General features: G+C 42.1%; 1 protein-coding gene and 2 long non-coding RNA genes across 4 annotated transcripts; 2 read left to right on the top strand and 1 right to left on the bottom strand.

Annotated features, from left to right (window-relative positions):
- Positions 1–4,044: 4,044 nt before the first annotated feature.
- LOC111270974 (uncharacterized) lies at positions 4,045–13,434 on the top strand. Of its 2 annotated transcripts, none has more exons than XR_002686573.2 (3): positions 4,045–4,115; positions 6,269–6,365; positions 13,093–13,434. It is a non-coding gene; the product is annotated as an uncharacterized LOC111270974 (long non-coding RNA). The 2 variants fall into 2 exon arrangements; XR_002686572.2 differs by lacking the exon at positions 13,093–13,434 and adding an exon at positions 7,307–7,844.
- A 131-nt stretch (positions 13,435–13,565) lies between these two features.
- On the bottom strand, positions 13,566–27,831 carry LOC147752055 (uncharacterized). The gene is made up of 3 exons (XR_015315137.1): positions 25,585–27,831; positions 20,644–21,956; positions 13,566–16,995 (listed from the first exon to the last, which is right to left on the bottom strand). It is a non-coding gene; the product is annotated as an uncharacterized LOC147752055 (long non-coding RNA).
- LOC111270973 (uncharacterized) lies at positions 21,277–56,260 on the top strand. Its single transcript, XM_022851473.2, has 3 exons — positions 21,277–21,359; positions 50,210–52,165; positions 52,352–56,260. Exons 2-3 carry the CDS (start codon positions 50,476–50,478, stop codon positions 52,786–52,788), a joined length of 2,127 nt encoding a protein of 708 aa, XP_022707208.1. The 5' UTR covers positions 21,277–21,359; positions 50,210–50,475; the 3' UTR covers positions 52,789–56,260.
- Positions 56,261–57,053: the final 793 nt, after the last annotated feature.

Below are 57,053 nucleotides of genomic sequence, written 5' to 3'. Positions count from 1 at the left end.
AAACATCCCGTTAAGCCGAGTTAGACGCTGCGGAGCAACGAGCCGCAGTATTTATTGCGTACAACGCTGGTGTTACTATATCCACGTTTCTGAGTTTATATTTAATTTTTTCTTTTACCTTGCTTGAATATCCTCTCTCTCCCTCGCTCCCTCTCCCTCGCTCTCTCTCTATCTCTCTCTCTAGTTTTATCTGCTTCGCCTCCGCGGTTAATTGGCAATCTTGATGACGGATAGAAGGCGGCGACTGAGTACGGCTGCACTGCGTTTAGCTACTATTTGATCCGGCCTGCTTCAATGCCGTTGGCACGCACTGGCCAGCGACCTGGCCAACAAACGTTATTGGGGTGGCGGTGATCTCTACCAGCACAAGTAGCAGCGCCGTAAAAAGACGCGTGTTACCATCTACTAGTGCCGATCGACCAGGTCGTTGCAGATGAAAATAATAATAAAGAGGAGAAACTGGATGACTTCTTCTCGATTTTGACTCTCCTCGAACAAACTTACAGCCGCCAAAGACAGGCGAGCTCAAGCGTGTTTACATCGATTTATTTAGCCAAAGATGGACGGACTGTCTGTTTGTCTGACGAAAAAAAGGAAGAAAAAAGCAGGAATGGTCTGTTTCACCGCGGGCAGCCGTAACGCCCGCGTCGGCGACCGCGTCAGTGTCGGACTCACTGATCAACCACAACTACTTACATCATCAGTAATACCGGTACTAGGCTAGTATTTAGTGCATGGCAAATTTTCATATCGAAAGCAAGCAATGGCGTTAACGGCGCCGTCCGTGTGTGACCGTTTGCCAGACGCTGCTGCCGCTACAGGGCCTCGGCTAGCTAGTTGGTCGATTCGTTTATCAGCAATAACATCCCTCCTGCCAATGCCTCCGTCAACTCTAGTCGTTGATTCGCTGTTTCCGCATTTACGGCCAACGGTCGCCGCCAGCGGCTGCGGACAATGCTGTGAACATTACCCAAATCGCGCTATCGCCAAATTTTTAATAAAGACACCACATAGAGTTTATATCAGTCATACATCCAAGCGCGCTCTATAGTATATATACAGGGTACTTGAAAAAAAAATGTGCGCCCAGTTCAGGTAACTATATCTTCAGCTTCTATCTACGTATTGTACATATCTAAATTGTAAATGAGTTCAAATAAAGTTTCTAACTTTTCCGTCCAGTGCAGACGTTCAGTATTCTGGTCAATACATAATAATAATAACGGAGATTAGGATAGGGACGGAATTATCACTGAATCCTATTCCTTCCACTCTATATGTTTCGAACACTCTCCTTAAAATATCTTCTTATGTATCGAGCTTAGCGCGTGCTCTGTTCTGCTGCTCACGAAATATACCATCCTCACCATCAAAAAACAGAGTTCTCGCTGAGACCTGCACCTATCACTGTACTGTTGAAAAAAAACGACCTAATTGATTCTTTGCCTGAAATGCCGCAACTCCTGATACGTTTACATTACATTTCTGCGTAATATATGGGCTTATAGCTGCTTAACGAGCGCAATTGTGTTGACTAATTATGTCATCTGTGTGAAGGTAGCTCAAGTGATTTTTCCCGAAAACTGTGCATCCTGCTTATATTCTTCTTTGAACTAATTAATAAAAAGCTTATCCTCAGTTCGGAATATCTATATCCATTTAAGATTTGCCGATGGCAAACTCACCATTTGAACAATATTTGGGATGCTTTGGCCTAGGTGAACCTGTCTGGAACTGCTGGCAATATTGTCTTTGAGCTTTTGTTATCTGTTCATATTTACAATAACACTTTAAAATAAAGTTCATTTGTTCAGAAAAAAACAATCAGACGATTATGCATGGTGTGCATGTTTTTGGGCTTTATACTTATATATTATATGAGTATATATATATAAAGCAGGAGACAAAGTCTCTTAACATTTTGACGTTACACCTGTATAACATAACTACATAGAATATGTATACTATACCGTGCATATGTTTGCCAAATGACTTGTTTCTAAGTTGTTAAATGAGTCTCTTTTCGCCATATTGTTGGGATTTGTCAGAATCGTTAATTAAAGGGCTAGGTCAAAACGAACAGCGACAGACTATGGCTTCGATATGTTAAACATTTTGCTTCTCTGAAAAATGATAGACTGGTAGAAATTTGTCTATGGCCTATTTGAAAATGCCGTGTTTGTCCGTGTAGAACACGGCCCTATACCTAATACTCTGTTCGATAGTAAAGATACGCCTTACGCACGGCTAAAAGCATAAATATTCACGGGCTATTCGAGAAAAAATGTCCCACAAATTCTAGATCGGACGATAAATAGCGTAATATATTAATTTAAAAATGTTTAGTAAAATTTTGAAAAAATAGAACCTGGGTAAAAAATTATAAATCGCGTTGTCGATTAAAATACTTCTATGATGATATACTGAAACGCAAAAATGTCTTTTCCTACCAAGTGTTAGCTTGGTGCTTTAGTGCTTGGTAAAAAACCATTATAAGAGGAAGAAATGTTTTAGGCTAAGAAGTTTGGTAGGCTGTTGGATAGGCAAAACGTCCAGGATGATACAATTGAATTATTTTGTATGGAAAAATTCGTTAGCCGGAATCAGCTAAAGCATCACCTGTATGATACGTCTGGATCACGGGGGTCGACACATAATTGAAATTGGCCAACCTTTACATCAGCTGACTGAAAAACTCAAGGGAGATTGAGATACATCGAACGAGGAAATGCTCATGAATCATTTGATCTCGAGCTAAGTTGAACAATTGCAATACAGTAGAGTATTCTATTCTAAATGATTCGAGAGATAAAACGTAATTGGTATGACTCAGCCCACGTGTATGTTTGGTTTATTCGACAGTATTGACGAATGTTTTCTTGTCTATTATAATTACTCGGCCAGCACATTGTGTTGCATTCATTATCTAGTGCAGATTTTACTACTCTCATCTCGTACTCTAGACGAAACTAATCTTCAATCAGTGAGCAGCGGTGAAGAAACTGGATGTAGATAGGTAGCTTAGGAAACGGCAGCTCTCACGTACGACCGTTAATGGTGTCCATGTTTTCCTAACCTGGTCTTTGACGTCTGCACGAAGCTGTACCGCAGTGTGGCCGTTTTGAAAACTGCACTATTCACTCTGCAGCCACAGCCCCGATACACTAGTAGGTCTATCGCAGCATTGTCGGTCACAACGTAACCTAGCTAACGTGGCGGCTCAGGTTTCCCACCGTTCCGAGAAAATAGCCCACACACGCACAACCAGTCGGAAGAAAGACAGAGTCGGGGAACAACCAAGCGGCGCCCTGGGTCTTCGCAGTAGAGCCCACAGGTATCGTGCCGAGACGGCGGACGGGTGGGTGTGAAAGCGCTATCGCCCAAATAAAGGAAATGTATCGTATACGTATTCCGAACGCTTAAATTCTGGTCAATTCAGTGGTCATTGTTCGTTGGTTATGGTTCGTCATACAGGCCAGCTGGAGCAACTTGTTCAACATTAACTGTAACTTAAAAAACTCTGCAAAAACATTGCGGAACTGCTAGAAGAATTATGTTGTATGTATGTCATGTACACTGTGGCATTCACCTGTTAGGAAGACAGCACAAACTGGAAACCGTACAATATATATATATATATATATATATATGCGTGCATGTGGTACTACGCGTTCAGGGTGGGGAAAAAATTCAGAAAACTTAAGTCTTGACCTTTTTCATTTTTACTAAAGTTTACTGTCTAGCTACTTAAACTACAATGAAGACCCTCAGATTGTCGAGAAACTCTTGCCCCATTCTGTGTAGTGACGTACCGGTATGAACGCTTAAGCCCAAACTTGATCTCATAGAAACAAATATCTACACGTTTGCACACAAAACAGATACACAGCTTTAGGTGTTCTTGAGCGTTATGTGATTAGACAGTATGAATGCCGTTCCTATTCGGCCTATGACCAGAACAGTGAGCGAGGGAGACTTGCATAATATTGGGAGAGTCCTCTTAGGTACAGGTTGCTGTAATCTTCAAATTGAAGTGTATCAGGGCCAAGCCTAAGACCAGTTGCGTCGAGTAACTCGTCATGAAAGTGTAAGATGTAAGACACCATTCGGAAAAGGTAAAGCCGTCTTGTCAGAAGTCAAACAGCTGATTAATAAACACATGTATATACCGTCAGCGCGCAAAAATTTGATTAACCCAAAGCACGAACCTCTGTAGTAGGCCGAGGATCGCCGGCGAATAAATTCCTGCACGAGCGACGTCCTTCGCATGGACATATAACGGTTAGGCTCTATTGTATAAACAGCTGGACTGACAATTAGAGTCCAGTAAATGTAGTGTTGAGCCTATGGCAAGTCAGTATCACATAAAATCATTTGTCAATAGTGTTTTTATTATTCGATCTTTTTGAACAGTTATAAAAGTGCAGCGCGGAAATGATAGCTAAATTCAGCCAAACTTTATACAATATCATACAAAAGTGCGCCATCCCCTGCGTACGTGAGTGCTGTGTGTCCCGATTGATAATTTGGTTCAATTTGTGGATTGTTTACACATCGAAATATAGTTATTCTCTGAGCGGGAACTAGGTACCCAATCAGGGTTCATAACAGCGACACTTCGTGAAGCTTATAGCTAAATCTGAACAGCGATCGCCGGAGGAATTCAATCTCGCATCAGCTGCGCTCATTTTGCCTGATGATGATGATGATAATTTCGGATTGCACATATCAATCCTCAGCACAGGACAAGTTGCAGGACGTCGGTATCCCACTGCTAACCTGTACGTTACAAGCTATTTAGTGGATCAAATGAAAAATTGTCGACCTAGAAATTGTGAGACCAATGATGAGCTAGATAGAAAAGGCCAAGCTTCTCAGCGTAAAGAAGTTTAGCAGTCCTTAAAAGGAGGCAAGGTCAGGGCTAGGCTCCAATTTGTAGAAAAACACAATTAAAAAACTGACAGATTCGTTCGTCGACCTGCATTTGTCAGCGCTTGCTGCGGGGCTTATATAGTGACGTTTATGGAATTCGGGTGGTCGGCGATTAAACCATAAAGATCGTTCGTTACCAACTGTAAACAATTGGTCAAAAGCACACAGCGGGTCAAAGGTTTTCAATATAAGGTAGTTACCTATGGAATATGACAGCTCATTTTGTATTTTGTATTGCCAATGACGTTGAAAATCGTACCGCGTTTGCTTAGATAGGGAATCTACACTGATAATGTAACGCTCTTAGGTGTAGGAAGGACTCCACATGAAATATGACTTAGTTCCTAACAAATAGGTTTGGAACTGTTTAGTAGAAGAAGGAACACGCACACGCGCGCGTTGAATCCTATGAGCGAAGATAGATAGAATAAAAGGTCTATTAACGTAACACAAATTACAAGCCTCACCCCCCTATAACGTTAACTAGGAGTCGAATCGGCGGTAAAATACGCCTGCTTTTGATTACCGAGAACCGCCTTGCAATAGTTTTTCTACACAATTTTCTACTTCCTGGAGCGCGTGTGTTTGCTTGTTTATTTCGCCTGTCAAACGAACATTTGGATGTGGGTCTTATTGTGTTAGCAAGAGCCAGCACCCCGTGTCAGTTGGAATTTCGAAATAAAAGGCAGTGAAATCGGGTTTATTGTGGTACAGCGACAGGTTTAGATAACTGTGAGGCCATAACCAGACGATTTATCGTACAATCGATTCCATCTATGCTAATCCGTCATGTGATAAGGTTTATAGCAGCTATGCAGTCTACTATAACCTATGCACTAACATTGTTCTATACTGGTAACTTTCCTTTCTTGCCAATTGCACTAACTAGAAAATAAAAATTTCACAACCTTATTAGTTGTGCAAGGGCGTTAACTTGAGAGAAATAATTTCCTTGTTCACTATAACAGTTACAGTATTCAACTTACTGAGATTCTGCGAGTCGACAAGTACTACGATCACATCAGTATATGTGATAATGTGAATGAAGAGATCCCTTTTATGCATGAGAGTGCAGAATATGATAATGCATGAATGAAGTGCTCAAGCTTTTAATTTGCTCGGTTCTTCCTTTGAAGAAGCTGTGCGAAAGCATAGTCTGATATAAGTGTTGACAGATGCCTGTTACTAATTGGAAGCACATATATCTATTAGAATCATTTAAAAGATAACTGTATTTGTTAAATGACATATTCGAGAAAGCTCGAAGTAGTATGGCCGTCGATCTACATTGCCAGATATTCTCAATGTTTTTTTTTTCTTTTCGGTGTCTTGGTAGGTTTCGTGATTGCTTTCTGTGGCAAGTTCTCTCCATGCTGGGCTCAACGACAATCTACTGGTTGAATCCTATTCTTCAGTAAATCAGAGCGATTCCGGTAAATAAAACAGTATGAAAGGCGTAACTTAATTCCAGCATAGCAAATCCCGTCACAGAACTTTGTGCAGTCTGGAGTTCCAGATGTGAACTGCAAAATTTTGCAACTAGCAGCCTTTAGAACCTTGGGAGGGCTGTGTTTGAATCAACATATTCCTTCTAGACGATGAATTCAAGCGCCCCTACGGTCGCCCCCCATTGATAGTAAAAAATTTGACATTTTCTTTTGTATAGTATTGGGTATAGAGGAGGGAATATCGTGAACTGCTAGAAGAACTTAGGCGTTACTTGAAAGCGACTACAAACTTTAGGAAGGCTTTTATTAACACACTTACAGTAGACTTTGTACCCATGATTCTATAACGGTGACATCGTTCGCTGCCTAGTGGCTCAGATCAAATAGAATCGATTTCGCAGTGCTTACTCACCACTTGCGCCTTAAACAATTCGCCTGCCAATGAGCGCTGAAAACACCTGAACTTTGTAGATTTGTTTTCACAAAGCAAACGTAATCTTTGTGCTCCTTAGCTGCATTCGTGACGCAATCGATCACAACGTATAAGCATATAAATATATCCCGTTCAATATGTTATAAGGTAGCAGTTCGACTACGCGGACTTTTCTCTTGGGAAATTCGTCCTGTTCAATCATGGCTGACCCTAAAAATATAGAAATAGAACAGTCTATAGACGTCAGACAGTGGATTCACCTGTGCCTGTCTTGGAACTATTCAGACGCTGTTCACTTAATCACCGTTCCATATGTGATTCCACCAGACTACCCGATCAAAAAGAACGACGCCATATTATTACGTCTACTCGTGCGGTTACACTACATGCCCGCTACCGTTTTCCATCTCAAGTAAAATAACAATTACGCTTAGTAGAACGTTCGAATAACATTGTATTGCAATGCGACTACCATGAATGATGTGTGTTACAGGTATATGGTTGCGTCTTTGTTGTTGACACACGGTCGGTAAAACTGACAGCCCGATCCCTCGTCCAGAGGCAAAGATGCCACCATATCGGACCGGGCTGGGCTGGGCTGGGCTGGGCTGGGCTGTTCATTGCTTTTCAGGTCTTGTCCGGCTGAACGGTGCCAGATATCAGGGGGCCAACTAACATAGACGAGATCATAGGGGGTACTACGTGCTTTTGAAAGCACATTACCAGAGTGGCGCTCATGATGTTCACGAAGGTGTACCCTCGCAAAAGCACAAAAGAGGCAGAAACATGAATTAATAGTGAAGGCGATATGGTGCTTCCGTAGACGTGCATATGTAGGGACAGAAGCCAACCATCTATTGACAACTTCACGGTGTTTGTTAGCTCGCTCCTTTTCTAACTCTCTTAGAGAAGATGAGCGCAAGGGGTGAATTAGGGGATTTGAAAATATGGGCACGGCTAGTCCAGGCTGATGTGGGGCTAAATGACCGCTGTATGTTGCGCAGTATAAGGCGTCAGTAGATTTGATTTTTCGTACGCTAATAAAAGATGATTCGATTTCATTTTGTATCTGTGGGTTTTGTTTTATTTTAGATGTTATAAATTTAAGTTGGCTAGTCATGCGATCGCATGTCTCGTTGTCTGAACGCTGAAGTGTTTAATCCAAAATCAGTCCTTGGAGTGATTCTATAGTTGCGGCAATTAGTACTGAACGCAGTACGAGTATTTTATATTCTTTTTGTTTGTATTATATCTATATATATTTCATAGAGCAGCTATATTTGATGTTATTTTAGCAGACGTCAAGACGTATCCGAACACCGTATATCCATCCATATATGTGAATATGTGTAACACTCGTATTGAGCGACATTCGACCGATAGGGGCTAACTACGATACGTCACCTATTTAATAGATCCAGTGGTGGTATCACATCTTTTGTCTGCTCGAACCCTCCGCGTTTTGAAATAGTTCTGAAGATTTTTGTCCAGGTATTATTTGATCCCATATCTTGACATGTTCTTTACGGGTCAGTATACGTATGGAGAGAGAATTATATACGGATGTACGTAAATCAAAGTACGACCTGGAAAAATGACAATGAAAGACTGTTGACCTCATATAGAAGTTTTTTCCACGATTTTCTGTTGGTCCGCAACGCCCGTTCAGTCTTGGATATCGTCACGCATGTTTCGAGCAAGAACGCCGAAAATCTAGCCCAAGATCGAAAAAAAAAAAATGACTGTCATACGCAATACTGACATGAAGATTAATGATAAGCGTGAACACAAATTACTACACTTGTCGCAATCACCATGGTCACCATCGTCACCGCCGTTAACACTAGACGTCGCCAGGTAACATGCGCGGGCGGTTATGATTATCATATTGCAATTTTTTCCTCAAATTCCCACGGACGCGCGGCGGCCGTCAGGAGCTCGATTGATAGGGCGAACGTTACGGTTGCTGGGGACGTTCCGCCCAGACAGATCCGTAGCGCTTCTATTAAAAAGCGTTATGGATCTGCCGAGAACCGCGTGTGAAACTCCGAACGCTAGCATACGGCTGCAATAGGAAATACTGGATCGCCCCGCTAACCAGAGGCGACAAGCAGACTCCATTGAGGCTGCTTTACTGTTTGATGAATCAAGGCGAGGGTTCATTGAAAAGGGGTGGTGGCATTGATAACAAGACGAGCAGGTACGAACAGAAAAAGAAAAGGCACTTAAAGCAACACACGTATAAGCAGTTTGTAGGGAGCCCGCAATTGCGCCAGTCACGCATGTCCTATCCTCTTGTTGCCTACGACGATGAATATTGGTATAGATGCAGGTGAGACATCAACTCAAGCGGACGATGGAGCAGATAAAACGAGATCTTGATCAAAATGGCCGAATATTCTTTTCTGTTTCACAACAATCATGTGTATGTATATGTATAAGAGGAAATGTGTGCACAATACCATGAGATTGACGACAAAGGAAAAGAGTGAATGTCATGCTTTCGCATCACTATTGCAAGTTAAATAAAGCCTACGAATTAGTTCTTAGTTACATAGTTATTTATTCCCGATCATCGTAGAGTTTAGTTCGTTATCTATTTGGGTGGAAAATTTTGCTCATTCTTTATCAGTCAGCTGGTCCAAAGATAGAGCATGGCACGTTTTACCGGTTATTAGTGTTACTTATTTAGGTTGCTGTTTCATGGATCTTTTCTGATGCTGCTGCTGCTGGTGATGGAGCTCAGTGTGAGTAGTCCGGGCTCCAGTTTCGAACTAACACATTTCGTTTTGCCTGAAGATTCGCGAAGGCATTGAATCTTCGGATGGGTCAATAACAGCCGCTCATTGCACAGCTGTATTTTTGCTAAGCATCAAAGTACGTGCGGAAACTGGTCCGCGTGAGAAGCCCAGAACGTTCAACTGGTCAGTTACACAGTTTGTGTAGGAAGATACTCGTTCTGCTCCGCACTACAAGTGCCTTGTGCAGCCAGGTCAATCGAATTATGCAGTCTTGCCCGAAACAGCGAAACGCGTCTTCGTTTGCCTGCCGTTGAACAGGACGACAGCATAATACTCCCTTGAAGCGCTTAGTTTACCTCGGAGGATACACAAGAGTATTTTGACATAGTTTTCGATAATGGCAAAAAAAAAAAGCAAAAACACTGACGGGAATCATTAGAATGACATAACCGCGCGATTAATCGATTTGATATATATGCACATATTCTTCGACGTTTGGAAGATCAATATTAGCGTTCAGAAAATTGCGAAGAACGACGATTTTGTGAAGGAATCGAACAACTTACATACAAAACCTATTATCTATATTTCTAGGGAAGAGATTCTCTTATAACTGGCAAAGGCTACTAAATGGGCCGGCATCTTACGCCGAACCCTCCGGTCCAGAGACGTAGACAATTAGATGTTTCTCAAATGAATCGTATTTATGCGCGGCAACTCTCAGGGAACCGCTGGCACCATGCCACGCGTGCCAACAGCCACGATCGCACCCAACATTATGAATGTCATAGATGTTAATCTAAGTAATTTTTATATAGGATTTATGTAGTTTCATTCATTGGGTGTCTTCTTCCGAAGGACAGGCAACTTACCTCTTTACGTCTTGCATCCCTCTCCTATTGACCGCAATTAAGGCATTGTCTAAGCATAATAGAAGAGAAATACTATCTAATTATACCGTTATATCTATCTATTTCACTGCATCACATAGTAAGATGCAACAACCATTGGCTTCATTTAGTCGAGCTGCTTATAATTATAGCGGAGGCACAATTCATCGATTGAGGAATCGCATGTTATAACCGACATCCCTCGATTAGCTCAATGCAAACATATTTGCTTGCCTCTGCTGAGATAAATGGTGACGCCATTTTGCATTTCGGTCTGGGGCAGCTCTTACATCATAAACCTATTTATTATTCGTTGGCACGAACCTAAAAAACTACGTACGGTCTGTAGTGCCTGCACAAGCGTGTTTGCTTTAGCAGGTCCTGGCAAAAATTATTTTCTTCTTATTCAGAATATCCATACGACTGCAGATGCTTAGATCATTTTGTTCTGCATGAAGTTGTTGACAGACGTATGTTTTACGTACGACTTATACAATCTCTGCTTCGCCAATTACTTGCGTATAATCTACATCAGAGATAATTTCGAGTCTTAGCTAATTGTTAAAGGAAAAATCTGGTACTCTCGCTTGTGGACTTGTATCCCTTAAACGTATGTGTGATGCTTTTTTTTTCCATTCGTAGACAACTCAGTCAAAAGTGTGTAATAATAGATATAAATATAAGGACGAATCGAAAATTGGACTGTGGCAGACAGCAGTAATGGGGGTATCACTATGATAAACTGAACTTATATAAGACAGGTGAAGTGCAATACTGGCGTATTTATTATGGAGTACCTCACTTGGATTACTACGAAACTTTACATATATATATATATAACAGCATTCTTCCAACACGAGTGGAAGTCCACACGGTTTCCTATGTGTCCCGTATCCGTAATGATACTAGGAATGTAAGCTCGATCAACTGCAGAATCAAGAAGCCGATTCCCGTCAGAAATATTGATATATTGTAGATGACAACGCTTTTACATACTTGTACATATTAGATGTGCAGTACGTCCGCAAATGTCCATTTAAAAAATTCATCTGCAGAGGTCGCAAAGTGTGCAAATGGCACATAGCCTGTGGCGCTGCGGAGTGCCTCAAATACAGATTGGAGACTGTCCCCCATCCTGTAACCCCTTTCAACTTTATAGGATAGCGTCACTTTCTAAACGCCCCATACTTTAGCTCTACTCGACGCAGGACTCCGCTGAACAGCATCTAACAATAAGCCATAGAACTTATTCACACGGTTTTTTATTATAAGCTCTATACGAGCATTACATACATATTATAGAGACATCTTTGACATGTTCTTGGATTGCGCCATACAAAGTTAATACTTTATAACGCCATCTTCTACTGCTGATTACGTTGTGTATCCGAATAACACACAATATCGGGATTGGACGAGCAATTTATAGTGGCTTTGCTTGTGTGCGTTTCCCTACGAGTTGTTCTACTTGCGGTGAGAAAAAAATTAAGATGGAATGGGACGGGCCACTGGGGGGGGGTAATAACAATAATCACCACAATGAGACGGCATATTAGTAATGATAAAGAAAACAATTCTGCCATGTGTTTTCTTACCGTAGCAGCTGCTCGAGATAAAAAGCCAATATTTCTGGGGCACTTAGAGGACCAGCAGGGCTATAAGTATAGTATTTGATGATTCATGGGCACTCAATCATCCTCTTGCGAAAATTCAATTTGTCGGCTGCTTTAGATGTGACGGCTTTATGGAATCGACTATAAATTTGAGCAGACTGTGTAGAGAGCTTTGCACCATTCCACAGAACAAATATTAATTGACTGCAATAACATCTTGATAATGACTTATATACAATGTATATTGTATATATAGAGCTTCTGAATAAGTCGCAACATAGCAGCTATTATAGATATCCTTTTCCTGACAGGGATTAGTAGCAAGCTAGTTGGGAACTTAACAAGCCAGCTTTTTCTCGCTGTCTATAAAGCATTGAAGATGATGCCTGCTTATGGCGGATATACGTTCTTAACTATCTTGAAGAAATTTATATGAAAGGGAAATCTAAACTTATTTAGATGTTAGACCTGATAAACGAGTGTGGCACGAGTTTAGAGACAAAGTTCTAGATCCAATAAAATTTGACCGTGTCTCGGGCATGGTTCCCGTGCTTTAAAATGGCGAGACTTTTCGAGGACGCAAGTCCAGCCTTTGACCTCAAACAAAAGTAGTAGAAGTTTTATTAACATAACGTGTTTATCTGTCCATACGACAGTTCCGAGTCACCTGGCTTAGGATCTGTCGAACCGTCGTACGCGTTGTTATCTATAATTGGCCCGAATTGTGCTCGAATACAATTATTATCCTGATAGAATAAAAGAGGCCCGTATTTATACAGTCCTAGGTTTCGTTTGCCATTTAATGACTACTCTCATATAATATATAATTCAGTAATTGGAACAGAGCACGTAAAATATACCTGAGATAGAATCTTGGACGCGATCGTTCTTTCTAGATATTATATAATAGATCGAGCGTCGGAAGTGATTTCACAAAACGTTCAATTTTGGTTTAAATGATTCCTCAACCGTTACACTAAGCTTTCGGTTTTAAAATAAAGGAGTGCATACTCCATCTTTTTTTTTTTTTTGCAGATCTGCAACCATTGCCTCCACGAAGCCCAACACAAGAGTAGTCTAATTACGGCAGCGTAGCAGAAGCCGCTGATAAAAAGTAATTGCCACGAAGGCGACAAACAGTTACCTAGGGAGAGAAGTAACGGCCCTAGAATAACGCTTTCCGCGACGTCATCGGTAATCATTGTCGCTACAGGCATGGTAAAATCGAATAGACATGAAAATAGTACAGCATGGATCACTTGTTGACCCCAAGACAACACCTTCGAAAGTCCCGAATAAGAAGCGTGCGCATCTTTTAGGAAAGTCGCACAGTTCGACAATTGCGGAAATATAGCATAGTAGGGACCATTCTCGCGGGTTCGATACATTCGAGTTGGCCTCGCGTAGCCGATGTGGGCGCACATGTTTCTTCCATAAATTTAATTTTCATAAACTCTAATAAATAAACTATAAACACAATATACTTTGTTTAGGATCTATTCGCAAAATAGAGTATTAATATTTATTTAACAACGAAAGATGTACTAATAGTTGATCTGTGTTGATTGTTCATTGTTGAGTACGAAGAAACGTTTACAAAATTGATAAACTCAATTCATACTCATCACAGTCAAGCTATACTGCTACTTAGTCTAATATATATAATGTGGGCAAAAAGCCCTTGACGGTTCAAAACTCTAACAGAAACCAGTAATTTTTCTAACCGAGTTTGGGTTTTTCAAGTTTTAGTCATCGTTCAAATAGGCGATATGTACTCTGCGTCCAGCCTATCGCCGAGCATGAACATGCGTAGGTATCTGCTCCCCTCTTAAAAATTACGTGAAACAAAACTAACATCGAATTCCTGGCACATCTCTACTAAATTCAAATCTTTCTCGTTGTTTGTCTGTTATGTAGTTAATTATAATTACAATTAGTTAATTAATCAATGTTGCGATTTCACAAATATGGCTATTTTACTATTGAGAAGTAAGGAGCTAGCTAACAGTAATATCGACGACCACTACGCGGTTAGTTCAGTGCTGCTATCATATTATATAGAGCGATTATCTCATCAGTTATGACTCAAGCAGAACAGAAAAATAAACCAACAAAAACGTAAAATACCGCCTAGCGTAACGGAAAGGATCCGAGGCAGTGGATCGTGCACGTGAGTAGCGACGTAAAATTACGACGTAAGCACGATAGGTTCATTTTTGTGGACAGTGTGCTTTGTTGTATTAGAACATTATCACTGAAAGGACGCCAGTGTTCCATGGTTAGTCTGTGAGCGGATTGCATGTTCAGCATCTGTCCAAATGAATTAAACATTGCAGATGAAGCTTCATTCTCTTCCATTCTTAATAATACACTGATCATCTGTCAACAAGTGGCCTTTATCTTCCGTTCGCATGAACTATACGGTGTGGCGTGTTTCTTCCAAGCGCATACGAAATGGCTATAGTACGTGGCGCACAAGACCTCGTATTCTCTAACTTTGCGTACGATTCCTAAAACAGCGAGCGTTTTTTTTACAGAGAACATGACCAGATCGTGGAAATCTATTCGAAGAACATCGCGGTCCATTGCTGCAATGTAAACACCTTGCTGATACATGCATTCAATACGGACACACTGCGATTCTACAGGGTACTACAGACTCCTTACATATCCAGACACCGTTGCAGCGAATATTTTCTGTAATTTTCTGCGTACGTTTGTTATACGCACCGGTCATCTTATGTCTATATCCATCCGAAAGTCAGTTTCTCCCCCATGTGGTTTCATGTGATATCTATGCCATACGATTAATGGAGTGATTACATAGTCATCCGTACTTCCTATGACAGTACGCTTTCCCTGATAAAGTCAAGACTCATTTGTGACAACGCCGCCTCGTGTCGGCGTGTCTCTCGTATCCTATATATATGCCGCCGTTCATCTCTGCCAACATGTTGCTGACAAAAACGATTGATCTACAGACCAGCAGGGCGCGTATCAACGAGGGACGAAAACACTCCACCGAGAAATAGTTGCAATGATTCCGAATGCTGAACGAGTCCATTGTTAAAATGATATGGCCATCATAGCAACAGCAGCAGTAAGCGGTGGGCGCCATTTTTTAAAACGATTGTTTTATTGAGAAAAAGTAACAGAAGGAACTGCCGCGTATCGATGCAGACGATGATTGACGGTCATTATGTCTGTTCATTGTTTACAACGCCCCTTCTTGACAAAAACATATTTTTACTGTTTATGTTAAAATGAGGATTAAACCTATCTGGGCTGAAGGAGTCACGATCGGCCAGTTTTTGTTGCGATGTACTGGCAAAGGACAAATCAGGGGCACTTGAATTGTCGCTAAAAGTTTGGCCTCGAGCTATCATATTTTCATTTTGCGTATCCGTGATTAATTTATCGTATTCTAAAAAAATTTTGCATCGCCACAATTATATCAACTGGAAGCAGTGGGCCGGCTGAGATACTAGTTTCACTCTAAATTTATCACACGTCCAGTTCAACATATGCCTCTGCTAAACTAACCTAGGGACGATTTGATAAGGTAAGTTTAACCGGGCCATTTTCAAAGCAAGCCTTAAACTGGATTGTAACGTTACATTTCTGATACAACTTCATTTATGAGCTGTGCATAAATCGAATCAGATGCATGAGTGGCATCTCCCGCACGTTTCGAAAGGGCATCGGTGAGTGACGTATTTATTTAATGAGACTACTACTCACGTCGATTACGGGGCTTCAACCATCCGCAGACCCCATGTCCAAATATTCCCATTCATATTTTTGAACGCCTTTTTAGTAACGACGTTAGACGGGTCAGCGTTGTTCTCTCAACAGCTGTTAGATCCTCGCTCGATCACAGCACGTCTATGGAATAGAAATCCAGCGCAGTTAAATCTAAACCGGGACGTCTCCCGGAGCGGAAGTTTCTACCATTCGTTCCGCATTCGTAATGAACGTTTGCTCCTCGAACAGTTCAAAGGCAGCTAAGACAAATCGAGTGTTTTGGCTATATCGTCCGCAAAAAGCTTCTATTTTTCTTTTTTCAGTTCAAGCACTAATCAGCCTAAGCGCTAAATTAAGCCGCTACGACACGTGTTGAGAACAGCGTATCGTCAGGAATGTATCTTTGTGCCTTGTTCAGAAGTGAAGCTCGTGTAGCGGTTATCCTATTGCATATTCCTTGTTCTGCAATACAAGAACGTGCTTCCGTCTCCTTACCAGTTCTATGCTTAGTCGCACTACGGTAAATTATCGGGCATTTTCGATTTCGGTCGTGCTTCGACTCCCGCGAACACTTCGGACAATAGCTGATACATGATATCCTAACGACGAGCCTTCCGCGTTTGCCGTCATGGGGCGCCATTGTGCCCTAAATCAAGGAACAGTTTCCTTTCAGTATTAATAATAATAGCGGACGAACGAATGTTCCCTGCGGGAGACCGCTGGCCAAATTCAATACGATATGCGGCTGTCAGCCTGTGAATTTGTTAGAGGGCAGACTTCACTCACCCCCGTTTCGAAATATGACACATTTTGCTCAACATCAAGGTGCTGCGAAGCGTGCCTACACTGTATCGTAGAGAGTCACGTATAGATGCGACACTGAAACGTTATATGTACGCACATTATTGCCACCTGTACACACAATTCAACCTAATGAAACGAGTTCTGTTTCGCACTTTCTAAATGAGTACCAGTGAGAGATTGATGCCACGTCCACGTTATCAGGTCACGACTGGCCGGCTCGTTTCCTTGAGTAGTGCCTAACTTCATGTTACGATTGCACAGAACAGAAATGCCGCCGGCACTTATCAGTTTTCGACGGCACAGTTGAAAAAGGCATTGGTTTGTTCACGCCTCTGTAACAACCTCTCGATGAAGTCTCTGCATCATTCATTCTGCCCGTTCATTCTGTATCTGAAAGTAACGCTATATTATTAATCAAACTGAACGTACGAATCAACTTTCATAGGATTCCTTCCGTGTATACGAGCTTCGTATCGATGGCAAAAAAAAAAAAGCAAACATAGGATAGTTTTATAGTTTTCACACTGGATGGTAACTGAAAATGATGCGTTTTCCTGCGCTGTTCGATCGAACAATGAAACAATGCCACGAACACGATAACCAAATTATAATATTTTATCAACACGTGTTGCACAGAAGGCCTTTTACGGATCATTGTTTGAGATACAAATCTGTAGGTACGGATATTTTTCTGACGAGTTGATAGTTAAGCAGAAATATATATATATATATGCAGTAATACGGAAATCGCTATAGATAACGTTGTTGTGTATTATGTCGTCGTATATATATTTGGCTAGAAAAACAAGCGATCCGGTACCGCCGAGAGCTGTTTTCGATTGCTCAATTGGCAAAACCGAGGCAACCTACGCGGGCCTATCGCTGGCTCATCGGCGTTTTTCGCTGCTATCTTAGGAGGAAATTTAATCGATCACTTACACAGATTATAGGTGTCATAATTTATGCAGCAGACCTTGAAGCCCAGTCTGGTGCTAGAAGCGATATCACCGTCAGATGTCGCTTTTCGATTCGAAATTATCCTATAATATTTTTTTGTTATAAAAACTATCGTTTGTACGTTGCTGATTCTTTGTTGGTGCCGCAACAATGGCTAGCAAGTTCTGATTTATAACTATGATAAGTTAGCACTGTACGCTATTCATTGAACGGCTTTAGTAGTCACGTATATATCTTCATGCGCGCGACAACCTAGCCATCTTTGAATTCTAATATTTTTACATTAGGATGTGTGATATATCTAGCAAGTGTATATATATTTACATCTCATCGGGCAGTGTACCTTAAATATCGCTGACTATATTGATGCAGGTTACGTACGGAGTGAGCCGTAAGAGCCGCAGACAAATAGGGAAAGCCTGTCAGCGCAACCTGCGAAAACATCTCTGCGCAAATTGTGCCATTTTATAATTAAAATACGATTAGTAAATTAAAAGTTACATATACTAATGATGATCGTGCGTGTTCAGGATCCTTGTGTTTTTTCGAAGTGTCTCCCTTGAAATAGGCGAACATGGAAAATTTCAAAACTAGTATGTATCACATATACGAAACGTTTCACGAAATCGACACAATCTATGACTGGCAATTGGCTGCTAACTTAGCACTTAGTTAACATAGCACGAGTGCATTGCGCACTCGCAGGAAGCGGCTGAGATTTGGGGCATTTTATACATGAACTTCAAGATGGCGTCTTCTCTAGATCTCGATCGAACGTCTTGCTATTCGTTGTTATGGCAATACCAGGAAGCACGCGACTGACTGAAGCAGTGAACTGGATGGTGTCATTGGGTCAGCACTGTTATTTCATATGGAACATATAGATACGGGTTGTTCCATGACTTGTACGTGCAGCAAAGGTGCCGAATCGATATTAACCGTAAAAACTCTGCAGAGTTTTTCGTTGTAAAGCTGTGTTTCTGCAGGCCAATGGCCGGATAAGTGAAAAAGATCCCGCGTGTCCTTCACAGGCTTCACTGGCAATTTGCAAAATTTTTGTTGAATTTTTCGCCTGACCAGCAGACACTTGTTAAGGTAAAGTTACTTACGTTACCTATGGCCATATTACGTCTCGTATTACGTAAGAAATATGAAGGTTCCGCCGCACATTCGTTCGCGTTCCACTTTAAGAAAATGTATTATCCAATATGGATATTCAAACATCCGCAACAAGCGCCCCTTCAGTTACAAGTTTATAGCGTTTTGAGATCAAAACTCTATGCAGAAAGTTTACGGCACGCCTGCCGAGCTGATATTAAATCTAATTCTTCCTAAGAAAATCGAAAAGCTACCCAAGCAATGCGCGGTTAATCACCTGGGATATGTCCGAAATGCAAATTGGGCGTACTAAAGAGAAACACGGTACGAGTAGAAGGTCATACACGGCCGGATAACCTTTCTATTTAAACCACCTTGATAAATGTTCTATTTCCGTGTGAGTTTCTAGATTCTTGCGTAATAGGATGATTAAACCTCAATCAGTAAACATGGTTATCACGGCTATTTGTTGGGATAGGATAGCGGTTTCTGGCAAACAAATTGTACTCGCAGGTCAGCAAGCGATAGGCGTGTGGTCCACCCCTGTATGGAAGTATTTCGCCATTAAAATACTATCACTTACTGATAAGTACCCGTAACAAGTCATCTGCCACGTCATACAGATGACAGGAGAGTCCTGTTATAAAGAGCAGCGTGTCTTTCCTGCACACTGAATATCTATCCCATAATGGCTGACTATGGCCACTCGACCGAAGACCTATGACGAGCTATATATATGTGGGATGCTGCTATATTATCACTTTTAACGTCACCATTCATGATGACTCCTGTAATGAGCAAGAGTACGATGTTCACAATCAAATTTAGCAATACCCAAAAAATTTAATTAATTTACATTTGATCTAGTTAGGAAAAAGTGTCTATAATTCAATAGCCATTGTCATCGCTTTTGTTTCCGCTCTAATCAAGCCCTTGAAGAGAGAGAAAGCTAGAGAGAAAACCAGTTATTGCCTTGCTATGGAAACTCACTGTTCAAATTAGAGTTTGGCACGTACAGATTGATGTCAAGCATTGCTTCTAAGCCGTTGGTAGGTTCGTCGGTCTGCAGGTATGGGGGCGATCGTAGGGCACTGTTATACTACAAGTATTAGGGCCGAGATACACCCGCGAGAGAGAGAGAGAGCAAGACAGAGCCAAGAGACGCGACAGTCGGTCGGTACCAGCCACCGTTGGATGTCTGTACATCTTCGTTCTATGCTGAATACCGGATAACGTGGGTCGGCTGTCCTCGACTGGTCTCATCCTGTGCCCACTGGCCGTCGTGGCCAGTTGCTTGGCGTTTGCCTGTCTGTGGCCATCTCTAGCTGTCTGGGCGCCGGGCGCCAAGCACCGCAGAAGCAGTAGTAAGCCGAGGGAAAGGGCAATTCGTTGATCCCCTCGCCGCCGTCCCGAGGCATCACTCTGGTGGCATCGCGAGCAGGGACCGTTCACTCGGCATCCGTCTCTTCCCAGCCAGCCTCAGCGCGCAGCGTCGATCGTTGAGGGCCGAGTTGCGGGCTCCCCGCCGCAGAGACCCGCCGCAAACCAACAGACCAGCCAGCCAACGAGACGACTGACTGTCAGCGAGCGTCCGGCTGACCGCCCACTGACGGCAACCACGGTCCCGCCACGATTATCGCCATCCAAACGAGTGCTAGTTTAACTGGTTTAGCTAGAACCAGACGAACGGGCGTGTACAGACAGAAAAGCTCAACTACCTTTACTGTATCCATTGGTAAAAACAGCAAGGTTCGTTAATTTATTGATACAAGGAGCAGTCATTCGTGGTTCCAGAGGCGGCTGTCGGCTGTAACGTCAAAATGCCACGTGCCGATAACAGCAGCAGCAGCAGCAGCAGCAGCAACAACAACAAAGGATCAAGTCCGCCGGCTTGCGCTGTCACCTACACTGCCCCACAGCTACCTTACTTTATCTTAGGTTAAGGGATACATGTGCCAAACTTAAAATCAAGGAACTACTTACTTAGGAAGAGTTTAGCCGCCGACATAGTGGTAACGGTCAGGCCGAGCACGCCGCTATCGGCTGTCATCGCGGTTGTCGCTTTTCGTAAGAAGAGAACCGCGCGTAGCGCCGTTTGCGCGGAAACGTAACTCCTGGAACGGGCTGCCAGATCGACGATTTAGGAAAAATACGCAAAGGGATCGAAACGCACGAAAAAAAGGCAACAGCTGTTGTAGCGTCGAGCATACGGCAATCGTCTGTATCCAGGCAAAATTACAAAGATTCGTAACATTTTCAACAAGCGAAATACGTCTTAGGAACCTAGGAAACAGCTGTAAGGAAAAGGCTGGTGTGATTTTACGATTTGGGTTGGCGTGTCTGTATCTGTACGGTATGTGTGTTCCATCGGAAGCTTTTCCAACGTCTATAAAGGCGAGAAGCGCATTTAAGATGTGTACAAAATCCAGCTAGTTCCACTAAACTCGTAATGATAACAAGCTTCCTATCCACTCTAATAATTTAGATGGGAGCGGCGATAATAACTTAGAGCAGAATTATGCTGTGATACTGCCAAGGATTGTGTGTGCCTTCTCGGATATATACAAATACCTATTCATATAGTGCTCGTTAATGAGATACAGTGCTTTCTCTATAAAGCGCCACACGCTATAAAGGCAATATATACGTAAATTACTTCTACTAATCAAGAATAACTTTGATCAGAGCGTTTATTCAAGGTGAGCTTCGTTTCCTTTTACTATTTTTTTTTCTGATAGCTTTCAGTCACTTTCATCTAAAAAAAACGTAAAAAACTACACTCGGACAGCTTGAAATTCACAAAAGAAAGTATGATACAGTCCTAATTTCACTATAGAGCATACTGGTCGATAATAAAAAGTTAAATTTTCCCATAAATCAACACTCAAAAAAGGTTCGACATCGGAACGGTGTTTGTTGCATTTAAACATGCATCTATATATCTGTACTATAATATGCAACACAGTTTTTTTGTCGTGGGCATTGCGCTACTCGGCGAAAATTGTACCTTTCGTTTACAATTAAATAGACATAGCTTACTTGTTTTTCTTTTAGTAACACTTTTCAAGCTCTCAGACCTATTCGGTGCTTCCTATTGGGGGTCGTTGGGCAGGGGGGCAAGTGATGTTGGCACTTACAGCGGTTCAGGCTTTGTCGTCAGTTGGTACGGTTAGGTCAGGCCAAAACGTTCATCTTCACCTTGTTGACGATTCCACACCAGCGTCCGTACTTTGCCAACGGAGCTACGGGTCCTAGACAAAAGCGACGCTATCTTGAAAACAAACAAACGTCCGTTCCTGCAAGGCCGATTCGCATAATTCAATGTGCCGGACAACTGACTACCATAGTCTATTTCGGCAGATAGATAGGCACATCAAGGTAGAGGAATTCAATTTTCCGTTCCGTCGACCTACGATTAGCACGTGCAAACAATCGTGATGAGTTACGTGTGCGTGAAGCTGTTACGGTATTTTTTTTTTCGCTCTTACGAATATCGTTATTATGATATAATGTACATATAGCACTCTACCATAGAGACAGTACCCATAGCACACCAGTCTCATGCAGTTGATAAATTCTTCCAGGATGCGTAGCATTTTTTTCGTCTTTTTTTTCTTTTAATAGTAAATATTGGCCAACGTGCCGTATCACAGGCCGGCTAGTATTACGCCGACCGCTTCTGGCGCCGATACTGCTGCTACCGGTAAGAGATAGACCGTTGTCTTCATTAAGCCACCAAGACGCTTAGTGGTGCAGCAAATGGCCCCGTCAGGTCTGTTTTTCTCTTAGATTTGTTAACGAATGTCTGTTGGCGCGTCGCCACCGCCTATTAGAGTCTGGAGTTCGACCTGGAGATATAAGGTGATGAATTCGCAAAGCTCAACAGAGAGAGCTGCGAAATGCTAAAGGAGATCGGAAGGGAGAAAACCCGTGACGAGAGCGTGTTATGGCCGCAGCTGTTATTGGTACCCTTGCTGTTTTTGCCGCGGCAGACAGTGGAGAAGAACTAGATAAAACGCGCACGCAAGCGACGATGCCGGTCCTGCTGCTAATACGGCCGACATCCAAGTCTATCAGTTTGTCCGTTGTTTTGCCTGCCTGGGTCCCCTGATTTTTGCCAGGTCGATCATCAGACGCATCATCGATCGATGTTCGAGAGAGGAGTTCATGCCACGGCAAAGAACTTTAGGCTTTCTTTCGCTTTGGGCATACGCACTGTGATGTTAGTACCTGTTTTTCGAGATGTACCTTTATTTGTTCGTGTATGGCTGTGTGCTGTGTATATTGGTCTATGACGCTACAGGAAAATACTTTGAAATAGCCGCATGTTACTGCTGCTATTGTCGTCAGACCCTTAAAGCCTCATCGGCTCGTGACCTCGTGTGGGGATGAGCCTTTGCCCCGCAGACGCAAAACGCGGCTCGGCTATCTAGTCATCGATAACAAATTACTGTGCCCTACCTTAGTCGCGCGGGCTTTTGCTTTTTCTTTTGCCTCTCTCCATTTCCTGTCCTTCTCTCCACTCCGTGCCATAGCTACAATCAGTATTCGCCTGGTTCAGCTCAGTCAGACTATGTAACAGTCTGTCCCAGTTGATTTGCCTTGTTTCCTTCTCATCTCTGTTGAGTCTAACTGTTGCTTCTACAGCTGCTTCAATGGGCGATGCCGTATTACGGAACAAACTACAGCGAAAATGGGAAGACGGACCGATGAAAGTGATTCGTGGCCAATCCTAGCGTTTACAGTCACTCTACATCTGTGCTGCCCCCTGGTTTTCATCTCGAGTCTATTGTTCTACTAGTCCTCTTAGTTCCTCTAGTGCTCGGATAGAACATACGAACGCCACCTTTTCGCTCTTTTGCGTTTGGTCTTCTCGTGTCAACAGTCGCAGAAATTTACTGTAAAGGCTTGAGGCAAGCCTTGTCTGCCTGGCACTAGAAGATGTTGTCGTGTGGGATATGTTTGGAGACGGGAGGCTTTGTCCATGCCCATCTTAGAACCGTACATGTCAGATCCATCCGGATTCCCTTTGGAGTCTCGCATTTTCTTACTCTTTATGTGAATTTATTGAATGACCCCTTTACTGCAGCTTGGCGAAAGGCTATCTGAGCGACTGCTGGCACTGAACTGGTTGCCACTTGCTGCAGATCTGTTCATTGCTATAAAAACGACAGGGAGAAATAGACAATCTTGTAAAAGACAACGGCCGCTTCTGTTTGTGATCGCCGCCAGCAGCGACCGCAGTAGCGGTGTGTATTTGCCGCAACGACGTCGCGAGCAGTTCCTCCTTGATGGCCTTTCCCCCGGCCATCTCGCTTCAGAGCATTTCCTACCACCCTCGTTTTGCGTTGGTATTAGAACAACAAGAGTTTACGAGCTCTGCTGAGAATCGGAACCATAATAAAGAACACGAAAAAGGATAAGAGCTTAAGACTAGGAATGAACGACAACCACCGCTGGTAATGGCGCTACAACCGCGAGACCACCAAAAATCGGAGACGACACAGGCCTTAGTTTGATGTATCGTATAGACGTATTATCTGACGTGTAGGCGGCCGACCGGTGGGTGCAGACAATAGCGGAACCCCACTGACGCTAGCATCGAATGGCACGTCAGTCACTAAGAACAGGCACGCGGCGTAATTTGATGAGCACCTTTCTAAAGGAGCGATTAGTAGATGACACTGTTTGGTCGCTGCATATACATTATTAGCTGATAGCCTTTGTCTATTCGTGGGGTACTGGGCAATACACGTTGCCACGAAGGTCGAGATTTAAAAGCGACCAGCCTTATGAAAAGTTTCAGATATGTTATTGTAGGTTAGGAGAGGATCAACGTTCGTATGATAACGCACGATCCGCAAAAGACTAGAGTCAACAGGGCGTAGACGCTCAGTCATTATGGCAAGTAAGGTAAGCTACAAATACTGAACATAAAGGTAAAATGGATTTATGCTATAATATTAGCGAAATGTGAACATGTTCTTCAAAGGGCCGTCTTTTTTCGCACTGTAGCCACCCACCCACGCGTTGAAAATGACCCTTTTGGTCTCTTTTTATCAGTTGTTTTTAGTTTTTTCTGGCTTTTGCCTATATCCTAGTGTTTAGATGACATACAAATGTGGATCACTACAGCCCTTGACAAGTTTTGCCAACCATCCTAACATGCCGGCAGGTTACTGGCCACTACCAAACGAGACTCCTCTAATTTCTCTCATTCTCTTTTGCTCAGTTTCCTGCTAAAATAGAAGAAAGTAGAGGCAAAACACCCTCGAATAATTACCATTGCCGTCGTCGCTTGCCGAACGGAGAATCATTCTTGCTCGTCTTTCAGATCTAGGCGACAGTTGACCGGTAATTGAGCGATTGAAGAAGGCTTTTTTTCCAGTACTGCGATTGCCGCTCACGGTATAGACGAGTGTTGACGCCCCGCTGCAGACGACGTGTCGGCTGCTCACGCTGCAGCGCGAGGACCACCCGCGTGCGGTTTTCTTGCCGTATGATGAGTGTCTGTGCCCCATCTCTCCGAGTGACAGTGTCACAAGTGTCATAAACGGTGGTTCAAACGTGGAGCTGGCTTGAGCGTACTAATGCGCAGGCTATTTGACGTTCTGCCATTCTCTACATCCCCCTTATCGAAATCTCGTAAAATGGCTGACGCATCTGAACTACTGGAGAGGGGATGGAACGCTCACGCCAATGGTGCTGCCCGGGCTGGTCATCCACAAATTATCGCTGAATGACTAGCTTGCGTCGGATGTTTGATTAATGACATGACCGAGTGTGAAACTGCTGACTTACTGGGTAGCTACAAATGTATTACAGTAAACATTGTATATATATATAGATATATGTGTCTATATGTATCAAGAGACTTTTGCGTTAGCTTGCATATATACATATTCGTTTGTTCTCTGTACTCACCACTGCCTATTGACACAGCACCCGCGTCCTCAGTGTAATGATGATGATAAGAAAAATCAACTATTGATCAACCCTGCAGACGCCAATGTCCTGTATTGAGCTGAACCAATCAATGGACCTTTCTCCTCCGCTAGTCGACACCCGTGCGAAATCTCGATAGCCTAGAAAGGAACGACTCGTTTCTTCTATTCCGCATTGAGACTTTTTTTTTTGCTATTGTTGCTGCTGTCCGTAACAGGTATCACTTATACGGTAACGAGGGAAAAGAGAACGACGTATAGTAATGAAACATCAAATTGGTAGTCTGCGTTCAACAGTAGCAAAACGTTCACGCGATCGGACGACGATTATTGATGGAAGCAGGTGTTGTACCGTGTTGCCGGATGCCGCTGCAGCCGTTCCGTCCCGAAAGCTTGATGGTCAACAAATTGAAATGTTTTCTAGCGCGCTGACGGCGATCAGCAAGGCTTTGTTTACGGTTACCAATGTATCTGCCTAGGCTTTTAGGCTTGCCGCGATTGGTCGTTAATCCACCGTAGCCGACTAGACCGTTTGGCTGGCTAGTCTATGCTGTCTATATCATCGTCGTCCAGATTATACACTTGTGTCAAAAACATCACCTCTATTTGGCAAGAGTTGAGGAGACAATTACGACTAGTTCTAGTGTTGTCTTCGCCGGCGCGGGATTCCGCTTTGGTCACCTGCGTTTCTATCGCCCAGCCTACTTATCTTACCGCGCGTACTAGCTGCAGCTGGCGATCTTCGTAGTAAAGGTCAGCGGTGGTGGCAGAGAATTGTCGCGTCGTTGCATTTGTCGTCAGTGTCGCTGCAGATGTTATGGAGTTGCGATTTCTTTGCACTGCTAAAAACAATGAACACGATCGATGACCATAGAGAAAGCAACACTACCGAAGACACCGGCAACGGACGGAACGAACGAATGCGGCAAAATCAATCAGCCGAAATCTAGAGACATTAAGAAAAAGAGAAAGATGGTCTAATATCGCAAACCATTGCCAGTTATATAACAGGTCCCCGCTTAGCCGTAGTTGGTTTTCACATACATTTCCGGTTTCCTGAGTCTAGAGTGAGGAAAAAAGTTCGTGGGACTGCGTGGAAGAACAGAGATCGACGTCACACGATTCATACGAAATCAGGTTTCGATAACGACAGGTCCGGCGGCGGTACAGAACATAAAGGCTACCCACTGCCGGTGGCACCCAACAAAAGCATAGGCTCACGAATATATCTGACGATGATGTAACGCGTACGATTTGATAAGCCGCTGTTGCCGTAAGCGGTAGCGGAAATTGGTCTGAACTTTGTGAAGAAAGAAATGCTCTAGATAGAACAGATGGAAAAAAGTATGTTATACGCTTGATACATTAGTTTATTAATAGCACTCGATTATGTGCCTACGCTAAGCTAGCGGCCTGAATGATTATCCTGACGCTATTGGTATTATTATATATAGAACCAAAGGCTTGAGTCGTTTTGGGTGACCTTTTTTGCGAATTCCATGTTGACTAAATGACGCAAAATATTACCGAGATAAAAGTACGCATTTACTGTTAACGGTTTTGTTAATCAGACCATAAACTCGTTCGTACGGAATATGAGGTTGTTTTTCCGAGCTGCTTGAGCCGGCGAAATGGCTAAATTTTAGCAGTAGAGGGTCGATAATTCGATGACAAGTTTGAATCGGTCTGACACCGTAAGCTGCGTGGAACTGCCTAAGTTGGTCTAGCGATTCAAAGTGGCCAAAGTTACCGAATTCATACAAGTTAGACGCTTAAATGGTATGTCCATTCGAGACTGATTACTCTGGCCTAGCCTTTTTAAACGTAGAGATTATTTTTTAATCTAGGTATCAAAAAATGAGGAGCGGGTCAAGAGGTAACAGAGTGTATGGCAATCGGAATACTCTTCAGACATTTTTATTCTGGGTCCACTATAAAAACTTCTCAGGCATATAAATAAACGTTCCAACAATGCACGCTCCGTGACACGTTTATAGCACAAGTAATCGAAAACATCGTTCGAAGTGCAAGCGGGATCTTCTCTATTTTTTTATGCTTATCGGCAACAGGTTTTTGAAATCTTCACCTCATTTTAGGACCTCGATATGTTTTATTTTCATGAGCGGCGTCGTGGTCATTTCGTCACTTAATAAACTGTCCGCTTGCTCTCAGCGCTTGATAAGGGATCGTTATCCATTGACTTTCTATATGATTACTTATTTACCTCAAGTAGACTTGCACTAAGGCCAATACATAGGTTCGATATTACTGAAGGCTGTTACGAAACAAATGATTCCATATACAAGCACTTGACTATTCAGTAACACTACGTGCAAGCCGAATAACTTGGGGAGGGGCCTAACTTAGAATAACTGCTGTACTCTCTGTGTACGCGAGCCAACATGATCCTCCGTCGTCGTCGTCGTCGTCGTCGCCGCCGTCGTCAGATACCCGCAGCTTTCATGCACGCCCGCCCTAGAACGCATCTTCGCCCAGAATCATCGACCGAGGCGTAAAAAGCTGCCTAACTAATCTACGTGTAGGTGCTAAGGGCCGACAACGAAAGCGCTTCAAAACGGATTGGTCATCAGATGAAAGTTCAAGCATGAAATATCGCCTTTCAGAGTGAAATACTCGGGGTCTGACGAGGGCTGACGTGACTATTTAATTAACGGTGAAAGCTAAACTAAACAGAATTGACCTAATTAACTACCTATAGTTGTATCATTGTGGTCTGACACTCATTTGGATTTGATAGACTCCGACGGAAAGTTTGATGGATTTCGCAGAAACTCAGTTATGTTTACGTAGTGCTGATCTCAATATCGTGTAAATTTAACCAACTAAGCAGTCGGACACATAGCGATCTTCCAGACCGTTTTGAAAACGAATTCGAAGTACTGCGTTAGTTCGAAGACAGGCAGGAGACGATTTTTCCTGCCGTGTTGATGACGTAACTTTCAATTTGTATACAGGTGTGATTAACTTAAGCAGTAATTGGTTTATCTATAGAGATGGTAAGATCACACCTTTTGTCGACTGCATTAGGAAAGCCAATGTCCTTAAATTGCGAAGCGGCGCATTGTGCGATTTGTTACACTGACAGAACGATCAGGACGACATAAGAAACTAATTATGGGATTCCGGCTACGATTGAAACTAGAAACGACAATTTATAGATATGAGATGTTAAGCTTTGACCTATAGGCGGTCGGTATATCGATAACTTGTTCGAAATATTTACTTTCTTTTTATGACATAATTATTAGCGATACGCTGCTGTCGTTCTCCGTACAAATTGAAGACAATTAGCCTCAAGCGTAACGTATCATCGAGGTTTTTTTCTATCAGCTCGGCCAACGTACCATTTCCGAAACAGAGAATAATGAATGGTCCGGAATAAATCTCCTTTTTGAAGGATCTTTCGGCTATTCTGCGTAATTAAGCTAAAATTCATAAGCGCAAAGGTACGCTGACCGGAACAACTTTTTACATAATCCTTAATCAGCATGCACAATTATATAGCAAAATTACATGCCCACATTTCATTGGCTGAACGTAATTTGCTGCGTGAACAATTGCTTTCCCACTATGCTTGTAATGAATTGTTAATCGCATTAAGGGCTTCACTGAACGCGGGTAGAATCGTCGGGCCTTCGAAGTATCTGAAGTGTTGAAAAAGATTGCACTCGGGCTGACAGCCCAGATACCAAACGATACGTCTTGCGTTTGGATCGTGTTCTTGAAAGACGTCTCAGTCAACGCATCGAATAATGCCGTATCGAGTCGTTTTACCTGGATGATGAGTATGCAATTTGCCGTATCAAGCTTCTTTATCCTGGCTTAAACCAGCATCCATACGACGAACACCCCCAGACGTTTTCTTTTGGAATCACCTGATAAATGATGCGAGCATGTCCTGTCACCTAACGATTAAAAAGAGCTAGATACGTACCGAACACACTATATGTAATTACGGTAAAGCACTATCGTTTATTACGGCCATAATCAATGCGACTGCCTAGAAAAATAAACTTGAGAAAAAGCGAAATTACTACGTGCAGGGGAACACCCCGTGGAATTCTCAGGATTCATAGACAAAACTATTTTAGCCTTTCTATTGAAGCTGTACCGACATCGGTGAACGACCATGAGCAACACATGTTTACGTCGCTGCGCAATATTAACTGGATAGGCCGAGTCTGGTCGCTAACTGCTTGGCTACGGGCCATAGCTATCGAGGTGGCGTCCTTGGCGTACTAGTGAACTTGTTACGTCGATCGGAAAATCTCAATGGACGCTACGGAAATTCGCAAATAGATCTTCAAAAAACATATTATTGCTCAGGAGCACTTTTTTTTTGTTGTGCCGGAGCCCAATTACAGTACAATTAGACTAATTCCCTGTCTCAAGGGCTGATGCGCCCATATCTCTAACAAATCGATATCTCTGAGTAATAAATCGCGCTAAATTTAAGTTAAGGTGTTTGTTCTTAAGGCGAGAATCATGATTTCCAACGACTTTTCCGCGATGTCGATATTCAAACGGGTCCCATTAGGGTTGTATTGAAACACTCTTTAGTATATTTCCTAGCAGCATCTTTGCTCTCCTACCAGTTCTGGCCACGAGGACGGACCTAATGAAAACGCCAAAAAAGTTCAGTTGGCACTAAAAAAGTGTTCCTGGACAAAAGGTGTAAGATTGCTTCACCTATCTAAACAGGGTCAGTGTATTCGAGAAATACATGAATCATTTGAACTTATTTGTACGAGGTACAGGATAGCGGCACCTTGGTGAATTCAACAGAAATTTTTTCAGAATCTTTGCTCCTTAAAACTGTAACATCTCGCTTCCCTACGGCAATGCCTTATCGACTGCTCTCGGATTAAGAAAACCACGACGATGTCTTTGGTGTAATTATTGTGTTGGAAGCAGACCATTAATTGTAATAAAAAGCCATTCCCTACTCACGCCTGAGCTGTTTCTGTTCGCTTGGCGAGCGGCCTGAACGGCCGGCTTAGAATGTAAGCAGTGCGAGAGATTCGGGAAGAGCAAATTTGAAAATTTACAAGGTCGTTCTTCAGCCTATGGAGCAGCCAACAAAAATAGAGCTCTCGACACCAACCAACTGCGGTATGGGTCTGCTGTCAAGGTAAACTGGTGGGTGACGAATACGCTATTGTAGGCTGCATTATGTTCCTATCGGTCCTATGGGCTGATTCTGTGGACCTGTTCTTTTGATCATGATACAATGGTGAAAAAATTTACGATTACCTTGCCTCGACCGTGAAGTTCTCACATTGTATACGTACGAATACGGCCAGGTAGAAAGTGACACGTAACTTATTGAAATGAAAGTTACTGAACGGGCATTTCCACATGCTACTTGCAATGACATGGTAAATGTGGTCAGTTCACCTCGCTTTCATCAGAAAATTTAACTTGGGAAGAAATTTAATTTGGGCCAAGCAAACGATCGTATTTTCGTAAGGTAAAATTTATCTTAATTCTAAGATAAATCCTCTATAGAGCTATCTGTTACGTAACATTTGGCCATAAAGTTTACTTCCAGCTTCTAATTTATGATGTCTAAGTGTCAAATATTGTACCTATTTCCCACTAATTTAATCGATGACATTTTGACACTCTAATAACATGTTTTATGGAAGATTTCAAAGATGGAAAAGAATAAGTAAGCAATGCTTTTCCGATAATATTTACTTTTTTTTATTCCGGCCTGAACCCGCTCATCCTATGCAGTGGCAAAGATGCATCAGTGCGTTGACAACTGTGCTATTCGTTACAAAGAGATTTTATGGCTTATCGTTACCTTATCTTTGGATCAGCAAAGGACTTAAGACCCTTTTAAGGAGATACCACGCTCGTTTTATTATACAAACAAAATTCAGTATCTGCCCCATACAGATGTACGGATATGGCTGTATCACGAATAACGTAAAATCCATTATTTACGTACCACGAAGTCGTGTGATCGAAGGAATAAAATGCATATAGACATCTCGTTTTCTTTCAATCATTCAACCGTTGTCGGAAAAGTATTGACCCTTTCGACTTTTTTTATAATTTAGGTACTTATTTTTTTTTATAATTTAAAAAACGTATTGACTCAAGTTTTGCCATATCTCTAATAACATTATAAAGGCCTCACTGCAAAATCTCTGTGGTTTCTGAGTGAGAAATTGTCAAGTGATAAAGTTAAAGACGTACGTGGTCTGGCATTGTCTACGGGGGAAGACAGCGTACTTTCAATGCGTTATTATAATTTTGTTCATTGAGATCCGCATTACTAATTTTACTATGCGTCAGCAGGCCGTTAAGTACCATTTCTTTTCAATCCAGGCTCTACCTACTTTGACGTTAACCTTTTATGGTGTATTTTCTTTTAATGCGCACATTTTTTTCATATGTGACCCATTTTTCATTTCCCGTGATCGGTCGCATTGGGTTTCCCAGATGAAAATACAATCAGGTAAATTACATATAGTTCCCAAACAGTGTGCTTTCTTATAGTCCGCTTCCCTAAATCGTTTAAAAAGCCTTTGTTTCTTGGAGGTACCGTAGTTACTCGCGTATTATGTAATGAATCAACAACTTTTTTTTTCCGTAACTTGTCGACAACGTGTCTTTCTCAACTCGAAATTCCCGAAACGAAGGTAACACATCCACTAATAATACTGTGAAATATAGGGAATTTTTATTTTCACACTCATATTTTACAAAATCTTCACACTTTAAAGTCTGAACAAACGTATTCTAGCAATTTTCGCATACCTACTATTTCCAAATTTTAGGCTTTAGATGATACCAACGCCAGTCCGATTCAATTCCTAGTTGTAAAGCCATATTGCTGGAAAAACGGTTAATAATATATATATATACCGACATATATATATATGTCGGTAATCTAATGCTGCTTCTTCATGATTGGGCCTTTTAATAAGTGTCTTCCTATGAGTTAGTGAATAAGCTAACCTGACAAAGGTCTAATAAAATAATAGATGATGTTCATGGCGATTCAAATAAACGAAGTAAGGGTTGAGAATCAGCTGCGAATTAAGCCTTAATTAATAAACGGCACGTCTCTATGCTCTTCAATCCGTTTACGTCCTCCTTGATGAAGGGAAAGATTAGACTATGATGATATTTAAAGAATTTTTGACACGATTTAATTACTCGGCGATGAACTATCCAGCCGAAATAAGCATAATACTGCTAAAATGTATCTCTTCATTGGCTATTTGTGTAGTGTATGTGTAGAAAAGCGTAGGCACCGTAATATCTATCACTGCCGATCAGACGTCTGAGCAGTTATCAATATTAACGGCCGCTCGGGATCCGCCCAGTGCAGAAGCAACCGATAGCTATTAACCAAGAACTTTAGCCAGAGTCAGTGACATACGAATGATCGGGTGGAGAAATCTTTTGGATACTCTCGCAGTCCGGTTGACTCGCTTTTCTTGGATAGGCACCGTGATCTTAGCCGTAAAATCTGTTTCCGTCTGTATGTCAAAGGTAGATGCTGGCAAATATTCTGGCCACCGGCGCCACGGTTTTTTTTTTTAACCAAATGAAGACCTAATGTGACGGTTTTACGATTCTGGAGGAAACACCCGCCGCCAGCAAAGTGAACAAGCTCGTACGTTTAGACGTCTAGCTTTCCTATGCTACAGACCATCCTCTCCGGACACTATCTCAGTTGGCCAGGCTTGTCCTAGCTGAAAAACAAGTTGTGCTTAGGAAATATTTCAGCGATGGTAAATCTGCTGTGATAGGGGACGATAATTCTGCATGAATTTTTATTGTGAAGATCATATTAAATATTACGCTTTTGTCGACGAATGGCTTTTCCCTGTTTCAGCCATAGGAAACGCATGAAAATGACGCGCCTTTTTCATTAAGAGTAACTCTGATGCTACGTAAATTTTCTCTATTTTTGCTAACGACTATTAAGTGTGTGCTGCTCCAATTACTACTACATGTAAGGTAATGTGACGACGCCTGCATATTGCTTAAGTGTCGTTTAATTATAATATAATAACAAATTTTGGATCATGCCTTAGACTGGACGAAACTAGAAATATTCCAACTCAATCATTCGGTAAAATCCTGATCTTATCTAAGCTGAGACCCCCTTCAGTACTAGAAAAAAAATAATAATCTCGCTTAATTGGATGCCAATATTACAAGTTTAGGCAACTCCTTTAGCGAAGAACTTAGATGTTCATGCCTATATATACCATTTATAAACGACATCCGTTAATGTATCACAGTAACAAAAATGATCATCTTTTGAGTAGCAGGAAACTAACACTTGGCGTGTAGGCTTGGATAAGCTGGAGTTAGCTTTGCTTTAAATTGCGCTAAATAGCTTTTCGTTTTAAATGATCTTTCGTTTGGCGAAATTGATCAATTTCGCAGTGATTTATACAGGACGAAGCTGCAGGGCGTTGTATAGCTAAAAAAAACTGCGGGCTGGTTATTACCGTCCTTGTCAAAAAAAAAAACCATAGAGTAAAATAGAAGTCTCAGATACGTAGATAGCCAGGCGCAAATCGCATTATCTTATCATTTTATTTTCAGCTGTTCCTTTTATTATTACAAGTATAACCGTTTGTTCAGCCAACGTTGCTAAATTTAGGAGTTACCATTTATTGGAAGACACCGCAAAGTTCTGTGTGTGCTCAACGCTGGCATATTTTTACTCCGATACTTACTAGTGTATTTAGCGGATAGGACACTGTGCCCGGCGTTACTAATGAAGCACGCATATATAGTATACGCTGTTCACAATCTTGTGCAGTTTTCCATAGCGGACATTTGATGAAAAAAAGACGGAACGTTTGCTAGAAAACTCACCGAGAAGAAAGGCACTTAGGTAAGCCTTAACAACTTATTAGAACGCACTGTTGGTAAAAATCAGAGATTTTTCTAGGTTAACTTATAAAGCCGTTATTAAAGTCAGCATATCGAAGTGCGTCCAATTTTTGGAGTAAACTGTTGACCGAATTCAAAATTCCCAGAAAAACACTTTATTCCGTTCTCGTTTGTAATATTGCCCCATAGACAACCACCGTACGAGATATAACATGGAGCGCACTACGTAACGATGTGGCCTACCCTTTCTTGTTTCTCGTACGCAAATCAACAATGCAAAAAAGATCCCCTACTAGCTCTATCTTCCCGGCTCAATCAACAGTAACGTTATGGGTCACTCACGAATCTGATCGTATAAAGCACAGAGGTGTGTCAGATACTGGTTTTTTTCTGTTCGGCGCTATATTTTACGCGGCATAGAAACAGGAAAAAAGGAAAGTTAATGTAATGTCGATGATACCGGGGCGTCGTTACTGGTAGACGGAGCACTGCGAGATCAAACGTAGCCTTCATAATTCATGCATTAACAGCAGCGTACGTACATTATATACGTACAGTATAGCCATGATGCAATTACGCTATAGAATCATAGAAATGGTACACGGGGTCACAGTTGTGGAACTCGGAAATCCGATTAGGATTTTGGTCGCCTCGTACAGAATTCATTTATAATCTGATGCGTATGGCAAATGTATTCATTTAGGTAGAATAAGTTCTTCAACGAAAAGCTTCGTTTTCATACTATCACGCTTGTCTTTGCGCCACGTATTTTTCAAGTGGAAGAATTAAGCAAACATAAAGCAGACTGAGAAGTTTTGTCTAAACGTATGGGCTTTTTATGAAATGAAGCTTAAGTTCGAAAGAAGTAGTACCAGAAGATCTACTTTTCTGGTTTGCCAATGGATTAGTTAGAATTTTTCTTTGGTAGTGAGAGAGCATCGTTTTTTATGGCACTGTCACGTACGCCAGCCTGACGTTCTTCGACTTGACGAAAGCATTTGGCGGTCTGCAGTCTGCGAGAAGTCGTCACAATGCGCCACAAGAAGACACCCGAGTGAAAAGAAAAAACAATTCCTTCGTACGAAAACGATGATGTTGCCTTCTTTTCTATAGAATGGCTTCTGTGGGGGCATGTCTTGCAGGGCATCTGATCCACCTAATAAACAATAAGCAGCTTCTCCACAATGGATTGCACTGTTCAGCAACGGATTGACATACGGCCAAAAGGTATTCATTTTTTTGGACCCTCGGACCACTGCAGCCTATTTTGTTAATCAGTGGGGCTTTTGACAGTGCAAGATCACCGACAGGATCCTTGCAGAAGTGGTGCGCTTGTATATGATAACAGCTAATAAATAATAATAAAGCAATTCCTTCATGAACTATTGCATTTGTCAAGTTTAATGAGCTAAACTATTTTTAAACGAAGCATTTTCACTAACAGTCTTCTACAGTCAATGGCAAAACGCTGTCAGTAAAAAAAAGGGTCATCTATCTTAAACAGGTGTACTGCTGAAACTAGTGATATTGATTTGTGTCCTCTCCAACAACATAGTACTCTTTACATAGAACTATTTTATACATGTATCTTTTGAACAACTGTTAGCTCAGAAACGAATTTAAATGCGGACCAACCGCATTTTCCCATTTTGTGTCAAAAAGCTTTAACTAATTCACACGGGTCAACTATTTTATAGAGGACACCTAGTCGTCCGCATAATACCGGAATCACAGATGCTGTGCCTGTATTCACTTCACTCGACGGCAGGAACGTCAACCGTAAAAGCACAGAATACTAAAAAAAGGTTAATAGAAAAGCAAGGCCTTTGAGCAGCAATGACACCCCGTATTCTGCTCGGCCGCTGGACAGGCACGCCGACAAATAAATAATCCTGCCCGTGTATACCTTCGGTGCAAACTTCTCGCAAAGCTCACATGGATAGGTGTCGTTAACTCTTTTCAGGAAACAACTCAGTTTTCAGTCATCTTTCCTATTTTGCTTTCTCCTCGTATTTTTATCTCGGGCTGTTAGTTCTTTTATTCTCTCAGGTCCTTTCCGGTATTTCTTTCGTTCTCTTCTAGTCGTGCAGTTCTTGTACGTGCAGCGTACGTACGAAATTATGGGCTAAGATACAAATGACAGCTACAGCATTAACGCCGAACAAAATGGACGACATTAACAGCCATTCCTAGAGCGGAATCAAACCCTGTTCGGATGCAGCGCCATAAAGAATCAAGAAGTAAATCAAGCGAATTATAGCGAAATAGGGACAGAAAACGTAGAGTCCCGATTTCCTTTGGACGATAGTATCCTAAAGATGAGACGCTTACCGCTAACAGGTGTGATTATTTGAAATTTACTGCCCTTTGCAGAGAGAGGCCAGTGGCTGGAAATGACGATGGTTATTGTTGATGCTGTCGCTATGACCGCCGCCATTACTTGTGCGGGTACCGGTGCTTTTCGGTGTCGCGAGGAGAAAATCTATGCCTGTATCCCTCGTGTGCCCTTAAAGGCACACGTATTAGCGATAATCGTTTTGGACAGATGTCAGTGGCGGTGGCGACTACGATTATGATCATTTTTGCTTTTTTGGTAAGCACAGTCGCGAGTGAACATCATGGCTGATGTGGCCAGGAAAACCGCAGGATGAGCCAGCTATTCGTCTTGTCGCTGGTTTTTTATAAAAATAATTTGATTTTTCGCGGGAACAGAAAAACATTAGCGAGAATAGGATACTATGGGAATAGCAATCTTCCTAAATTATATTCTCATGACTTGATAGGTGCATATAGTCGATAGCTAATCCTGATGTAGTTACCTCTCGAGGACGGCCTGGCTACCACCAAGCAAACGCGAATGAAAATCATTTCAACCGTAAAGAATACTTCATGGCAAACTTCAGCGGTTGTCTGCATTGTTACAAGGGACAGTTGTTTATGCGGCGGCGGATGTACAGAGGGAGAAAACGCATTTTTTTTACTTGATCATAACTCTGACCTATACTTTGCCATTTGTTGTTGTATGATTTGCGTTGGACTTTTGTTCAATGCGATAGAAGGTCGTCTGCCCCCGTCGCACGCTACTATCGTTTGACCGACACGTGCTTACTAGATATACGCATAAAGTGAGTTGATTCTATGATATGATATACGGAAGCGATTACTGTGTGTTAAAACGGATTAATTACGTACAAGTTGTGTTAGTATTTGAAGTTAAGCCGCGACCTTATTTCCGATACCGTCGAATTGAATGATTATAGTACATCTTATGGTTTAACAAAACAGAGCCTTAATGGCCTTCTTGCACATCGATGGCATCGAACCGGTAGTCGACCAAATAAAATTGTAAAGTTTATTTATATAGTCAGAATAGGAGCAGGTAACGTTTGCGAACGTCTGTTTGAAATTACACACAATCTATAGCCAGCAAGATCATTGCAAACTATATAATAAGCAATAATGAAGTACTCGTTCGAAAGAGTTATGTTATAAAGCAGGTCACTATTTTAAAAACACTATTTTTTCGTCCCTGTTTAAACGCTCTTGTTATGGCAATATAGCACCTAGCGTTAGTAGCAACGTCACTGCATCTCGTACTTTCTTCAGCTAACCCGATGTGTTCGACCGTGCACTCAGTAACGACAGGCACTTACCGCCTTAATATTCTTAAGTTTATATTCAGGCAGTGACTGATCTTCATAACTCGTTCATTGAAAGTACAGTCTGCCCTAAGCGAAGTACTTAATGTAAATCTAAATACGTACCCCCATCCCGCAAATAAATAAAGAAAGAGTCCAACTACCCACCTGCAGAAGAGACAGCTGAGGATCACATTAAAAGATATTTACATTTGCGTCATGCAATGCATGAAGTCAATATATGCATTTAGCAAGTGCAATAGTTCGGCATGGCTAAGGGAACTTGGAAACGTTCTACCCAGACATACACGGTAGTAGACCTACAGAGCATTTTTTTCAAAAATGGTTTCCATCAGCTAGGTCTCTTCACTAGGCTTAACTAGAACGAGTAAGTACCGTGCCGGGCTACCGACGATGCCAGCAGCAAGGCGTTGTGCCGACTTGACACTTACTATCTTTTTCTTGGAAAATCCTGTCGCGGTTTAGCGGCTATGTAGAGTCAAATCGTTGCTTTTCTTCATTGTCTTTACTTGTTCTCAGTTCTTTCTAACGGATGCTCGTGCGTTCGTGTTAAGGCGAAGAATCATAAGGACGCTATATCTTTGTCTAGGTACAATTCTACAATAACTATTCTTTCTCCTGTCGTCTCTGCTTTTTGGGTTCACAACTGACTTCTTACAGCTAATAGATGCCACCCCATTTAACATACTCTCCGTACAAATCGGAATATCGATAGCGACATTCCGAGTCAGGACATTGTAGGACGAGATTTGTGTCAGGTCAGTGGGAAACCATGGATGATGAACACACGCGAAGGGGCGGCACCAGTGACCCTTTTCTTTTACTTGTTTTATGTAAGGTTATAACGTGGTATTGGGTGACTAACTTGTAAGCAGTGCACGCACCGATACGCATGAGCTCAAACGAAGACCACACAGCTGTGCCCTAGGAGATTTTAGTGATTACAGGACGAAAGCTTCATGTACGCAATAGTTAAAGCTTAAAGTTTCCTACTGGTCTTCGCTCAAGCCTAGCCTTCATGTGTACCTAGATGACATGTCGATATTGTAAGTAATACGAGATGGCAACTACTGGAAAGCGCTGCAAACAAAAATAAAGCACAACTCAAATGCATAGGAATAAGTTGTGATTCAACTCCTAGTTTCGAAGTTGTCGAGAAAATAACATCAGTTACCTCTTGACAAATGCGGTAACGAATTTATAACTGCAAATTCAGCAATGTCCGACACTGTTCAATGGTGAAACTAATCTTGGTTTTGCGGGGCACTCAAGCTCGATTGTTCAAGAACTTCGCTATTTGAACGCTGCGAGAAAGCGGCACGGAATACTCAATAGTGTAGAACAAGTCCAAGGACTCGTCAGAAGCTCTTAAAACAGATATAGCGTAGCGTTTGATTGGAGTAACCTTTCTATCTCCGACCCAGTGTGATTCTAATTAAACCGGGTACAAATATGTCTGGCAGCGTTTTCAATGCAAGCTCTGTCGGGGTGGAAAGTTTCACAGTTGTGACAGCCGGAGTTGAGTCATCGCGGACTGTGGACATGAACTGCTCAGTCTTGTTGCTGCTAGTTTAGCGGTTTGACAAACACCCGTTAGGATCAGTGCATGCGAACAAATTTTATATAGAAATTGAGACAATTGGCCTAAGCAGCAAACATGTAGGCTTTGTGCATTTCTTCTACTCCCAGGGGTCAATATGAAAAAGAAGGCTTCATTGATAGAGAATAGAACTGTTTTAGACCCATGTTAAACGCCAGATGGACAAAGTGAACCCTTCAAGGCCGACCCGTCAACGAGACTCATTGTATCGACTAGGCATTCACCCCCCCCCCCCCCCTTTAAGTAGCTTTTTATTCCTAAAGCTCGCTAAATTTACAGCATTGCAAAAATCCCGAGAAGAGCAACATGATTGTAAAGAAAAATATGTTAAAAACTGTCCTGCTTTAACTGCCCAAAATTTGCTTTTTTACGCGGTTCCGGCAAACATGCCTGGCTACTGCTTAGACGACTAACTAAGCTCTAGAAAAACCCTTTGTGCACTCTGAGGGGAACATCGTCACCATAAATGAAATTTACTGAATTATCGCGCTCGTTGCGATTTATTTGGCAACGTATTATGTTATTACGTGGCATGGGTTTTGCCATAGGCACTTGCAGAAAAAGACCGCCCAATTGTGCACTTACAATGGATCCACGAAGCCCAAGATAAAACATAGTATTGTCTTCTTCGCCTCGTTTGAATTTTAAAAGGGAGTTGTTTCGTGTAATTAAATATATAGAATTATCACGTCTGCATTAGTTGAGATCCTGTCATTTGGACCGCTATTTTCAACTTCCAACTTAACTGCACTTATCGAATATTTACGAATATGTCGATCTGGATTTAACGTCAAATTATTGGCTGAAAATTATTTTTAAATAAAAATTATCGCAGATCATGATAACCAATGTAGGACGTTTTCACGTTAAAACGATATGCTCAAGTGCCGCATCGATTACTATCCTTAACGGTGTAACTTACTTGAAAGATAATAATAATCTGGACTTTGCTATTTTTATTATTTGCCTTAATGCTGATAATAACTAACTTACCACCTTATATCCTGATTCTTCTAGTCCTAAGATTTTCGTCTTGGTCATCGGTTATTGATCCTTCTGACGACATCAGCGACTACCTTGTTAGCGAACCGCTGTAAAACAAGATTTTTTCTCCTTTGCGGTAAGCAATAGACTCCTTAGCTCCACAACTTAGGGCAGAAAATTACTGCCACACACCATAACTGTAAACATAAGTTCCGGATATTAACAGATGCTTAGGCGATATATTTCTATAGTGGTATTAAGTAGATCTTTCACTACTAAAAATTATCATTCCGTTGTCCCATGTACAGTGTATAAAAAACTGATGGGATTGCTCATTTAGACTAGCAAAGATAATGGCCACAGATTGAATTAAAATAAATCAGCTGAACGTAATCACATTGGATATAATTTAGGCCATCCTTATCTGGAAATGCGTTGAGATGCTTCATAAGCATCGATTTAGGCCAGCCAGAGCAGTGTATCCCGTAGGATGGTTAACAAGTGGGCAGATCGACAGATCGACAAAAAAGACGCACTTTTCGTTTGTCTCGGTTCTATGTATGGTAGCTAAAAAACATAGAGAAGTCGTAACGCATCTGGATTGATTTTTCGTTCTAACCAAAAAGATGTAGGTTATGGTTTCAATGCCAAAGACTCGGATCATACAGATTATTCTATTCTATTCTATGATGCAATATTATCGTTTAAGGGTTCATCATAATAGGATCAAAGGAACAGGACTTACCCCTGCGATACAGTCATAATCTATCGGTCCCATTACTATCGTTTTTCTTTATCGTTATTTTAAACGCTATAGTTTTAAAATCATGTCGCATGTGTGCAGGCGCTGGACTTGCTGAAATTACTGGAAAACTTTATTCATGATATATTAATACTGCAGTGAAAGGACGATAAATTGAAGCTGGACCGGGACTACGCCTTGTATAATGGAGCTTAAGGTGCCAATTTAGCTTTCATACTTCGTGGCAATTACATTAACCTTGTACGAATGGTGTGTACTTAAATATGAACGAAGGACACCTCTGTTAAGTTTACTCTACAGTCTCTAAGAGTGCTTAACATACAGAGCAAAATACTTCTTGAGGCTATCCTCTGTGTTTGAAGTTTCATGTCCGGTGTCGCCAATCGATTTGGTCAGACGGCTGGCTTTGAGTACGAAACGAAGCCTATCGATGCCCGGGTTCACACAACAACGTGTTCCAAAGATTAGCATTCAAACACGTTACCCACTAAGCCATCTTAACACTGCCCGGCAATTAAAAGTAAAGAGGAATGACTGAATTTATCTCAGTAGCAGCCATATTACTTTCGCCTATTTTATATGACAATATCCTAAAAAATTTTGAGTTGGCTTTTACCTGTTTTGACATTAATTATCTCTCACTAGGCAGATATACCTATTGTTCAGAAATACACGTCTAATTTTTTTTCAAAACCGCTCTAAAACCCACCACTACTAGTATATTTTACCGTATTTAAGGCATATCTTAATCATCCCACTGTGCATGCTTTATTGCAGCCCATCTGCATTTTTACGAACGGCGACTGCCGGACATGATTTCAGCTATGTTCTTTCTGTTCCTCAAACGGCGTGTTTCACTCTAACCAACATTTGCCTCCAACTATTCCTTGCATTGTAACCTCAAAACACCGTTACGGATTATAACTACTGAAAAGGACGACGCCAACAGGCATGACAATAAGTTCTAGCCAAAATCGGGTGCCTGCTTTCTCTATACATATTTGACAAGTCCTGTCGGCTTAGCTCGCGACCCATAAGCTCGATCCTAAGGGTTATTTTTCTTTCGGTTTTATCAAGATTCAGCTAGCAGTTATTTTCCGACCTTAGGTTTCCCTTTCATTATAAATTAGCAATCTCATTTCGCCAAGACGTTAGCATTTTAAGATATGATTCTATGTGAAAAGTTACGCCTTAAATATGTACACTAGTATCTGCTGGTCTATGGCGACCGGCCAATTAGTTACCGCTCTTTCTCTGTCGCTTTTCTATTGTTAATTTTCGTTAGGTTCTGCTGATATGTTCTGCTAATTTTCATTTTTTTTTTGGTAGACAAGGCGTCGCCTCATTTAACCGCGCCGGTTTTGATCGATCTGTGTCCGGAATTCGTTGCCGCTTGGCCTCTTTCGTCAGCGGTATATGCTTGTACTTATATTTGTACATCTGTGTTAGGACAGTTTGAGTGATGATCTGTCATCAATCCAGTAAAGTCAGCTTTATCTGGGGCCGGGTGCGCGCTTTAAAAATGACTCTGGGCCTTTGCGCCACGCTACGCTACATCGTAACGCGCCACCGCGACATGCGGTAATGATTGTAGCAGTTACCAGTGCCGCGGCTGACGATTCCGTTGCTGCTTGCGCAACGGGACGTAAGTCATGAACACTGACTAGAGATACGCAAACGGACGTACGCAGCTGACGTGAGGTGTAAATGAATAGTTAGAGGTATGCACCAAACGCGATTTCCGTGTGCGCTTTGTTCAGTCGACGACTTCGCTCAGCGACGCCCAGATGAAACAGCAGATAGGCATTCATTTGAAGTTAAAAAGAAAAGAACAACGAAAACGACAGGAAGTTCTGACAGCGGGATTCCGCCATGTTTAAGAGTGTTGGTCAAAAAGGAACACCTTATCGTCAAACTCGCTACCGGACTAATAGCTAGCTAAATGGATTTCTTTCTCTTTTTCAGCTATATACCTAGTCAAAGTCATTACAGAAGGCCTGTTTTTTTTGAAGACAACCAAAATTTGTATCTGCATTTCCACGCCACGCCTCAAGACCCGTAGTCTGGTCAAGATAGTAGAACAATTTCGCAATTGAGTAGCTACAAATAACAGTATAACGCGTTACTGTCTGTAACGCTAGAAGAGTTTTGAACCTCATGGTCAAACTGTTAATACCTATTGGAGTACGTATTATTAAACTGAGAGCCTCACCGATAGAATAAATTATCGACTCATTAGTTTGTTAGGATCATAAAGTAAACATCATGTATATAACTATATTTAAAGTGCGCTCTCGTATCCCATGTCATTTACCTGTTACCTTTACCGGATAGGTGGCCAAGGAAAACCAACAAGGACGCGATTGTAGAACAGCAAAAATTTATATGAGTCTTATTGTGTCTCGGCGCTTGTTTCGTCAGCGAATTTGGTATCTCAAAAAATATATTCGATAGCAATCACATTGCCCCATGCGTGATCGACCCAATCTTACTGCGTTTGCCCGAACGTTTGCATTCACATACTGTTGCATCTAACTCTGGTCGCCAACATTTCTATTACAGAGACATTACATTTGTACGAAACTACTGCCTCCTTCCCCGCACAGAAACAAATTTCACGCCCACTATTACCTTCGAATACAGCTGTTGACAATACTTCTTTCCTGCACCTTACTTCGTCAACTTGTCTATTCTAAGCAGAAGACGAAAGTCTACGTCGAAACCGGCAAAAATCTGCAATGTAGAAAAGACTCGCGCTACGGAGTGAAAACCTGTGGATTTTCAATGGATTTTAGCCAACCAATAAAAAACATTTCCCTAAAATACTTCCCTGCCAAATCGGGCTGGTTAAACTGAAAATTCTCAGGGGCAGCCGCTGACAATTGACTGGATCCACTATCTTCGGTGGTGGTCTTCGGTGACGTTCATGAGAGGTTGAGTTATAACGAGGGGGTGTAACAGACAAAAGTCAAGCGTCCCTTGAAGCTCGGCTTGTGCGACACCATAAGCTGATACAGTCGGTGAAGTGTCTTATGAAAATTAATCTTCAATATCTGCCTACTCTACAAGCAAGTTGTAACATGGCCACTTTAGCTTCACAAACGAATGACGTGACTAACCAACATAGCCACGAATAGGCTTCATTGAAACCTAACGTGACGCATGTGCTTTCCTTACGCATGGACGAATCTGAAAAAATTGAACCTGGATTAACATTGACAACAACGAAGTGTTAAGATAAGTTTCTATGTCGTACTTTTTAGCTAACAGTAGGTAACGCTTCTTACATTTCTTCTTCGGTGTTCATTTTTATGCTAGACACTTTGTCTCACTTGGCCTTATCTTCCCGCGTCTTCAACTATACCCTGAATGAGTGATTTTGCCACAGCCGATTAGCTCTGATAAACGTCCATATCTGCATTTAGATTCAGACCCACTCTCCCGTTAAGACTCACGGTGAAACATGTAATCCCTGTTAAATCCACGATTATTACCGACAGGCATGTTCATTTTAAACAACAACGATCAAAATAGTACTCGATTTTCAATTCATCGTTATTTCAATGCAGATACACGCGCGACCGTCTGCGATTGTTTGTATGCGCATCTACATTCGAGCCGGTCTGGTATCAGACGAGTTTTTTTTCTTTACAACCGTAGCATTAGTACAATAGCACGGAAAGGCCTGTTATCAAACAGCTATGAGCTATAGGTATGGTCGGACTTTTAGCGTATAGTTCCCCCCTTACAATATAATGCATTCCTTCGTCTGATTTATCTGGAGCGCGCGATTTAACACCTTTGTGCCGTTGTGCGAATGAATTGGATGGATTGTAGGGCGTAAAAATTCTCTAGCGCAACCGTGACGTTATAGAACTATTGTTCTTACGTCAACTCATAAAAACGTGGTCTGACCAAACGCGGCGACAACGATATCGAAAGTACGTATGGTAGGGATAGATTAGAGAGATGAGCAGTACCGCTCAATAAAGTAGCAGGATCACGATATAAGAACAATATCTGTTCTTTGGAAAAAGAGAGACTTCATATAGGGTAGAATCATTATATAGATAGAAATCCAGTTACTAGAGCGAAATGATCGGGTTTTGTGGGCTGCAGTGTTCACTGCCAGATCGCTGGAGCGTGGTAGCACTGATTGACATGTGGTTTATTTTTACTGAATAAAAAATCATTGGTAAAAACTGTCTGGTAACAAACATAATTTCATATCGACTGCGTATATGTTAACGGGCGACGCCGAAGGGCGGTACGTTTTGATCGCCGTCAATCATGGGGCGAGCGCCCTTGCCGCAGATGCGCCTGGCATCACAGTAATCCGCAGTGTCTAGGTTTCCAGATGTCTAATATGGGCCAACAAGTTCGTTTCGAAGGAAACTTTTTGCAAAATAAGTTAGAAACAAAGACATATATTTCTTCCGTTGAACAGATAAGCTCGTACCGAAGCCTTGTTTGCCGCTTAGAAATTGCTTTTGATTTGTTAAATCGGTTATACAAGCTTTATTTAAGTGTCGGATGCGTTTTCAGGGTATAATTTTGCTGTATATCTCGCCAACTGGTCTGAAGCTCATTCCTGTTCGGTCGGCCATATCCAGTCTTAAAATAACGTAACAAAGAGACTCATATTGGTACGGTTATGTTCAATCGATTGACATTTGTTGCTTAGCCAACCCTGCGTGTCTCGACACGCTTCAGGTAGTAGTTTCGTTTATTCGAGCTGCGGTAATAACTAGATCCGTGAACGGCCGGAATCCATTATCCAAGGAAAGGCGTGCATTTATTTATGCCGACACGCAGGCACGAGCGCCCAAAGCGAGTTAAGCAAATGGTTTTTCGGTTATTTTACACGACATATATGTACACCCTTCGTAAGCCCTATCCAGTAGAAAGTTCTGTAGGAAACGCAGAATTCTAATGTCATATTTACTATATAGAAGGTATTTATTTTGTAATTTTGAGCTTTAGTAAAATGTAGACTTTTATGGGTATATATTCCTCGTCTGTGGGATAGATACCCGTAGGGCGAAAATGTCTTTTGCAATATGCGAATTTAGTGACAGTAAGATAGGGTCCCCGCGAACGTGGTCGCCTGCTAAACTTAGAACCACGTAAGGATGCCTAGGTCTGGATCCGGCCTTGGATACACAGTCTGTTTTCTGCTGGAAGAGATTAGCAACCAGCTGAGACGACGTTTAATAAAGCCAGTACTACAGTGAAATGTAATTTCTTCCATAGAATTGATTGCGGTTCAGGAGCCATCCCGAAGGAACTCAAATAAACAAACGAAATAGACTAGTAGTCTAAAAGAAGGTAGTGAATGTCGCAGAAGATGCGCGATTGATTTTCTTGCGTATCTATAATCTTTTTACAGTCATTGAGATTAATCTAATTAGGAAAAGGAGGAGGCAAAGAGGGAACATTTAGGGCAATCCATGGACAGCTATAACTCATTGACTACGAACGCGGAAGTCCAATTGAGCTCTTATTTATTATTTTTGGCTTAGTTAGAGGCCTTCAAAGCCGACGCCTACCAGTGACACCATTACTAACGATCGACATATGCCCCTTTGATTACTAGGGTTAACCGCGCATTGGCTTCGTAGGCTACCAGTCGGTACGAGGCTAACCTAAACCCACGGGCTACGAACCGGCTGGCTTATACTAACATGTCTCCCTTTAAACTAATTACATCACGCTGATAGCGTTGCTATGAGATGTTTGTCGGATTCATCAGCTTATGGATGCACGTAACACTTTCCCGAATCAAAATATGTCTTGTTTTATATGGGCGCTATGTTTTTTCTCGGTAGCCCCAATCTGTGGAAGTCTATCAAAAACAAAAAGCAATTTCAGTTCATGGAGAATTACGGAGTTATCCCTCTCCGACCATCACTACACATTGACAATATTGGCATTTATAAAAGTTTCAAGATGGTAAAATAACACGGGTAGACGAGAATAGGGTACAGCGACACAAGGGAAAACATGAGCAAACATAGAACGATGTTATGCGTCCTTAAAATAGAACACGATAAGTGCACGATGCAGCGCCATCTACAGCATGATACGAAACAAGACATATACAATACCAGCATTTAAAGCCTTGACAAACAGGCATTCGCCGTGGCCTTTTTAAGAAGCACGGAGTTATATCATCCGAGATGTGACATTGCTGGTTAGCGTTTCAATAGAACACAGGGCCGGCAAAGTAAACATTTGACGAAGGATGGCATACGCCATTTTTGTGAAGACCTAAAGACTATGCATGATTTCAAACTGACGATTTCTGACTGATTCGCACCGTACGAAACAAGCGAAACAGCTGAGGACAATTTCATGCTTCGCCGAAGCCAGTGGAAACAAAAGTACCGTGAAGGGAGCTCATAAGTGATCGATGATCACTTCGATACTTATTAGCTTTTTTCAACGAAGGAGAGATTCTCGTAGTTCTGGACATATTACATGGCAATGGACTTAATCTAGCCCATTGCATATGTACATATTAATGGCACCCTGTGCTTACATTCTCTGAGAATAGACTGATACCTAAGTCTTAATAGGGAAATCGATCTCAATCATTTACTTTCTACACGGCAATTTTGCCTCTCCGATATGACCGATTCTTGTCGCGTTTGGATAGCTGACATTTTTTATTGTATCACAGTAGAAAAATTAGCGTAACAAAGCCCTAGCGAGGGAAATATTGATCTTGAAGCTAGATATATATGAAATCAATGTATTTTTTAATGCTATTAATTGATACTAAAGTGCAGAAAGAAACGATTTTTATTAGGATCTCATATATGCAGATACACTCAGGGTTTAATCGTGTTTAGCCATTTTACTAAAAACGATACTGTTACGCTTTCCTAATGAGAAGTTTAATGGAAGACAAATGGAAGCAAATAAACAGTATTATACGGGCTCGACGTAAATATCTCTACCGCCTGTTCCAGATACTCTCATACGTAGTAATCTACATAGGTTTCCTCTATAGCGCTTATGCGATCTACACAAAGATATGCAACTTTTAGAATTAAACCTCTTTGCTAGGAACATTGTGGATGCAAGCTCTATAAAGAAAAATCATTAGCCAGGTCAGAGTGTTCAGAGTCTCCTTGTCAGCGCCAGATCCTATGCGCAGCTCAATGCGAGTAAACCTTGGCCAGAGCTCCCAATACGATTTCTTTAAACAGAACCATTCATTTTTTTCCTTCATTTTTGGACCGTAATTACGGGCCCGCAACAGGCCGTCATACGTACACCTAAATAAACGCACGAAAGCTGAATGTGTTTTCTCTTTGACATATTCATAACGTGTGATCAGGCGCGTCCTCCTTTCTGAGTTATTGTAATGGAAGGCTCACATATACAGTGCATTCTGACCGATAACATAACGATTTCTATTGGCGTTAGTGCTGCTGTTGTGGCCGCCGTTTCCCAGAACGAATCGTCGCACGGAATCTATATGTGATGGATTACGGTTTGAACTGACAGGCCGAGAGCGGTGTCGCTTAATAGCTCGTTTGTTACTTAACACTTGCTTAAGGCACTTCCTCTTGCCGCCGCTGTTGGCTGAAGCTGAGCGAAGATTGTTCGAACAACTCGAGTCTAAAAAAGCGCGAAAGCGTCAAAGTGGAATTGTCCGCTGCCGTTGCCGGGATTCATCGACAACGCAACCCGTGGAGGCTATGGCCACTCGCATGCTAGGTCCAACGACCGACCACCCGCCTGGGCCTACACAGCCCGATCTATGCCACCGCAAGAAACACGTGTACGTGGGGGCAAGCCAGAATTACCTCTCTGTTCAGCAGTGAGAGGAACAGACAGCGACTGTATATGCTGAGAGGGTGGATGCACGTAATATTTCATCGTAACGGCTGAATGACTGGCAAGTAACATACATGCGTGCTTTTCGCCACAATTAATGGCTGAATAGCGACTAGGTAGTACCACTGTGACTAATCAAACTTTGTTCATGCTCTTTCATCACTCCTGCGAACTCTGTAGAAAAGAGTGACTTGCTGGCCCCACGTACGATTTCATCCGTCACGGTGGACGGATAACTAAAGCGGTGGCAGCGCAGAGAATAAAACTATGGACCGATAAACGATATCAGCGCAACAAATTTATGGCTTTCTGACACGAAAATAGGTTTATGACAGGGTATCGACATGCCATCATAGCTGACAGTACAGAAAATGCTGGTAATGTTAGTGCCACTTACGGTGATCTTATTGTACAGTGATGGTTTGCGTCTTCATGCTAATTGTTCATGGCCTGAGTGCAAAGAAGGCATTATTTTATAAACATCGGGTGTAGGACGATAACTGAAGGGATCAGCTACGTGACAAATGGGTTCACTCCGCATCCTTTGCATGTTTTAGATTAGGCGTGATGAAAATGGGGTTTGTCGATTTTTTATTTGTGCCATTGCAATTGGCAGAGTTGAATATTACTTTTGAATTTGAGGTACTGATTTCAACTTATGGTAGGAGTCCGTGTACACTGATATTTTGTACATGAACAAAAAGAATTATCGACAACCTTTGATATAATCCAGTTTTGTCAAATCAATGCGTTCGCGACAATAGATCAGATAAATGAAAGCACCAGTTGCTCGCCACCAGACCTCTTATATCTTATCTATTATCTTCTTCTTTGTCATGTTCTTCGTAAATTTCAGATACTCGCGATGCTCCGTTACCTTTGTTACGGTCCACAACCGTCAAGCAGAGAACAGGCGGTATCGATCGGGAGTTCTCCTTAACTTTGTCGTGAAAGCAGCACCTACCCACTCAGTTTTCAACACAGGCCTACAGCACAGAGCCGATCCTTATTGCTATCATCGTCATCATCAACAACAACAGCAGCAGCAGCAGCAGCAGCAGCAGCAACGGTTCTCCCTTCTCTCGCCAACGGCCTCTGCGTCCTCGCTGAGTTAAAGCCGCAATGAAGACGTTTGGCCTGCGGCTCAACAATCTGCCATTGCTCATTGAGCTATTACTTCTATTGCAGATAGCGGCGAACCAGTTTTTTACGGTAGAAGCTCGCATCACGAGTCCTTGCTTTGGGTCTGATTGCCACTCCGTCGCTCGGTTGGTTCAGTTTCACTCGATATCAGTTGTGAGCGGACCGTGCGACGTGGACAATGGGGGCTGTGAACAACACTGCCGGTCTGAGAACGGTACAGCCGAATGCTATTGTGACACCGGATTTCGTCTAGGTTTCAACGGCAAGGATTGTCTCGATATTAATGAGTGTCAACTTCTCAGTCCGCCGCCCTGCGATCACCGTTGTATCAATCTACCAGGCTCATATCGCTGCGTCTGCAACGACTCATTCACCCTATCACCTTACGATCTCCGAACGTGTCTTTCATCCGAGTCCACTGCCAAGACTTCAACAAACGACTCATCATCGTCACCGTCGTTGCCGACTTCATCGTCCCAATTTGACACTTCATTTCTAAGAAACACCAAATACACTTCGTATTACTGCCGGATCAATAATGGAGGATGCGCTCACCATTGCTTGCCAGACAATAATTCGCAGACAAACTTTGTCAAATGCTCGTGTCGAAAAGGGTACCGATTAGCGAAGGACGGTAAGGAGTGCAAGGACGTCAACGAATGCTCTCGCAACAATGGTGGCTGTGAACAGATCTGTAAGAATGAGCCAGGTGGATATCGTTGTGCGTGCTACCGAGGTCATGAGCTACACCAGGACAATCGAAGGTGCGTGCTTATGCAGAGCACAAATCTGCGTCGAATGGAAGTAGACGCATCTGCGGCACGTTCAAACCGAACGCATTTTGTAGCGCTATCGCGATTTTTGAGGCAGTGTCCATTCAACAAATATGGACGCAACTGTGAGCACAAATGTCATTGTCACCCCCAGCATGGAAAGTGTCACCAGCGTACGGGGCATTGCAAATGTAAGGCTGGCTTCCACGGGCGGCACTGCCACCACCGATGCGAAGTCGGATTTTTTGGGCCCAACTGTAAACATCAATGTAACTGTGGGCCAAACTCGGAGGGCTGCCATAAGAGCACAGGTAGGTGCTATTGCAAGAAAGGCTATAGTGGGTCGGACTGCTCGATCTCGGGGTGTCCTGATGGCTATTTTGGACCGGACTGTCTGAGTTCTTGTCGCTGTATGAACGTTGCCCGATGCCACAACGTCACCGGGGAATGCCAATGCGGTCCCGGTTTTCGGGGTCAGTTTTGCGAGGCTTCGTGTCCCGAAGGCTATTATGGGCATGATTGCAGACGGCGATGCAGCGGCTGTGAGGTGTGCCATCCCGAGACGGGCGTGTGCTTATCTCATTTCCGATTTAATTGTCGTGGAGATGCTTGTCGATCGTCGTTGCAGACGTGTGATTGTGAGCATGGCTCTTGTAGTATGGGACGCTGTATCTGTAAACCTGGCTGGCAGGGCTGGAGGTGTGATGAAAAATGTCCCGAAGGCAAGTACGGTCAAAATTGCCGCCACACCTGTCGCTGTACGAAGGGCAGATGTCATCCTGCAGACGGTCGTTGTATCTGCCCACCGGGGTATACTGGCGCGCGTTGTGAACAGCCCTGCTCAAAGGGATTCTTTGGACATCGGTGCGAACACAAATGCAACTGCAGTCGAAATAGTGAGTATTGATCTAAACTAGCTCGAACGAATTAGCCTGATCACTGCAGTAAATAGATTTGGTTACCAACAGATTTACTAGGCCGTTTACAGCATAAATGGGTTGCACTATAAAGATACATCATTTTTTTTTATAGGCCAACTATATATTATCTAAAGCATCGTGTGCTGTTTTGTTATCTTATAGGCGCGTGCGATCATGTCAGCGGAAGATGTCAGTGTCCAACTGGCTTCGAGGGCTCTCGTTGTGATACCCCTTGCCGCAATGGTTATTATGGGCCTAACTGCAACTTTCGATGCGGCTGCATGAATGATGCTCCATGTGATGCATTTACAGGTGGCTGTAGATGTTTAGCAGGTTTTACCGGGCCACGGTGCGAGAATCAATGCCCACCCCTAACTGCTGGTCCGTATTGCGGATTGCTATGTCAATGCAAAAATGCCGGTACATGCGACCCAGTAACAGGGTATTGCGAATGCCCCGCTGGTTTTCAAGGCAAATATTGTGAACGAGCCTGTGAGGATGGATTTTTTGGTGCATCGTGTGGATTCAAATGCAGCTGCCCGAAGTGCGATCCCGTCCACGGGGACTGTCTCGTGACAGGGAGCGGATATGAGTTGTGAACGAAAAGAACGGAGCCCTCAGCATTACTTCAGAAAAAAAGTTTCTCATTAGAGTTCCTCAGCTGTAACAGCCCCCCTTAACAGCCTATTGAGCTTTGCTTGTTGAAAACAGTGCCGCTGGTTTTTTCGAAAAAGCTATGCTAACCTAGCTTTTAGCAAGTACGACGCTAGCAAAAGCGGGACGAAACGAGAGTCAGTTGAGTCGTCTTGTTTATGTTGTATCAATATTTGATCCCCTATCTTAGCGCAGTCTCATATCGTTACATCTACGCTTATATGGATGAGCAGATCAAAGTGGGCAGATTGCACGAACGATACGTTTCCCTTTTCAGTGCTCGATAATCAAAATCTTCACGAGGATCCCAACAAAGCGACAACGAACAAAACAATACATTCGCGTATATCGTAGGCGAAAACGGGCAATAGAAAAAAACAAGTGAAGCAGGACTTTTCACAGTTTGCATTGTCAGTACCAACCTTAGCCGCCCCGAAATCGTCTTTTTGCACAGAACAGTTTAATGATGATGCCCATAGTGCCAATTACTTCACCTGTGATCTCCCTGACCAGGACAAAGGACGACTCCCGGTCCGGACTATTTATTGTTTCCCTTGGCCAGGTCAACCAAAACAAGCGTACACAAGCCTGGCTAGAAAAATACAATAACGTACAGCATATGTAAACTCTATGCAGAGGCGTGCCGTATACGATGAAAGATCCAGTCAGGAATCAAGAGGGAATAAACGGACGAGTAAATGGGACTGAAAGACATATGTGTGGAGATAAATGGAGAAACAGCAAGCTACTATTGTACTAGTTTGGGAACCTGTTGATATCCACAGAATGTGACGTGTCACGTAACTGTCAAGTCAGAGCGTGGATTTCGTTGGCAGGTATCGACGACAGACGATTCTTCGTAATGACAATGATAAATCTAAAGTTTGATGAATCAAACGATAAATCATGCTAACGAACAATCCGTGGCGTTTACCTCTCTACGATAATATACATTTTGTCATAATTTATATATAAACAGAGGTATAAAGCTATACAATAGGCTAAAGAAAAACAACGACGATTTGTGTGTTCGTATTTAATGTGCGCACCAACACAACCTAATAATGTGTAATAGTTGTGTACTCCTTAAATGGTCAGTATATTAATATACTTTTTACATGTGTAACAAAAAATCAGTAAGTTTACTGATACTTCTATTTACTATGGCCATTTATGAATCATATATGCAACGACTATCTGTTGTAGTTTTACGTAAGTTAACGGATACGGCGGCGGAGTTTGTTCCCTGCCGCTTCGTATTCCTGTGATGGCACAACAGTGACATGTTTAATGACTAAACCTACGGACACGTGGTCATCTCAATTCGAAACGACTAGTTGGTTTCGTAGTAAGAGGCAATCGTCTGAAGCCATGCTTAACTAGGACGGTACCGAACGTAACACTCGAAACATTGCATAGCTATACGTAATACGTGAAAAACTTCCTACAACTACGACATTTGTGCATAGCTTCAAAATATTAGTATTATTTAGTAGTAATAGAGGCGATACAGCTGGCCTAAGCGGATCTACACACCGGTCCATGAAAGCTCCGTATTCGTGTCCAAACCGCTTTGAAAAGGATGTTGTCTTCAGGGACCTTTTTCCATCCAGGGCTAACCACCTAAAGGTCTCGTCGAAATAACCTTCTTTACGGAAGGTGACGGCACGAATTTCTGTGCGCGTATCCTGTTTCCGACGTTTTTCTTTCTAAAACGTATTTGGAAATTTACTAGAAACATTGTATTATTTTCTGTCTCCCGTTACCACCCCGCCACCACATTGCGCTGCCAAAATTAACGAGTATATATACGTATATATATACACATATATGTATATATATATATATATATATATATATATATATATATATATATATATATATATATCTATTATTGCGCTTGATCGCGGATGGAACAGTACTAATTTGGAATATAGTTGATAAGTAAATATTATAAATAAAGATTATTTTCCGTAGCAAATGAGAACTATGAACGGTGAAGGTTCAGAAGCTCTCGCTGATTTTTACAAATCAGACATGTTAGCATAGCATATATATATAGGTAGGCGTATACACACACGTATACATATACATATATATATATATAAACGATACAAATATACAGACACACATAGATCCGGAGATTCGTAAACAACTCATGAATGTTCTTCTAGTAGACGTAATACTGCTATAAAATATTTTTCGTGGCACGAATGAGTTGATAGCGATGACGAGCGTAACGGATGCATTCACCAAATTGATCAGCGGCCATTTATGGAGGTTCTTCATCAAGCTTACTCCTCTCCAACCTGTATCGGATATGCACAGCATTGTGACTTCTCGTGAGTGCGTTAATCTGAAGGCGTCATTTATTGCCGACGAAGCTCGAGTTTTTAGAGACTGCATTCTACACTTGAACCCTCAATAGCCCCTCGCACCCCCTCCTGTTTACATTGTAAATAGTTTGTGTATAAAAAGAGAGAACGATTAGATGCAATTACTATGCCCCATGTTAATGATGAATATTATTATTATTAATTATGGAATGATCTATCTTATTTCAAAAGGAAGAAAGGGATAAGGAAGGCATACCTTAGACGCGAACGTTTTTTCAAACCTGTCTGATAGAAATTAACACAAAAATATCTAGGAATGCAAGCGAGCTAGGAAAACAAAAAAAGGAAAGCTTAAAGGAAATCTGCAACGTTACAAACGAAATTTTGTTGACGAGGGTTGGATGCCCTGATAGAAATCGAGCCTGGGTTGATCGTTTACAAAATGGATAAGAACCGATGCTAATACAAAGATTGTATGTCGTCATCTATATGTAATTGTTTAATAAAAGTCACAGCTAAAACGGCTGACGCTTTTTTGCTCATCATATAACGTTAGACATTCATATGTTGACATTTTTAACGCCATTATTTTTCAAGTCGGCATTTTTATGCAAAAAAAATATTCGGTGTTTTATCTTGTACGTGCATTCTCTTCAAAACTTTTTTTGTTATGGTTATTATTGTATATTTATATAATATTATTGTATTTATAATTAGCGACAAGGCTGGTGTGAATCGATCAGAGGCTAACCAATAACATGAAGGTCAGATATTCAGTACGACTTGCCTTTCAGCAACGCTGAACGCTTTCACGAATGGTCAGAAAACATCTATCTGATAGAAGCACGCCCGCATCGGGGCGCGACGTCGGTGGCATGCTCTACTGACGCGGTCATTTCCTTCTGTGCGGGATTCGTCAATTAAGACACAGGTTTTTGTTACTAAATTGTAAACATGGAACGTCGTATGAAACATGAAATAACGGAGTAATCGAGCAGTACTCAATCGCCGATAGAACGTTCGTTGAGTTCGCTTTCGTTACATAGAGACTGTCCAATAAACTATATCACCTTACGGAAGACTCTTTTGTTCTCTTTATTCCAGCATATCTCTGCCGACATAGAAAAGAAAAAAATAATTTCTTCGAGAAGAAGAAGAAATCTTTTGGACACGTTGAAGCTTCAATGACGCATGATTTTATTGTTAGAAATTAAAATTTATGAAACAAAAGTTATCTAGCAAGTATTACTTAGACAGTATATGTGGAAATGTGTGAGAACGTTATGATACGCGTACGCAAAAGAGAGTGGGCCGTCTGTCCAAGGTATTGAGTCATTTAAGCAAAATAAGTGAGAGCAACGAATCAAATAAAGAAGACCTTGAATTCAGCACGATTTCCCCGACAAAATCAGTTTCTCCAAATGGCTATAGGCCACAGAGTGTGTGCCTTAAATAGAGATTCTTGCATTTAATGGCGCCAAGATGTTTGATTAGGCTGTTAACTCCTGATAGCATTACAAGAAGTTGTTGAAACAGCAACCATTGACCATAACCACAAATGCTCGACACTGACACTGGCGAAAAGTAAGCGACTTTCGGGGGTATCGGATATTCTCAATCGATGAAGACCATCTCAATGATAGGCATATTTACAAACGGAGGTTTACAAAAAGTAACCAAGAGCTTCATGGGTAGCAAGTCTTTACGTTTTTCCTTATGAAAAAAATTCACATTTTCTGGATCGGATAATCGCAGTGACCAAAAAATGGGCCACTCTAGGCTAACCCAATCATCATCGCGCTCATATGGGCACGTACAGCAACGTGTTGGTTTCCTAGGGCTTGGGCTCAATATAGCAGATTCAATAGAGGTAT

The sequence above is a fragment of the Varroa jacobsoni genome, unplaced genomic scaffold, assembly GCF_002532875.2.
Source record: "Varroa jacobsoni isolate VJ856 unplaced genomic scaffold, vjacob_1.0 contig00228, whole genome shotgun sequence".
NCBI classification, from domain to species: Eukaryota; Metazoa; Arthropoda; class Arachnida; order Mesostigmata; family Varroidae; genus Varroa; species Varroa jacobsoni.
This window is presented reverse-complemented; position numbering and strand designations above follow the sequence as displayed.

Excerpts from the sequence above, each read along its gene's own strand:
- LOC111270973 (XM_022851473.2), top strand. The coding sequence starts at position 50,476 with ATGAAGACGTTTGGCCTGCGGCTCAACAATCTGCCATTGCTCATTGAG. Across the intron at positions 52,166-52,351 it reads ATGCAACTGCAGTCGAAATA|GCGCGTGCGATCATGTCAGC; the intron begins GTGAGTATTGAT and ends GTTATCTTATAG.